We start from the raw sequence: 72089 nt of genomic DNA, 5'->3' as shown, positions 1-72089 counted from the left end.
TGAATCTTTTTACCATAGCCACAGTTGTCTTTCATAGCTTCCTTGTTTCTGGTAGTCAGGATATCCCTGACCTGAAATGAAGCATTTGGCACATTAATTTTTTAATGTATGGAAAGATCTGGTGATAGATGGTGAACTTACTTTTTAATGTATCTGAAGAGAATTTACTTTTAATTGTTGAAAGCTTAAGTAATTTTGTTACCAGGAAAAAAATATGTATAGAAACATGTTTCAAATACTCAGATTAGTTAGTATGGTGGTATTGTTTCCACTGAATTTAAGAAGAAAATCCAAGTCATTTTTGGAGGAAGCTGACTTCAGAGGGAGAAAATTCCATGTTAGCATACATTCCTCTTCAGTCTTGAAGTGGGGGCTACCCGTGTGACATCCTGCTGTCCATACCAAGGACTAGAATTCATCTTTGGCTTTGATAAAGCTTCATGACAATAACTACCTCCCATAGTTGTATTTATTTAATTCATTACTCAACTAAATTCAACAAGTACTGGGTGAGTTCTTGGCATTGAGTAAAAGCAGCCAGCTAAGCTATGTATGAAATGCAGAAGAAAAAGATGAGAAAAAATGAACTCCTTGCTTATGGGAAAACAAGTTAAATTTAGAAACAATTAGATTATGACCCAGGATAATATATAGTTACTGGTTTAAACAAGTGATGCTAATACTTAGTGCTGTAGGTTTTGAGAGAGAGACAAATTAGCTTAGCATGGTCAGATTTATTGAGGAGTTATTCCTTGATTCAAACCCCGATGACCGCATGTTGTTGTTTCCATGGGCAAGAACTAGGAACACATGAGCAGTGACAAAGATAGTGGTAACAATGACATGAGGATGGTGGGGACGCCAGCCACCTTGGAGAAGAGGCTTCTGGCTGGGACTACATGGGATGGAATCAGTTTCTTGGCACGTTTCACCATCATGCTGAGGAGATTAGATTTCAGTAAAGCATCTGTCCTCTTCATCTCACCTGCCAAGGTGTTTGCTGTTAACCTCCAGCTAGAATGTTTATTTCTGGAAACGGCAGCATGATTAATGTTGGAAATGAACTAACAGAGTTTGGAGTGGGAAAGGCAAGACATGGAGAACAGGAATTTAAATGGATGGCAATAAAATGGAGATAGTAAACTCAGAGAGGGAGTCTATTCATTTATTGAATGAAATTTTTATCAGTGTATATTAATTGTGTATGTGAAGTGTATACTAAGAGGTTACACTATAGCATTTCACACATGTATACATTGTGGATTCATCAGATTAGCCCTCTCTATTGCCGTTTCTTTTGCCCATCCCCCTTTCTCCTATTTTTTGACAGCTTTTAGTGGGTTGCCTTGTGCCATGTGCATACATAGACACAATATGTTTTGGTATTGCTTCCTATCATTTATTTAAAAAATATTTATTGAGTACCTCTATGTGCAATGCATGTGCTAGGTACTGAGATAGTGAACGCTGTATCTTAAGAACCTGTTAATAGTCTGAATAATTGAAGAAGAATCAATAGCTTGATGTAATGACTTAATAATTTACTCCTTAAGAGTGTAATTTCAGATGCGGTGATAGTCCAAGAGAAGATTTTTTTTATCACAGCTTTTCCTGTCATCTGAAATAATTTCAGACGCCTACTCAGCCACCAATGCATAATGCCTAAACTAAAAAGGAAATTGATTTCCTCCAAACTGTTCATCTCTCTCTGTGCCCTCTCATATTTCCAGCCTGCAAAAGCTCCTAGGAGAATAAAGGAGAAGTAATGACAAGAGTTCTGGTTGTAGAAACGGGTCCAGTGTACTAATGGTAGTCTAGGTTCTCTGGAGCAGGGCCTTCCTTAAGGAAAATTGTCAGAGAGCCTGGGCAATGCAGTCAGTTCGTCAATAAATGGCACGTAATTTCCTTCTCTGCTTTGCACACTGATCTAGACACTGGAAATGCAGACAGAAGAAGTTTCTGCATCCATGGAGTTGATGATATTCTTGTGGAAAAACACACATACACTATGCTTTCAGTTAGTGGTAAGTACTATGAAGAAAAGTATATCACAAGGAAGACTGGTAGAAATGTGTGTGTGTATGTGTCTCTAGGGATGGGGGCGGTTATTTTAATTGAGTGGATTAGGGAAGACCTCTGTAAAGAAATAATGTTGAAATGCTGCAGAAATAGTGTAGGAAAATAGAACAGCAAATGCAAAGGCTTAAGACAGGCAGGGCTAGGAACAGTGAAGGGGAAGCATGAAGCTGTTAATGACCGGAATCTTTCCAGCTTGGGTTAAGTGGTAAGAAAGGTGTTTCGGCCAAGACAAGTTCAATGGAAATATGGATTATTCGTTATGATATGGGTTGCGGGATGGTTTTGAGAATTGAATAGACATGCTCTGATTCCTATTTTGAGAACTTTCTAGATGCACTTTGGAAAATGAGCTATAGAGAACAAGAGTGGAATCAGATCCATCAGGAGGAAGGTTAACAGTCACGTGAGAGGTGATGGCAGTTTTGATTACAGTGTGGGAGTAGAAGTGAAAAGTAGCCAGACTCAAGAGGTATTTTAAAGTTGGAGTGGTAGAACTTGTTGGTGAACTTGAGTCTGAAGACTAGTCAAAGAAGGGTGATCTCCTCGATCTGATGGTGAATGGCAGGCCCATGTATTGAAATCATTAAAGAATGGTAAAAGAAGGGATTTGGCACTTGCTTAATAGTTGTTGAATGAAGGAATGAATCAAATAAATAACGGCATTAAAAACCTGAGGTGATGAGGGGGATAAATTGTCTACTTTGTCAATATTATGAGACAGTATGTATATAACAGTCTGAAGTCAGTTTAAGTCATGGAGTTTCTAGACTTTCAAAATTTGTGGAATAGACATCTTTGAATAAATACAGTGCTGAATAAACAGGAGTGATGTAGAAGAAAAAAATTAAACTCATTCAAAGAGAATTAGCACCAGTCCTGAAAGTCAAAATATTTTCAGGGCTTGAAGTAGGAGATAGAAAAAAGAAAACTAGGCATTTTCTTCTAAAACCCCTCTAGCAGCCCTGCTTTTACCTTGGTCACGTTCCTCCATTGACCGACTACTTTAGAAGTTCAAGGGAGAATGGGCAAGGGATGTTTCATTTGACAGTGTAGAAATAATCGATTGGACACCATGCCTTTAGCTGGAGCAGGGAGCTAAAAAATCAGAGTTTTACAGGCTGCCATCAAAATGTAACTTTGGCATTTGGCATATGGTGCCTGATAAGAAAATCACAGCTTTCAGTAATTGGCTTGCTTTCATCAATTGGCTTGCTTTCATCTTACACATGAACCTTGATGTAGCTTCACAAGTAAATCATGTTTATAAAAGATGGCAAGGGTGTAATTTCCATTCCTATACTTTCCCTCTAGACTCTAATTGTTAGCATTCTGCCTTACTTGCTTTATCTCTTTATAGTTCTCCTATATAAATATCCATACACATATCCCATTATTGCATTATGAGTTGTTGAACTGTTGAGGAGGAAGTTGAAGTTAGTATAGCTTTCTCCTTTCCTGATATAACTCCTATCAGCAAAGATTCTCTTATCTTGAACAAGTTCAGTAAATTTAACTTGGATACCATATTACCATCTAATGCACAGTCCTCATTAAAGATCTACCAATTGTTTCAAAAATATTCCTTTTTAAACATTTTATTTATTAATGTGAACTGATAAAAATTGTCATATATTTATAATAGTGTCATATGTTTATCATGTATGTTTTGAAATATGTGTATGTCATGTAATGGCTAAGTTGAACTAATTAACATATGCATTACTTTGCATACCATTTCCTTTTTTTTTTAATTTGTGTATGTAAAACAAGTTTTATTTATCTAAAGTTTACAGAAAGAGATCACAGCAGCATTGTCCAATGACAGATGGAGTTGTAAGTTTCTAGACCACCCTCAATGGACCTCATAAGCAGGCACACTGTTGTGGATGAGAAGTCTAAGTGAGTGGTTACATCAAAGCTTCTGGAAGCTCACAACTTCCCTACAACTACTCTATCTTACACCAAGCTGGAGCAGTTCTACAGGCCTATGCTGTCTGGATATGAATTGGGGGCACTTTCTGAGACAAGTACATTGCATTTAACTTCATAAAATATGTACAAAAATCCCCTTGTGTGATTCACTAAAACACCCTGCTCATTTATCACCCTGTCTCCCTAGGCTCTCACAACCTGGTCCTCCTGCTTCCTGAACTGAGAGCTACAGAACAAGATAGTAGTCAGCTACCAGGATCAAGGTAGCAGGCCTTGAGACCAGATTTATTCTGCATATGTTCATTGTAAGAAAGGAAACAAATATAGGGAAAAAGCAAAAGGGGAAAATATAAACTACCTTCAACAACCCCACTAGAACTATGTAGCATTCACATTTTGTGGGATATTTTTCTAGGCAATTCTAAAGCAAAATCATACTAGGATACTATGATATATAGTAAATCTTTTCTGTGTGGTGAGAACATATAAAATCTACTCTTAGCAATTTTCAAGAATAAAATACATTGTTCTTAACAACAGTTATCATGTTGTACCACAGATCTCTTGAGCTTAGTCCTCCTGTCTAAATGAAATTTTGTACCTTTAACCAATATTCCACCAATAATTCCCCATTCCCTGGTAACCATCATTCTACCTTTTAAAACATTTTTATTAGCATTTGATAGTTATACAGGGAGTTTTGGTGTGACATTTCTCTCTCTCTCTGTCTCTGTCTCTCATTTGGTTCATCCCCTCCATTATTCTCCCTTCTACCACATTCTGTTCTTAACATAACGTCAACAGGTTTCAGTGTTCCATATTCATACATGTATAGAGAGTACATCAACCATATCCATCCTCCTTTACCCTTACCTTCCCACTAGTGCCCTCCTCTGCTGTCCCCTGTTTTGTTCAGTGGGAATTTTGCCTTAGTATTTTACCTGTAAATATATTGTGATTAAATCAGTCTAACCCCCTCCCTCCACTGCTGTTTCTCCTCCCTTCCTCCTAGTATTAACAGTTTTCAGTGTGTTTTATAGTGTCTTGTTCCTACACAGATGTGATACATTTCATTATTATTCACTCTCTATCATTCTTTTCCTCCTCCCTTAGTGTCCTCTAGCAGTCCCACTCTTGGAAACATGTTCTGTTTATAGTTCTATGTACATGTGATCATGTTTGTATTTGTTTTGGATCTATCATTTACATATGAGCAAAACATACGCACTTTGTCTTTCTGAACTTGGCTAACTTCATGATACTCTGCAGTTCCATCCATTTACTTGCAAACAACAAAATTTCATCCTTCTTTATGGCAAAATAAAATTCCATTGTCTATAAATACCATATTGTCTTAATCCGTTTATCAGTTTTAGGGTATTTGGGCTGTTTCCATAGGTTGGCTATTGTGAATAGTGTTGCAATAAACATAGGTGTGCAGGTGCCTTTATTGGACACTGGCTTACATTCCTTTGGGAGTGGTATTCCTGGATCATATTGGCAGTACTATTTTTAATTTATCAAGGAGACTCCATGCTGTTTTCCATAGTAGTTGTACCAATTTACATTCCCAACAACAGCGTATGAGGGTTACTCTCCCCCCATCCTTGTCAACTTTTGTTGTTGTTTGTGTTTTGATGATAGCCATTCTAACAGGAATGAGGTGGAATCTTAATGTGGATTTGATTTGCATTTCCTTTAAGGCCAGGGATGTTGAGCATTTCTTCATGTGTTTTTGGCCATTTGGACTTCCTCCTTTGAAAAAGCTCTGTTCCGTTCATTCGCCCATTTCTTCATTGGGTCATTGATTCCTTGAGAGTTTAGGTTTTTGAGCTCCCTGTAAATTCTGGATATTAGTCCCTTGTCAGACATAGTTTCTCCCATTCTGTGGGCTGTCTTTTCAGTCTGGTGACTGTTTCCTTTGCTGTGCAGAACTTTTTAGTTTCATGTAGCGCCATTTGTCAATCCCTTCTCTTAGTGTTGAGGCACTGCATTTCTATTTGGGAAGTTATTGCCTATGCCTATAATGTTCCTGTGTATTCCCTATTTCCTGCACTAGTTTCAAGAAAGTTTCAGTCCTTATGTTAGGGTTTTTAGTCCATTTTGAATTGGTGTTTGTACAGGGTGAAAGATGTAGGTCTAGTTTCAGTCTTTTACATTCAGCTATCCAATTTTCCCAGCAAAATTTGTTGAAGGGGCTGTCTTTTCTCCATCGGATGTTTTGGGCACCTTTGTCAAAAATCAGGTGGCTGTAGCTGTGTGGATTTTTGTCTGCATCTTTTATTCTGTTCCATTGGTCTTCTGTTTTTGTGCCAGAATCAGGCTGTTTTTTATTGCTGTGGTGCCATTCCACTTTCTCCTTCTGAGTTCATCTTTTTTTAGATGGGTTTAAAGCTTTTCATCTATGCTTTCTTCTATGAGATTTATAGTTCTGGGCCTTAATTTTAAGTTGCTAATCAATTTTAGTTGACTTTTGTGTATGGTATGGGAATGTCTGATTTATTCTTCTGCATGCACATACCCAGTTATCTCAACATCATTTATTGACGAGATTGTCCTTTCCCTAGTATGAGTTTTTGGCATCTTTGTTGAAAATCAGTCGCTGTGAGTGGATTTACTCCTGGGTCTTGCATTATGTTCCATTGGTCTATAGATCTGTTTTCATGCCAGTTCTATGCTGTTTTTTTTGTTGTTGTTTTTTTAAAATGATACTGGGGTTTAAATTCCTGCTTGCAAGGCAAGCACTCTACCTCTTGAGCCATGCCTCCAGCCCTCGATGCTGTTTCAATTACGTATCACTGAAGTATAAGTTTAAATTAAGTGGTGTGGTGCTTTGTTTGTTTTGCTTAAGATACTTTTGGTACTCAGACATTTGTGCTTCCATATGAGTTTCAGGATTGCTTTTTCTATTCTGTGAAAAGTGACATTGGAATTTTGATACAGATTGCATTGAGTCTATATATCACTTTGGATATTACGGACATTTTAATAACATTAATTTTCCAATCCATAAACGTGGACTGTCTTTTCAATGATTTGCATCTTCTTCAGTTTCATCAGTGTTTTCTAGTGTTTAGCATACAGGTCATTTTTTCTTTTTTGGAGGTACTGGGGTCTGAACTCAGAGCCTTGTGCTTGCTAGGCAAGCACTCTACCACTTAAGCCATGTCCTGAACCCTTTATTTCCTTAGTTATTTTTCAGATAGAGTGTTACATTTTTTGCCAAGGCTGGCTTCAGACTGTGATCCACCTACTTAAGCCTCCTGCATAGCTGGGAATACAGATGCACACCACCACACCCAGCTTTTTGGTTGAGAAGGGGTGTCACTTTTTTCCTGGATGAACTGCAATCATCCCAATCTCTGTCTCCCAAGTAGCTCATAGTAAGGCATGAGCCACTGTGCTCAGCCTTCAATATACAGGTCTTTTACCCCCATGGTTAAATTTATTTGTATTTTTTGTAGCTATTAAAAATAAAATTATTTTCTTGATATCTTTTTTTGAAGTTTATTGTTAGTGTATGGAAACACTATAGATTCTCATATGTCTGTTTTGCAGTTTGCATTTTTACCAAATCTGTTCATTATTTCTAGCAGATTCTTTGGTGGAGCCTACAACATTCTTGATCACATTTTCTTCTGATCCTTTCCATTGCGTTTAGTTGTCACTTATGACACATTTCATGCTTGCTCTTTCTTCCTAAATCTGTGCCTTTATGAGCTTTAGGTTAAGATGCAGTTCTCTCACACCCGTATTTAGGTCAGTAAGCACCACTTATTTTAGCATGTGCTTCATGGTGAGCATTACATTAAGCCAGAAGAAGACAAAAAGAAGTAGAGTTGAAATTTCCTATCGTGCCATCTCTTGGAGAGCAGTATTGCCATTCATGAAACGATGAGGTTCTAGCTCCAAGGTAAACACAGTCAACTGTAAAAGAAGCTGTGAGTGGTCAAGGAATTAGAGAGAGGGACAGGATGGAATGAGGGAGAAAGGAAGGAAGGAAGAGAGGGAGGGAGGGAGGAGGGAAGGAAGACAAGGGAGGGAAGCTGAGCATGATGGCTCATGCCTGTAATCCTAGCTCAGGAGATGGAGATTAGGAGGATCTCAGGTTTGAGACCAGTTCAAGAAAAAAAAAAAAAGTTAGCTAGACCACATCTCAACCAATAAGCTGGGTATTGTGTTTCACACCTGTCATCCCAGCTATGTGGGAAGACACAGGTAGGAGGATCATTGTCTAAGGCCTATTTTGGAAAAGTGAGTCTCTGAAAAATAACCTAATAGCAAGAAGAGCTGGAGGTGTGGCTTATGTGGTAGGGCACCTGCATAGCAAGTGCCAGGCCCTGATCACAAACCTCAACACTGCCAAAAGAAAGGAAAGGGGAATGGTAAAAAAACAGAGGAGGGGGGAGGGAGAATGGAAAGAAAAGGGAAGGGAAGGGAAGGAGAAGGGGAGGGAAGTGGAAGGGAAAGAAAAAATACTGCAGGGCCAGTTTTAGCCCGTAACTCTGTGTTGAGTATTGCTTTTCTAGATTAGATACTGAAGAGGGGTACAACCTGTTCACCGAAACTTTTAAAAATTCCCACGAGTCTATGGTGGCCTGCGGGTGAGAATCGTTGTAATCGAATCTGAAGTCGTTATAGTAAGCAAAAACAGCTGCTCATCCTTATGCATTTTTTCTGATATGGTTGGCACGTTTCTGATTACGACTTTGAGATACTAATATTGACCTCACTTTATATATTTATTTTTGCTTTTTTGTATGTGTTTTTGTTTTGTTTTGAAATAGGCCTCACTATGTAGCCCATGTTGGCCTCAGTCTTCCTGCCTCAGCCTCCCAAGTGCTGGAATTAAATTGTGACCCACAACCCAACTCAACTTCATTTCATTTATTATTTTTTAATTGTTTTTTTTTTGGAGGTACTGGGGTCTGAACTCAGCCCCTCATGCTTGCTAGGCAGGCACTCTACCACTTGAGCCATTCTGCCAGCCTTCAACTTCATTTTAAATGAGGATTCTCAGCTGATGGAATCCTCCAGAAAGACTTCAGTTTACTGAGCAGTAAATGTGTGAATAAAATATCTTTTCATGCATTGAGCAAGGTATCTCAGCCTCAGCATTACTGACATTTTGGGCTGGATAATCCATCATTGTGGCGACTTTCCTGTGTATTATAGCATGTTTACCTGCATGTCTTACCTCCACTGGCTAGATACAAGTCACACCTTACCCATGGTGTCAACCAAAATGACTCCAGATATTGCTAACTGTCCTTTAAGGGGTAAAATCAACCCACTGAGAACCAGCACACTAGACTGAGCTCCTCAGGGATAAAGGTGATTTCTAATTTATTTATTATTTTGTGTCAAGTACCATGCTGGGCACAGACTAGGTACATGATAGAGACTAATGAATTTAAAGCATGGGATTTCTCATTTGCCCAGTATTCCTACTATGTTCACCCTGATTTTTATGCATTAGAAATTGTCTCGGGGATTGAATGAGGAAAGGTGCGGTGGGCCTATGCAATCTTTATAATGAAACTGCATTTCCGTTGAAGTTCAAAGTCCAGGTGGACCAAGTGATTATAAAGCATAGGTAAATCACTGTGATCTGCAATTAGCTTCAGAAGGTATATTCTTTTTTATTTATTTAAGGAAAAAGATCACTGACAATTTAAGTCTAGCAGGGAAGGTGGTAGAATGAAGGCAGCTGACATATCCCAGCCAGGGAAAGTCTGGGTGGAATATGCCAGGGGGCTGGGTTTAATGCACATGATGGCGTGATTCCTCTGTCTCTATGAGGAAGAATGAAGGCTCCATCATGCTGCTTGATTAGAGACCTCATTTGAGCTAAAACAATTAGGAAAAATGCCTGACCTTATTTTTTTGTCACACAAGGGAGTTGTAGGAAAAAAAATTTTTTGTAAAACCACCACACTTAAAATTCTGTCATAATCTGATGTGAGATATTGACATGGGCAGGCTGGGTAAGGGGTGGACCATGGCTGTATTGGAACTCTGGGCTCAGTTTTGCTGTATACCTAAAATTTTCTTTAAAAAGTATTTAAGAAAATCTTAATATCTACTGAAATATTAATCATTAGTCTAGTGGACTCTTAAATGACATTCAAGATTTTTCCCTATTTCATAGGTCTTTCTCTTATACTAATGACTTCAGAAATCATATTGACTCAGTGATGTGTTGTTCTCACTTGAAGCTGTCGCCTTGAAAGTGACATTAATGAGGTAAACTCCTGGCAGGGAGAGAAGCTGAAATTAAGTTTCTCTAAGATGAGAACTTCCTGAGAGATTTTGCTGCCTAATCTTCTAACTGTGTACAAATTCCTGGTGTTTAAAGCTCCTATTATGTATCTTAATTGAATTACAGTTCAAATACCTTGAAAGCACAATAAAGATGACTTTAGATGGAGCAGCAGCATTCTAGGTATTTTAGATTTTGCAAGGTTGAACTCTTAAAGTGTAGCCTAACAATATCTTAATATCCACATACACAATAGCTCACTGTTTTAAAAATAATAAGACCCACGTAGGTGCCCATTGTTCATACCTGTAATCCTAGCTGCTTGGTAAACAGATCGGGATGACTGTGGTTCAAGGTCAGCCTAGGGTGGGGTGGGGGATCAGGACCCTATCTCAACAGAAAAAAGCTGGGTGTAATGGTGCACATCTATCATCCCAGACATGGTAGGAAGCATAAAACAGGAAGATCAAGGTCCAGACTGATCTGGGCAAAAAGTGAGACCCTATATCCAAAATAACCAGAGCAAAAGGGTTAGAGATGTGTCTCAAGCAGTTGAGTGCCTGCCTAGGAGAGGTAAAGCCCTGAGTTCAAACTCCAGTACTGCAAAATGAATAAACAAACAAATAAATAATAAAATAACAAGACCCGGAGATAGGAAAGGATCCTTTCAGGGGCAAATTAAGGATATTCTGAATAGGATTTATTCTCTCCTACTTTTTGCAAAGCAGTTTTTTTTTATTTTCCCTTTTTTTCATCTGTTTATTTAGGGACAGGGTCTCATTATATAGCCCAGTTGGCCTTAAACACTTGATCCTACTGCCTTATCCTCCCAAATGCCTGGAGTAGAGGCATATGCCACCGTTATTAAATCACCCCACTTCTGAGCTTGAAGTAGCCACCTATTGCTCTTATTCAGTTATTCTCCTGCCCTCAACCTAGACTAGTTGACTTATGTCAGTCTGTTTATTTCTCCACATTTCCCTGACCCCCTAACAAGTCCAAGGTGCCACCATCTCTCTGGACTTCTCCAACAAACTTCCCCTTAAGTTTCTTTTTATAAAACCACTTAAGTAGAATATTATCACTCCTTTGCCCAAGATCTGTTAGTGGCACCCATTGCACAAACAATGACATGGAGACTTTTTACCAAGATCCTCAGGGCTGTACATGTTGGCTGCTGCCTACCTCTCCAGTCCCATTTCCTATCTCCTTTGCCCATAAGGCTTTAGACATAATAGTCTTTTTTCTTAAGCCCAACTATTGTTTCCTCCACTTGGATTATTCTTCCCACTGCTCTTTGCATGACTGGCTCAATGTCAGTATTCACAATAGTCATCACCATAGTGTCACCATGAAAGAAGAGATCCATGAAAACTGTATTCTCCTAGCTACTTTCTCATCCCCAGGTTTATCTTTCTCAGAGCATTTGTCTCAATCTATCTTTAGTTAGTTATGTACTGTTTGTTTATTTAGTGTCTATTTTCCACCTCTAGAAAGTAACTTCTTGAATATTTGTTTTGTTTATTGCTGTATCTCAAGTGATTTGACGTTAAAGTCATCCTAGAGAGGCCAGTGCTTTGAATAGAGCATAGTCCATAGTAGACTCTCAATGAATGTTTGTAGAGCCAGTGATTATGTCACCCACATTGTTTTGTACAATGTTTACCGATAATAGAAGGGAGCACCAATAGTTTTTTTATCTACTGCTGTATGAAGTCTATGATAGGAACCAGTACCTTTTTAAACATATATTTTGAGTTGTACTTCTTAAAAATAAGTACAGTGCTATAAACTACAGTATGACTTATTTAATGGAGTAAATAATACAGCCACATCCATTTGTACAAACATGTATTGCAACAATTTCTAAAGAACGCTCTGTACATAAAGAGACACTTTTGAATACTTTAAATGATGACATCATGAATGAAGTTGGCTATTACCGTTTTTTTGTGAGCTTCAGGGGCAAATCAAGTTCTTTGATGGCTTACCTAAACAAAAAGTCCTGAAGTCATCTTAGGATGATAGACAGAGGACCACAGAAGCAAGGCTCCTTCAAAATTACTCTCATTAGTTGGGGTGAGATGGAGAGGTAAAATGGTGGTTTCCTGTACTCACAAACACTCTGGAGAATAAACCAAGGCAAATCAGTGGTCAGAAGGCTACATGGAGAATTGCTACTTATGAAGGAAAGGACTCAGTTATTTGTGAGGTTACCAAGTATAAAACTCTCCTTTTTTTCTTAAGAGTTCCTAGTATTAGTAGGTTGAATCTTTTTACGAACAAATTAATTTTACCAAAAGGAAGAGGGTCTCCAAATCCTAAACCTATCTCTGCCTCACAAACATCACTCTGAACAAATAGGATCTCTGACATGAGCTAGGAAGCGAGGCAGTAGACATATTCAAAGACCCTCTGTTTGTAACCTGGATTTGCTCAGGCTGCAAGTGGGTGCAAGTTCATAAGAGCAGCTACACTTATAGTCTCACTGCTTGTAGACCCACACATGACTGGGTATTATTCCCTGAAAGATCTCCTATTCCTCTCGAATTATTTCTGCAGTCCCTAGATATTCACTTGTGTTCACACACAGCTTTCTCTCTTTTTCAAAAATAATTTATTAAATAATTTAAATTCACAAAACATAAAATCAACCATGTCATAGTTGACTCTTCAATGACATTAAGTACATTCACAGTGGTGTGCAACCACCACCTTCCCTTAGTCCCAAAACTTTTTCATCACCTCAAAAGGAAACCCACTACACTAAGTAGTTGCCATCCTATGCCCTGACCATGCTTCCCCACCCATATTACCTGGCAATCGCTAATTTATGTTCTGTCTACATGGATTTATTCTGGATATTTCATGTAAATAGAATCATATAACATTATCTTTTATGTCAAGCTTCTTCAACTTAGTGTAATGTTTTAAAGGTACATCCGTGTTGTAGCATATACCAGTACTTCGTTTGCATAATATTCCTGTATAATATCACATTGTATATATAACCTCCCACACCCACCCTTTCCTCCCCTATCCCCTCACTACCAGGCAGAAACTATTTTGCCCTTATCTCTAATTTTATTGAAGAGAGAGTATAAGAAATAATAGGAAGGACCAAGGGTTTTTGCTTGTTGAGATAAGGATAGCTATCCAGGGAATTGACTCGCATTGCTTTCCTGTACATGTGTGTTACGTTCTAAATTAATTCTCCTCAAAATAACCTTTTCTCTAGTTCCAGGCCCCTTCTCCCATTGGCCAGTGTCGCTTTAAAGTAGCTGCATTAGTTTCTCTGCATTGAGGGCAACAAACGCTATCTAGTTTTTTGGGTGTCTTATCTATCCTCATACCTTCCTTGTGTGGTCTCGCTTTATCATGTAATCAAAGTCCAATCCCCTTGTTGTGTTTGCCCTTGATCTAATGTCTGCATATGAGGGAGAACATACTATTTTTGGTCTTTTGGGCCTGGCTAATCTCACTCTGAATGATGTTCTCCAGTTCCATCCATTTACGTGCGAATGATAAGACTTCATTTTTCTTCATGGCTGCATAAAATTCCATTGTGTATAAATACCACATTTTCTTAATCCATTCGTCAGTAGAGGGCATCTTGGCTGTTTCTATAACTTGGCTACTGTGAATAGTACTGCAATAAACATGGGTGTGCAAGTTCCTCTGGAGTAACCTGTGTCACATTCTTTTGTGTTTATCCCCAGGAGTGGTGTTGCTGGATCATATGGTAGATCTATGTTTAGATTTTTAAGAAGCCTCCAAATTTTTTTCCAAAGTGGTTGTACTAGTTCGCATTCCCACCAGCAGTGTCAAAGGGTTCCTTTTTCCCCCGCATCCTCGCCAACACCTGTTGTTAGTGTTGTTGCTAATGATGGCTATTCTAACAGGGGTGAGGTCGAATCTTAGTGTCGTTTTGATTTGCATTCCCTTTCTGGCTAGGGATGGTGAGCATTTTTTCATGGTTTTTTTTTTTTTTTTTGGCCATTTGAATTTCTTCTTTTGGGAAAGTTATGTTAAGTTCACTTGCCCATTTCTTTATTGGTTCATTAATTTTGGGAGAATTTAGTTTTTTAAGTTCCCTATATACTCTGGTTCCAATCAGTCCTTTGTCTGATGTGTAGCTGGCAAATATTTTCTCCTACTCTGAGGGTGGTCTCTTCAGTTTAGAGACCATTTCTTCTGTTGAGCAGAAGCTTTTTAGTTTTATGAAGTCCCATTTATCTATGCTATCTCTTAGTTGCTGTGCTGCTGGGATTCCATTGAGAAAGTTATTGCCTATACCTATTAATTCCAGAGTGTTTCCTACTCCCTCCTTCCTGTACTAACTTTAGGGTTTGTGGTCTCATATTAAGATCCTTGATCCATTTTGAGTTAATCTTGGTATTGGGTGATATACATGGATGTAGTTTCACTTTTTTGCAGACTGCTAACCAGTACCAGTTTTCCCAGCAGTTTTTGTTGAAGAGGCTGTCTTTTCTCCATGATATATTTTTAGCGCCTTTGTCAAAGACAAGTTGGTTATAGTTGTGTGGCTTCATATCTGGGTCCTCTATTCTGTTCCACTGGTCTTCATGTCTGTTTTTGTGCCAGTACCATGCTGTTTTTATTGTTATTGCTTTGTAATACAGTTGGAAGTCGGGTATCATGATATCTCCAGCATTGTTCTTTTGACTGACTTTTGCCTTGGCTATTTGTGGCCTCTTGTGTTTCCATATAAATTTAACAGTAGATTTTTCAATGTCTTCAATGAATGTCATTGGAATTTTGATGGGAATTGCATTAAACATGTAGATTACTTTTGGGAGTGTAGACATTTTTACTATGTTGATTCTACCAATCCATGAGCATGGGAGATCTCTCCTCTTTCTGTAGTCTTCCTCCGTCTATTTCTTCAGAAATTTATAGTTTTCCTTGTAGATGTCATTCACATCCTTTTTTAGGTCTACACCTAGATATTTGATTTTTTTTGAGGCTGTTGTAAATGGAATTCTTTTCATAAATTCTTTCTCAGTTCATTATTAGTGTATAGAAATGCTAATGATTTTTCTATGTTGATTTTATATCCTGTTACCTTGCTACTGCTATTGATGGTTGTCTACGAGTTTTTGAGTAGAGTTTTTTGGGTCTTTAAGGTACGGGATCATATCGGCTGCAAATAGGGATATTTTGACAGTTTCTTTACCTATTTGTATTCCTTTTATTCCTTCTTGCCTGCTTGCTCTGGGTAGGAATTCCACTACTATCTTGAATAGGAGTGGAGATAGTGGGCATCCTTGTTTAGTTCCTGATTTTAGAGGGAATGGTTTCAGTTTTTCACTTAAGTATAATGCTGGCTGTAGGTTTGTTATATATAGCTTTTATAATGTTGAGGTACTTTCCTTCTATTCTTAGTTTTCTTAGAGCTTTTATCATGAAGTGGTGTTGGATCTTATCAAAGGCTTTTTCTGCATCTTTTGAGATGATCAAGTGCTTTTGTCTTTGCTTCTGTTAATATGGTTTATTACTTTTGTTTATTTTCCTATTTTGAACCACCCCTGCATTCTTGGGATGAAGCCTACTTGGTCGTGGTGAATGATCTTTTTGATGTGTTGTTGAATTGGGTTTGCCATTGTTTTATTGAGGATTTTTGCATCAATGTTCAATAAGGAGATTGGCCTGTAGTTCTCCTTTTTGGAAGTGTCTTTGTCTGGTTTTGGGATAAGTGTAATAATGGCTTCATAAAATGTGTTAGGCAGTTTTCCTTCCCTTTCTACTTCATGGAACAGTTTAAGGAGGGTTGGTATCAGTTCTTCTTTAAAGGTCTGATAGAATTCAGCAGAGAATCCATCAGGTCCTGGACTTGCTTCTTCAATTTCATTCTGTGTTATGTATCTATTCAGGTGATTTATATCCTCTTGGTTCAGTTTTGGATGATCATATATATCTAGAAATCTGTCCATTTCTTTTAAGATTTTCAAATTTATTTGAATATAGGTTCTCGAAGTAGTCTCTGATGATTTCCTGGACTTCTGTGGTGTTTGTTGTTATCTCCCCTTTTGCATTCCTGTTTCTACTAATTTGGGTTTTTTCTCTCCTCGTATTAGTCAGGTTTGCCAGGGGTCTGTCAATCTTGTTTATTTTTTTAAAGAACCATCGTTTTGTTTCATTACTTCTTTGTATGTTTTTTTTTTTTCGGTTTCTGTTTCATTGATTTCAGCTCTTATTGTTATTATTTCTCGCCCTCTATTTGTTTTGGGATTTGCTTGTTCTTGTTTTTCTAAGAGTTTGAGATGTATCATTAGGTCATTGATTTGGGATCTTTCAGTCTTTTTAATATATGCACTCATGGCTATAAACTTTCCTCTCAGGACTGCGTTTACTGTGTACCATAGGTTCTGCTAGGTTGTTTTTTCATTTTCATTGTCTTCCAGGAACTTTCTAATTTCCTCTTTTATTTCATCATTGACCCATTGTTCATTAAGCAATTAGTTATTCAGTTTCCAGCTATTTGCATGTTTTTTGTCTTTACTTTTGTTGTTGAGTTCTAGTTTTATTGCATTGTAATCAGATAGAATGCATGGTGTAAGTTCTATCTTCTTATATTTACTGAGGCTTGTTTTGTGCTCTAGGATATGATCTATTTTGGAGAAGGTTCCATGGGCTGCTGAGAAGAATGTATATTGTGTAGAAGTTGGATGAAATGTTCTTTAGACATCAAGTAGGTACATTTGATCTATTGTATATTTTAGATCTAGGATTTCTTTATTGTTTTTTTGTTTCGATGATCTATCAATTGATAAAGATAGGGTGTTAAAGTCTCCCACAACCACTGTGTTTGAGTTAATATATGCTTTTAGGTCCTTTAGGGTATGTTTGGTGAAATTGGGTGCATTGACATTGGGTGCATATAGGTTGATAATTGTTATTTCCTTTTGGTCTATTTCCCCTTTTATTAGTATGGAGTTTTCTTCTTTGTCTCGTTTGATCAAAGTAGGTTTGAAGTCTATTTTGTCCAAAATAAGTATTGCTACTCCTGCCTGTTTTCGGCCATTGGCTTGGTAAATCTTCCAACCTTTCATCCTAAGCCTATGCTTATTTATGTCTGTGAAATGGGTCTCCTGTAAGCAACAAATTGTTGGGTCTTCCTTTTTAATCCATTTCATCAAATGGTGCCTTTAGATGGGGGAATTAAGTCCATTAACATTGTGTTATTACTGATAGGTATGTGGTGATACCTGTCATTTAGTTGTCTTAGTTGTTTGAAGGTTTGATTGTATGAATCTAAGTTAAGATTACTTTCTACTTTGTTGCTTTTTCTTTTACTGTAGTTTGGTGCTGCCTGTGCTTTCATGGTTACGTTGGGTTTGACTTTCTGTGTCCAGAATCCCTTGAACAATCTTTTGTAGTGGGGGCTTTGTGATCACATTTTGTTTTAGTTTCTGCTTATCATGAAAGACTTTTATTGCTCCATCTATTTTGAATGATAGTTTTGCTGGGTAGAGTATTCTGGGGTTGAAGTTATTTTTATTCATTGCCCAGAATATCTCACCCCAAGCTCTTCTTGCTTTTAATGTTTCGGTTGAGAAGTCAACTGTGATTTTGATGGGTTTACCTTTGTATGTTATTTGTTTTTTCTCTCTTACAGCCTTCAGTTTTCTTTCTCTGGTCTCTGTATTTGTTTTAATGAGAATATGCCATGGGGTAGATCTATTTTGGTCTGGTCTGTTTGGTGTTCTGGAGGCCTCTTGCATCTATATGTGAATAGATTTCTCTAGATTTGTGAAATTTTCTGTTATTTGTTGAATATATTACACATTCCTTTTGCTTGCACCTCTTCTCCTTCAATGCCCATGATTCTCAGGTTTGGTCTTTTGATGGAGTCAGTGAGTTCTTCCATTTTCTTTTCATAGGTCTTGAGTTATTTAACTAATAGTTCTTCGGTTTTTCCTTAAATACCATTTCATCTTTGAGTTCTGAGAGATTCTGTCTTCTGTTTGTTCTGTTGCTGGATTGGCCTTCCTTTTTTTTTTTTTTTCTTTTTTTGTAATTCTGTTTCATTCTTTTTTCTGAGGTTTTCCATATCCTTAGTTGTTTCCTCTTTAATATTGTCTATTTTTGTCCTGAGTTCATTTATCTCTTTATTAATTCTGTTCTTTGTTTCACTTCAGTGTTTATACAGTGCTTCTATGGTCTCCTTTATTTCTTCTGCTTTTTCAACTTCTCTATTTTTGTTGTCTTGGAATTTGAGTGTCTCCTGTAAATTTTGGTTGACCATATCCAGGATCATCTCTATAAAATTCTCATTGAGTACCTGTAGTGTGTCTTCTTTTAAATTATTCTTGTCGGCTTCATTGGTTGCTTTGGCATAGTGTATCTTCATTTTGTTGGAGTCTGGATCTGAGTATCTATTTTCTTCATTTCCCTCTGGTTCCTGAACTAATTTTTTGCTGTGGGGAAACTGGTTTCCGTGTTTTATCTGTCTTCCTGTCATTGCCCTTAGTGTTGTTAGTGTCCCTGTGTGCAATTAAGTATTTTCTAGCTTGCAATAATAATAGTGGTGATATTTAAAATGGAAGGGTGAGAGGAGATGGAAAGCAAAGAAGTTAAAGGAAAAGGGAAAGACAAATAAGTAGGAAAAAACAAAACAAAGAACAAACAAAAAAAGTTTCAACGATATAAACAAGTAAGATAGTGTACTAATCGACAGTAAGCTGAACAGGCATTAGAGAGGACTGAAAAAAATAAAAAATAAATAAATGAAAAAAAATCCAAGTTCAAATGCAATAATGTTTCAGTCTTAATAATTTTGGTGTTAGTCCTCGGCCTCCAATCCTGGAGATGGTGTCTCAGAAGTATTTCTGTCATTGTCTCTTCAAAGGGGAGAAAAAAAAAAAACCCAAAACAAAACAAAACAACACAAAACAAAAAAAACCACCACAAAGTTTTCCAAGTTGAAATGCAATACAGTTTCAGTAAGTTTTTCAGCATGCAGGTGTAGTTCAGTTGTTGTCTCATGAAAGGAAGAAAGGAAAAATAAAGAGTCTGGAGACAGTTCTGTGAATGGCTATCTGAGGCTGTGGCTCACCTGCCTGCTGCTGTCAGCCTGCTGTTGCTGGAGGCTTTATTTATGCAGATCTCAGGAGTGAGCTTAACACTCACTTAGCCCCTCAGGGTTTGTTTACTTTGAGTTCTCCTGGGCACCAGTGCTACTGCTTTACAAGCTTTCCCCTTTCCAAGCACACTGGGGGAGGTGACAGTGCAACCAGCTTTCTCAGGCCTGTGTATTTAGAGCTCACGTGGGAAGTGGGTCTTCTCCCCCTCTCCTGTGGCATTTTCTTCCCATCACCGCTTTTACAAGGTTTCCCGCTCCTGATTGCTGGGCATGTGCCATCACTCCTCCTTTGTGGCTGGCTTGTTTATTTACAGCTCAAATGGGAAGTGGGTCCTCCCCCCTCTCTTGCGGAGTTTTCCTTGCACCACCACTGTTAACAAGCTTTCCCACTCCTGGTTGTGGGGTGTGTGCCACCGCTCCTGCCATCCTCGGCTGGCTTATTGTGATGTAGTGGGGAGTTGGGACTAAGAGTTTGTTGACAAATACTAAATCTTTAACAATAGCCCTAACAAGTCTAGGTCTGGCCACATTTTAACTTGGCACAAGAGGTTTAAAAAGGCCTCTTGATTATGCAGTCAGCCTTAGAAATTCACCAAAGGTTTATTTTTCAATAGATACTCCTGAGGAAATACATGGGCATAGGTAATGATCTCCATCAAATCACTCAACTTTTTGAGGTCTCAACTCTGCCAATTCAAAAATGTAGATAATTACAGCAGCATAGCTATCTTATAATATTATTGTGAGGAAGCACAAAGTCCTAAGCATGTAGCATGCTATATGACTTATTAGACTCTAGTATGAGGAGCTACATAACCTTGTTGAAAGCACATAGGATATCCCCTTCCTTGTAGCACTGCTTGAAAATAGCATGTATTTTGCAAGTAACTAAAGTCTGCCTTTGTATTTAAACTTTAAATTTTTGGTTTTTGTTGAAAATCTTTCTAAAATGTGTGGCATTTATTTGTGTTCTTTGTAATCACATAAACTGAGATCAGGTCTATTCTAGGAACAGAACACAAAGAACTTTCTAGAAAAAACACTGTACATTCAATTTAATCTCTTAATTTTCAGTTGCTGTATGTTTTCAGACATTAGACCTCAAATTTGCAATGACCCTTGTCTAAGAGTCTCAAGACTGATACTACCAAAGTTGTTCCAGTCTTGATCTTTATTTCCTTACCCATCCAGCCCTGGAGGGAAGGAATTAATTTATTCATTTAATAAATATTCATTGGGTGTCTACTATGTGCTAGAAATTATTCTAGATGATGAATGAGTGGCAAGATCCAAAACGGACAAAAAATAACTGTTTTTATGGGGCTTACATTTCAGTAGGAACTTACACTCAGATAATAAACAAAAAATGCATTATATGAATTATTAAAAGTTGTTAAGTATTGAGGACAAGTGGACTGCAGACTGTACTTTCAAATAAGTCAAGAAAGCCTTGACAGGCAATATGATATTCTATCACTGTCATTGATTTGTTTAATATAGTCACTGCTTCATCATCCATTTTTAGACAAAACAAAGCTATTTGAAACTTAGTCACATCCATTTTTTTGACATAGTTAAATCTTCCCATCAATCTGTGGTTGTTTTTGGAATATCTCACTCATCTAAAATCCAACACACCCCACAGCTGGTAGCCAAGATAAATCTGAGTGTCCAAAAAGAGTCAAGTCAATAAGTTTCCCCTTCACACATGATTTCTTTAGGCTAGCCTATCCACAACCCCTGAGGGAAAGTCTGGGGGACAATACCATTGGATTTGAATAAAAGCATCAGTCACAAGACTGATGCTTTCTCTCTCCCACCCACGGGTTGAGCTCCCTGCTGCCTGCCTTTGGACTTCCATTCACCTCCTGTCAGCACCCCTAACCTCTCAGGAGCTATTATTAATATATTTATTCTGTTTTGTGTATTTTGATTTTCACCTGTTGATGCCCCTCACCTGTCTCTTCTGGAGAATGATCATTTTAGCTAACGGTTTCTCTCAGGAGAGAGACCTCAAGACCAAATTAGAAAAAGTCACAAGGCTGGTGTGGTGGTTCCTTCTTATAATTCCAGCTGTTGGGAAGACAGACACAGGAGGAACATGGATGAAGGCCAACCAGGCAGTTAGTGAGAGACCTTATCTAAAAGCAAAAAGGAGTGGGGATGTGGCTTAAAATATAGAGCCCTTGCCAAGTGAACTCAAGGCCCTAAGGGTTCTGGGTTTAACCCCCAGTACTTGGTGACCAGGAGAGAGAGAGTGAGAGAAACGTGAAGGAAATGAGGGAGGGACAGATGTAGAATTATGGGGAAGTGCATTATTCAAGGCAGAGACAAAAGCAGCTGTAAAGACTCTGAGAAGGGGCCTCACCAGCCATGGAAGAATAGCAAGGGGGAGGGCCCAGTTGATGAGTGAGAAGGGAGGCGAATTGGAGTTGATGAGGCCAGAAAGGGCTTGTAGGATAAGAAAATCATTTTTAGGAACTTGACTTTACCTCTGAGTAGAAGGAAAGTCTCAGCCGTGAGTTGAGCAGAGAAATGATTTATCTTAAGTTGTCAAAATTCTAAAACTCTGGTTGTTGAAAATAGACTTTAGGGGCAAAGGTGGGGAATTAGAATAGTTATCCTGTCACAGATGATGGGGACAGGAAATGTGGTCTGATTGTGGATGTATTTTGAAGGTAGAGTTGCACATAGAATTGGAGCAGAGTGTAAGAAAGAGCATCTGGAATGACTCCAGGACTTTGGGCTTGAGTGACTGGAAGAATGGAATTATGAGAAACTGAGATGGGAAGACTGCATGTGGAAGAGGTCTGAAGGAAAGAAGGAGTTCATTGTGGGGCTATGTTAAGTTTGGGAAGACTACTAGACAGCTCACAGTCAATTGGGACCTCTGGATATCTGAGACTGCAGGTCTGGAGAAAGATGGAGAAATATCTCTGCACACTAACAATCATTTTTTACAAAGGCACTAAGATAATTCAATATGGAAATAAAAATCTTTTCCATATGTGGGGAGCAGAGTATGAGAAGCCTGTGAGAACTTTACATAAGCACAGCTATGTCAAATAATCTGCAGGCTGAGTTGGCCAGGCCCCAGCGACAGAAGAGAGCAAGCACAGCTATGTCCAATAATCTGCAGGGTGACATTGGAACCCCCATATACTGCTAGGAAGAAATAATTCAGGAACTTTGAAAGCAGGCAGATAGTTCCTCAGAAGCTTAGGCATAGAATTGGCAGATGACTTTGCAAATCTGCTTGTAGGTATCTAGCTAAGAGAATGAAAGCATATGTCCACACAAAAATCCATACATGAATGTTCATTGCAGCAATATTACCAACAGCCAAAAAAAAATGGAAAAAGCTCATGTGTCTATCAACTTATGAAGTGATAACGTGTGGTGTATCTATGCACGGGAATATTATTTAGCAATGAAAAATGGCAAAATGTGGCACAGCTGCTTTCCCTAAGTTGTTTATGTTCAGAGAAGTAGCAATGCAGGTTTCTCTTGTTACAATGTCATGCCCTCCCCAAGAACTGTTGCTCCACCTCCTTGTTTACCTTGTTTACCACTGGATATAAAAGACATGCTGAAGAAGGACAAAAAGGTTTTCTGATGGGGAATTTTGATTGGCTGGCTGTGACCTGCTTGTGAAGCTGCTGTGAGAATGCTGCTGCCGCTGCTGTGGCTGAGTTATGCTACAAATTAGAGGAAACATGGGACAGTGGAAGTCTGAGCACCAAGATTTTAAGAAAGCTAAAGAGAGAACATGGGACAGTGTAACTCTAAGGACTGAGACTTTAGAGAATAGAAAAAAAGAATTTAGAAGTGAGGCTTTAAAGAGTAGAAAGAAGACTTTTGAAGCAAGGCTTTAAAGAATAAGAGAAAGGAAGCAAAGTAAGTGAAGAGTTATTAGGGAAAAGAAGCAACCAAGACTGTTGTGCGTCTCCATGCTAGTGCCCAGAACACACGACCCCAACATTCTGCATGTCTGTCTTCTATTGTTTGTCCTTTCTGCATCTCCGGTTGCCCCCAGTTAGGTCGGAGGAACAAGAGCTTGAGAAAGCTCAATACACACATCATGCTAAGTTAAAGAATCAGTGTCAAGCTTTATGCGTGCTTCACCTACAGTGTGGGGGCGGGGGGGGGGAGAAACTCCCTTGGGGCCTATGCTTCAAGGACTCTTGTGTTCCTCTTAGCCTAGTAAATTTGCTGAAAGCTTAGCTCAGTATTTCAGTCCCTTGCCACTCCTCCCTGCCATGAATCAGCAGATGTCCATATGGTATTTTCCTCTTCTTCAATCTGTCCCTCTTTTATTTATTAGAGATCAGATTTTTCTACTTTTATTTAGCTTTTCTGAACCATGGGAGGATTTGCCTAAGGTGCTCTGACAGTTATTAATGTAGGCTTTCCCTCTCTCGTAATCTTTCCCAAAATATTTTTTAAAGAAATAATTGCATCATTTTTATCATGTCATTCTCCAGCTTCAATGACTTTTCTTGACCTTAGGTTACTTTAAGAGTCTCCAACCATTTGGTTCCTTACTGCTAAACCAGGCATCACAAGACACTCCTCCTCTCATGCTGCCCTCAGATGACCTTTCTCAGGTTCTCCAATGTGACACTGCTTCTCTCACCTCATGACCTTCACCTAAAACATCTCCTCAACTTTCTCTCTAACCATTTGCCATAACCCAGGCCCCCAGGCCTCTCATTAATACATGCCCAAGTGGAAATTAGGACATAAACCAGATATTGAATTTTCTGAATTTACAAAGCTCAGACTGGTCTTAGAAGACAGCAGATGTTCCATGACTCCTATGACCTAGAACACCTGTTCATCACTTCGCAGAATGGAAAGCATCTCCGCAGTGTGGGAGTTGGGCTGTTGGTATCCAATCAGAGCATCAAGAATATGGAATGAACACATATCAGCTTTTGAGCATGGAACATTCATCCCCTTCTTGGAGTGCTACAGATCTGATTTCCTTTCAAAGAACCATCGCTCTCTCATTTAAATGTTATTAACAAACTGTTGCTCAAGTGCCATCACTAATCAAGGTATGGGGAATCATTCAGTCTCCACCTAAGAGATGCAAAGAGCACATGAAAGAGGTAGTGAATGGAGTAGTGACTCAAACAACAGCCTTTGTAAATGACCTTATGGTGATCTGTTACTGCCACCTTCTTTGTCTCCTCCTAAAATTGGTTTTTGTTGCTGCAACTAAGTTAATTTGCACAATAGGAATATTATTCAATTTTTGCTGACTACATCAAAGAGAATCACTTTTATGATGGTTTAACTTTAAAACTCCATCTACAATTATTAAATTGCCTTTCTGGGAACAATAAAATAATAAGCCTTCAAGTTTAGAACTTTGCGCAAACCAAATACCAGGCAGCGTGCAGTGGGCTGGCTCCCATGCACTCACAGGGTTCCAGGAAACTGAGGCAGAAGAACCAACATGAGGAAGGTGCTAAAGAGAGACATGCACTTTTCCTAAGATGACCCTTGTCCCTGCTTTCCCCAGAGCAGGATGCACTGCACTGGCAACAATACAGGAAGGAACAGAGCATGACAAGGTAACAATGGCACTGGGCCAAAAATTGAGAAGGCTGAATTTGGGACCAGGCTTTGCCTTTGAATAGTTGTGTGCTTTTGGTGAGGCATACAACCACCCTGAACCTCAAATTTCCTTTTCTAAATATAGGAATAATAATTACTGCCATGGAAAACTCAGAACAATTATGAATTCCAAATATAAAAATTTCTGCTTATCAGAATTGCCTCATGGTATATAAAACTCTATATAAACATAAAATGATCAAGTGAATCATCATGTTTAAAGGTATTAATAAAAGTAAACACCTGCCCCTGAGTCAGACAGATAGCTATTAGCATTCAATACTTTTCAACATTGGCTATTGTCACTGTTGTTTAATTTTTTATTTTGTTACAGTAAGACCACTTAGCATGAGACCTGCCCTCTTAACATAATTTAAAGTGTACTCTGCAGTAATGGGTTCCCTGGGCTCTGTGCCATCGGGTGGCTCTTTGGAGCTTACTAATGGTGCCTCATGGACACTTCATGCCCACTGACTAGCAACTTTCCATTCCCCTCCTCCAAGGCCATGGGCCACACAATTCCACTCTCTGATCCTGTGAGCTTGACTATTTAGTGCCTCAGAGAGCTGAATACAGTATTTGTCCTTCTGTGTGTGACTGGTTTATGGTGCTAAGCATAATGTCTTCAAGGTCCATGAATGTGGTCACTTTGCAGGATTTTGTTATGGTTTTAGACTGAACTATATTCCATTGTACGGATATATAATATTAGTCCTGGTCGATTCATCCTTCCATGGATATTTAGGTTGTTCCAATCTTGGCTTGAGTGCTTCTGCAGTGAATATTGATAGGTGTTCTAATACCCCTTTGAGATTCTGATTTCAGTTCTTTTTGCTAGACACCTAGAAGTAGGGTTTCTAGGTCATATGTAACAATATTTATAATTTTTTAGGTACTTGCTTACTGTATTTCATAGTAACTGAACTCTCCCACCAAAGCTACACAACTCCCCACATTCTCTGAATATATTTTTTATTTAGGTGATGAGTGCTATCCTAACAGGTGTAAAGTGATACCTCATTTTGATTTTGTGTGTGTGTGTGTGTGTGTGTGTGAGTGTGTGTGTGTGTGTGTGTGTGTACTGTGCCTTCATGCTTGCTAAGCAGGCACTCTCCACTTGAACCATACCTCCAGTCCATTTCGTTCTGGTTATTTTGCAGATAGGGTCTCCCTTTTTGCCCAGGTGTGCCTGAACCATAATCTTCCTATTTTAAATGTCCTGCTGTGGCTATGATGACAGGCGGTTGCTACCACATCTAGCTCTTTTCCATTGACATGATGTTTTACTAACTGTTTGTCTAGGCTTGTCTGGAATTATAATCCTCTCATATAGCTTGGGATGACAGGCTTGTGCCACCACACCCAGCTATTGGTTGAAATGGGGATCTCACGAGGTCCCTGCCCAGGTCAGCCTCAAACCACAATTTGATCCACCTCAGCCTACCAAGTAGGTGTATCACGTATATCATGTATAGCTTGATTTGCAGTTCTGATGATTAATGATGTTGATAGTGTTTTCATATACCTGATGGCCATGTGTATGTCTTTTTGGAGATACGTCTATTCAAGTTTTTACCCATTTTAAAAAATTGACTTATTAGGATATTTTGAATACTGGTTTTTATTTTAGCAGTTGTAATAGCTATATTGTGAATGCCACCTTGGTCTTAATTGTGATTTCCCTAATGACTAATTGTGCTGACCACCTATTGATAATGCTCATTGACATTCATATATTCTTTCTGGTAAAATGTCGCTATCTTCTGCCCATTTTCTAATTGGATTTTTTCTTGTTTTACTGTTGAGTTTTAGCTATTCTATACATTAGATATGAGTTCTGTATTAAGATGTGCATTTCAAATATTTTCTGTCTGTAGCTTGCTTTTCCGTCCTCTTTAATGGTCCTTAATGGTGCCACATGTAGTGGGGAATACCTGCAAACCCAGCTACAGGCAGAGATAAGGAGGGTCACAGTTTGAGGCCAGACGCAGGCAAAAAGCATGAGACCCTATCTGAAAAATAACTTAAGCAAAAAGGACTGGGGTATGGCTCAAGTGACAGAGTACTTGCCTTGCAAGCACAAGGTCCTGAGTGCAAACTCCAGTACCACCTACATATATAGAGAGATTAGACATAGATAGATACAGATGTAAACATTTTTCTTTTATGTATCTTGCTTTGTGTCCCAATAAGAGCTCTATGAAAACTGAGGGTTTTGTCTTATGTTATCTTCTGTCAGTTTTATAATTTTGCATTTAAATCCATTTAAATTTAATTTTGTATGATGTTTGGATTATTTTTCCCCTGTGGCAGGTGAGGGGCAGCTATGGATTTCCAGTTGGTGAAATACCATTTGTTGACAAGATTGTCCTTTGCACCTTTCTCAAAAATCAATTGTCTGCATTTATATGGAGCTGTTTGTGGATTCTCTGTTCTACTCCTTGCAAATATAATAGTCTTGATCTCTACAGCCATTTATTAAGTCCTGAAATAAGATAGAATGGTCTTCATCCCTCCTTGTTTTCTAAATTCACTTGATTACTCAATATCATCTTTCCATGTAAAACTTTAATGAAGTGTATCACTCATTTCTTATCATTTTGCCTACAGGGAGTTTTCTTCTTTCCCTCTTTCTTTCTTTTGTATTATTTACATTTCTTTATTGCCTCCTCCCATTATCTTGGAAGTTACGTGATATTTTACTCTTCTTGTGGCACACTTGTCCTAGAGGTTATAAATGTCTTAACTTCATTTTGCCTCTACCCTCTTCCTAGACAATCTTAAAATAAATTATTTTATTCTCCCAATTTATATGATGGTCTATTTTTATTTTATACACACAATATTAAGTGAATATACATATGTATATCTTTTCATGCCTTTTTTGAATTGTTGCATTGGGGGTGCATTGTGACATTTACAAAACTTATTGCAATATACCCATAGTTGAATTCTCCCCATCCATCATTTTCCTTTATTCTCCCCTCCCCCATACCTGGAATAGTTTTAACAGGCCTCAATTTTCCATTTACATGAACTTCTTAGCTTCCACATGGTCTCATTTATTTTTTACCTAAATAACGCTCTTTGCTGGGTGTGGTGGCACTTTGCTGGGTGTGTGGTAGTCCCAGCACTCAGGAAGCTGAGACAGGAGGATATGAGGACAGCTTGAACTACATAGTGAGACCTTGTCTCAAAAAAAAAAGAACCCCAAAAGAATGCTTTTTAAGTATTTCTTTCATTATTGGCCTGCTGGGTAAAGGAAAATTTTGTTTTGAATATTTTCACCTGACCTGTATTCTATTTTATCAATTATTTCTTTAGCTATATCTGAACTGCTACTAAACCTCTCCATTGAGTTATTAATTTGGGTTAGTGTATTTTTTAAATTTAGAACTTCCACTTTAGAACTTTGTAATTGCAGTATAAAGTTTTTATTTTTTGCTTTCAAGATTCTTCATAGTGTCTCTTTTCTCCTTGGACAACACAAAGTACAGTTATTCCAAATGTCTAGGCCTGACAACACCAATATCTGCAACCTTCCCAATGTTTCTACTCTAGTGTTTCCGTTCATTTCATCCATGCGACCTTGTCTAATTGTGTGTAAGGATTTTTCCCTTATGTGCCAGATGGGGTTTGTAATATTTTTTGTAGAAATGCAGTGAGGACCAGGATGGTATTATCACTCATTAGGAAGTAATTGTGTTCATTTCTACTAAACACCTATGGGTATCTGCAATCTGGGATGTCCTCAATTTAACCATGGAGATTAAGAAGATTCTAAAATGAGCTTCCATTTCTTTGAGAATATTTTTACTTTTCATTTACACTTTCCCCTTGCTCTTCAGGAATCCGAAACCCTAGGAAACCAAGGCCCACCAGTAGTTTCCCTTTCTCAAAACTTGAAGTGTAGTTTTTGTATTCTTAGCCCTCTAAACCTGTCAGATGGGCTGTTCAGTCTCTTACCTGTCCAGCTGAGCTAGAAAAATTGGCCTTAATCACTGGTCTCTATCCTTCATCTTGCTGTCCGCTATTTTCAGTCCCCTTACTTCCTGGGCTCATTGTCTACTTCACTCCTTGAACTCTTCAGGTACTGACTGTTCTCTCGCTTCATCAACTACAAACCCTTTGCCATACAGTGCCCCTGAAGCAAAAGAAGCAAAACTCCCATGGGAATCAGATACTCACAGTGCTTCCTTCTCTCTCCCCTGCCCTTCCTTCATGTGACCAAAGATGTCCGAGTCACAGTCACTACTGCACATTTTTGCAAGTATGGCACACAGTGAAGCTAGTTCAGACTCTCTGTCTTTGTGCTGCTAATATGTTAAGAAAGTTTCGTCTTCTCTCACATTTCTATGGAAGACTTTCTGCTACCATCTGGCCTCTCTCATTCCTTTCCCATACTTCCTTATGGAAGGATGAGTTCAATGTGATGTGAACTTGTGGGAAGGTCCTGTGGGCTGTGATATCTTGCAGAGATAGTTTTCTGTACAGAAGAGCATTGCATTCTTCTCTCAATTATGTGAGATGTCCCCTGCAAGTGGAATTTCTATAATTTTTGAGTGGGAGATTTGATTCACTATGGATAGTAGAGAAGATATTAGATGCCCATTTGAGCACAAATTAAATTGTATTCCTTGATGCAGTTTTTATCAGTAATGGTAGTAATATTTTGCTCTCCCTTTGTTTCACTTGTATCTCATATTTCAATAGGTTCCAAACTGAGGATGGGGGAAAGAGGATGTGATTTGATTATCTCAAAGCCCCCAAGCAGTGACTGACCAAAAACTTCCTCCTGACTGTAAGTTGGTCTATGGAGGAAGGTTTCATCCTCATCTTTATGTGTGTCATCACCCCAAGTCACACCTGCAGCTTCAAGCAATAGTAGTGATTCATTCATCCATGTGGTTTTTCCTCCCTATTGCTACATGTTATTCATGGACTGAGATTAGTGATGAAGTCATAGTGAACTGAAAACAAAGGATGAGGAGGAATTGTCTCATGGACGCAGAGACCGACCATCAAGGAATGGAGCAAAAGCAGCTGAGCAACCTGTGCCTTCTGCCCACAGCTATCATATCCAAATTTACTTTCTCTAACCATATTACCAATTGTAGGTTACATTTTTGAGGAAATGTTACGTAGGCTTGGATGGCCTTGAACGCACCATTTAGCTCATGTTGGCTTGGAACCTGGTGATTCTCCTGCCTCAGTCTCCTGAGTTCTGAGATTATAGTATATGTCACTGAATCCAGCAGAAGTTTACATTTTTAAACTTGTGACTTTTTAGAATAATTTATACAGTGCTGGAGATGCAGCTCAGTAGCAGAGTGCTTACCTAGCATGAGCCACGGCCTTCAGTTCAACCCAGCACAAAAAAAAAAAAAAAAAAAAAATTCATGTAAAAAACAATATACTTCATATTCACCAGTGGAGACCTGATATCATCTAAGCCAAGAGAAAAATTTCCTAAAGCCACCTAGAACAAAAGAGCCTTGACAGTATTAATAATAGTGTGAACTTGGTCCCCAAATCCCAAACTGTGTTTATGTAGACATGGTCATAGATAAGTCTCCTTTTATCTTAAATGTTTCCGTGAGCTTTTATTTTCCTTTTTCAGAGAATGTCTGCTCATTGCCACAGCAGTGCTCCAACAGAATGTCTTGGCAACACTCCCTACTGGGTTCAGCAACTCCTTCTGCAGCTGGGATTTCTTAAAAGAAGTGAGTAGCATTTGCCTGGCAGTGGTCCAGCAACAAAACAAGCAAAGCTTCCATGGGAATCAGATATTTGCAGAGCATTCCCCCTCTCGCCCCTGCTCTTCCTTCATGTAACCAAGGAGGTCAGAGCCACTCATGCACATTTTGGCAATCACAGTGCTCACAGTGGAGCTTATATACAGATACAATCCTAAACACTAGGCCCTGCCACACATCACAGGGAACTTCTTGATTACACTGATTGTGGGACAAATAACCTGAATGTATCAAGTTCAAGGAGTTGTGACAGATCAAGACTGTATCCCCTGTAGCAGACACTTGTCACCCAGTGGGTGTGTGTGTGTGTATGTGTGTGTTTGTGTGTGTGTTTGGTGAGGAGTACAAGGCTCAGCTAAAGAAATTCCCCAAAACCAACAAGAGTGTGGAGTGAATAAACATAAGCATGTAGCTTTTTCTTAACTGTAGCCGACAAAGTAAAGCAAAATCCAGCAACAATAGCAGTATACACATACACACAAATCCCCAAATATTCAATTTTTCATGGTTCTGCAGTGATTCATGGGAATTATCCAGGTAAAAATCACAAGCAGCAACTTAAAATGCAGCAGTCTTGTCTGGCTAATCCAACTTGAACAAAGCCACTGTAAGAGGTCAGCCTCCATGTCTGGAAAGTACTTGGATACTTACAAAAATGGGAGCATGCAAATATACCCTTGACTAAAATTCAGCCTTACACTCCAAGTTGTTTCCACAATCTAATAACCTTCAAGCAAAAGAACTGCACAAGTTTTATTGGGCCACTACAACTTTAAGTAAATACCATATGAGAACCTAGAGGTGGAAACAGCTGCGAGAAATATTCAAGTGCTACAGAAGACCCTTACTGAAGCCTTAAAGATAGGATGTGGGCTTTCTATTTAAAAAAATAACAATCTTGAATTAATAAAATTTCATGTGATCTTAAAAACTTTCTTGGTGTTGACTCATTTCTGCAAACATCTGTCTTCATTTGGAGGAACTGGTAATATTCCTCCTACCAGTGCAGGCCAATGAGTGACACACACTTCCACCTTTTGATGAGGAAGTTTTAAAACCCACATTAGGCAGAAGGGTGTTTCTCAGAAGAAAAACAGGCAGTTAGCTTTGACAAAGGGCTATTTGAATCACCCCAGAGCAGTACAGATGCTGGACAGAGAGATGGAGAATGGTTCTAAACCAGATCCACTTGGTTACTTCCACTCCTTGCAACATTGCTGCAAAAAGAGGAAATGGGGAATCCCTGGCTGAATAACTGTCTTCAGCCAAAGCTGTTAGGAAACTCTCTCAATAACCTGTGATATCACCTATGATGACACAGATGTGTCATCTTCCTTGTAGAACTTTGTTCCAAAAGCAAGATTTATAGAGTTTTTTCATGCAGACTATTGATACTAAAATACAAGCCAATGAGTTAGGCAAAAAAAAAAAAAAAAGCAACATCTCAGGCAAAGTCCTCCCAGGAATTAAAATTTTGGCATTAACTCCACCAACTAACCAAATAAACAGTAAGACACGGTAAGCTTTAGCTCAGATGGACTCAAAGTTTGGACCACAACGTAGGAGCTTCATGTTTCAATTTATCTCTGTCAGAGATCTCCCTGAGTTTGTTTCATTCTTCTCAGCCTTAGAACCCTGACCTATTTAAAAAAGGGCACTGGGGATGATAATACTTTCAAAGTTTCCAGATATCTGTGTCTGATGCCCCATGAACACATGAAATTAATGTATTTACTCTGCTTATTTTAAAATACAGAAATGTATCTTTATTTTTAAACAAATGGAAATATATACTAATAATGTGTACATAATAATGATGCACAACTGAGGCAGTGCCTCTCAAACAAAGGAAAGTTTAGAAAACTTTGCCACCAAAGACCTCATGGATTTGCCCAGTTTCTGTTGACTCTGCTGCTTGTGTTGCCTGGAGTGGCACAGAATCAGCCAGTGAAAGAGCAGCGAATGCTTGAATAAGGGCTGACATCTTGACCCTCTTCTTCGGCTTCTTTGAGCCTCCATTGGTGGGCTGGGATTTGGGTCCTATGTAGGGTGGGGGAACGGGATGGGTGTTGGAGGAAGGGTTGGTGGTGGTCTCCGATTCTCAGTGTCCCCAGACTGGTAGCAGTAGTGAGTGGGTGGTTAAGGCCACTGATGCCAGGGGTGCTGGGATTAGTACTGGGTAGGGGTTGACCAAAAGAGGTGGGTGGTGCAGATGTGGACAGGGTAGAGGGCTGGGGTATCTGGAAGGAGCTCGGGGCCACTGGGTTGTGGGCAGCAGAGGGAGCAGAAGCCCCAAGGTGGAATCCCTGAGAGGTCAGGGTGGTGGTGGAAGTGGTGTGGAAGTGGTGGTGGTGGTGGTGGTGGTGGTGGTGGTGGTGGTGGTGGTGGAGGTGGTGCTGGCCACGCTCTTTACCCCAAAACCACTCATAGGCTTTGAGGAAGATCGACTGGCTGGACCAGTGGTGGTGAGTGTGGCTGGACTAGTGATCTTGGGGGGACCGGTAACTAAAGCAGTTGTCTGCATTAAACAGTGGGCTGGCATGTGTAGGAAATTACGGGGTATAATGAGGCCACTTTGGGGCTTGACGGGCGGGATGGTAGTTTTGGTCCTGGAGGGGATGGTGTGGTGAGAAGAGGCTGGGAATGTGCCCACATGTGTGGAAAGAAAGGGTTTTTTTCCCTGGCTTTTCATGGAAATGGCAGAGGTCAGGCCAGGGCCAGTAGGGGAGGAATGGTTGGTAGGCATGCTGCCAAGGGCCTTTGGGTTTTGAGTAGGGGCACGCCAGAGGACACCTTGTAGTTTGGATGATACTGCAGGTTGAAGGGGTGGAGCGGGTGATGTATCCGTAGGTGCCTGCCCCAAGGAAGTTGCTGAAAGTATGGGGGGGCCTTGTAGTTTGCCTAAAACTGCAGCTTGAAGGGGTGGAGGGGATGATGTATCCATAGGTACAACTGGGGAGGAAGTAGGTGCCCTCCCCACAGAAGCTGTTGGAAATATGGGGGGGCCTTGTAGTTTGCCTGAAACTGCAGCTTGAAGGGGTGGAGCGGGTGATGTATCCATAGGTACAACTGGGGAGCAAGTAGGTGCCCTCCCCACAGAAGCTGCTGAAGATGTTCCTGCAAAGGTCACTGAATGTGAAGAACTAAGGACAGCTGGAAGGCCAGTTGTCTTCGGAGGTGCGGGAGCTACAGTAGTAACCACACCAACCACCACTGGAAAGGATGGTGGGGCCTGTAGATTCTGCACCTTTTTCAAGTGCCCAACCGGTGGGATAGTGCTTAGGCCTGAGGTGGGGATGGAGGCTGGCCAGGAAGCTGGCCTTTCTGCAGTCAGGGTCAATGTGTGGCCAGGTGGCTTGGCAGGTGCAGGAGTTCCAGTGCTAACTACATCAGCAGGTCCTGGTAAGGACAGTGCACAGTCAGGGTTCAGCATGGTCTTTGGGCTGGCCAGCACTGGGGTAGCACCTGAGCCTGCTGCAGGGGTTGTAGTGCTAACTACATCGGCAGGTTCTGGTAAGGAAGGTGTGCCGTCAGGGATCTCCACGGTCTTCAGACTGGCCAGCAGCGGGGTAGCACCTGGGCCTTGTGCAGGCGTGGGGAGTGAGGATATCAAGGAAGCTGGCCCTGCTGCAGGCAGGGTGAAAGTGAGGCAACGCTCCTTAGTGACACAGTTAGAGGCCACAACAGTCTTGTCCCCCAGAGCCTTACTAAACCACTCAAATCTGGCCTTCTTCTCTCTATGGACTTCAGGAGTGACAGGATAGGCAAGCAAGGGAGGTAAAGGGCAGGTCAGTGGGTCCCCGCACCGCTTGCGTTTCCTGCTCCCAGAGCTGCCAGGTGTGGGTAGTGACGTGGAGGAGTTTTTCTCCTTCCTTGTGGTGTCATCTGTAGCCCTTTGTCCATGGGACTCCTTGTCCATCACCTGAGGAGTGGGAGCAGTAGTACTAGAGCCACGCCCCAGCCCCTCTTCTCTTTTGTTCTTTGCTGTCCTCTCTGGCTGCTGGCAGTGGGAGGAAGCTGGTCCAGAGAAGAGGGGTGAGGTGTGCCCCCTCCTCTTCCACAGCTGGGAGATGCCTCCAGTGGAGCTGTAGGAACTCGTGATTGCGTTGCGCTTGGGCACTGGGATGCCACACGTGAACTTGCTTGGCGGGGAGCACCTAGAACACGTGCGTGCCCGCTTATTTAAGGGGTCATCAGAGGTCTCAGAAGCGAGACTTCTCTTCAGGGGTACAGGTTTCTGCACAAGACTAGCAGAAGACCCGTCGGCCAGGAGGGGTTCAGATGTTGACGGGCTGCTCCCACTACTCTCATGGCAGTTTCTCTTGCTTTTCTCGCCATCTCTAAGTATTTGGGACTCTTCCTCCACCCTACCTTGCATTGTCTCTTTGAGAGTGGCGTCCTTTGCACCTGGCTGCTGGGCATTTCTTGCTGGGGAGGCCAGCGTGGAGTTGGTCATCTGCCCTGCTCCTTCTTTCTGCACTATCCCTTTATTCGAGCCTTTCAGGGCACTCACTGTGGTCTCTTTTACACTTGGCTCCTGGGTGTTTGTTTGCCTGGAGGCCAGTGTCCAGCAGACCATCTGACGTGGCACTGGAGGTGGCCTCTGGCTGTTACTGCTGGGGCAAATCTGCTTGGTCGCTGGGTTGCAGACCATCCTGCAGTTTCCCGCAGTGAGCCTGGCCCCTTTGGGGTGACTGATCCCGCAAGGGTTGAACATACCCTGCTTGAGCCGGTACCGTCTTCCAGGTGCTTCCAGGAACCCCGGCATGAAATCCCCAAAAGGGCAGAAGCAAGGTCTCCTATGGGCTAGAAGAGGGGCGGGGAGTGTTGGGCTGGAGGAGGTCACCAGGGAGGGGTGCGGGGGGCCGGCGGGCGGTGGCCGGTCTGTCCTGGGTGGGGAGCATCAGGGCCCCGGCTTACCCTTGTATCTGGACGTATCAGCAGTTCAGCAAGGTAGTTCTCCTGGAGCAGTGTCGCGGACAGTCGCTCTACCAGTTTTGGTTTCCAGGGAACTTGTCCTAGGAGACCAGTAACATTCCATGACATGACAGTTAGGGGTTCCAAATCCGCGCGCGCGCCCGCGAGAGCCTCACGCTCGCGCGTTCCGGAGGAGCAAGGAGCTGGCGCGCCAACCTTGGTCTCGAGCCTCAGACTCCACAGGTCCATGGTGGCCCCAGTGGTGATCAAAGCCCCGGGGACACCTGCAAGGGCCTGAGGTAGGGCAGGGACAGCACATGCTCCATTGCCCTGTCATCCCACCAAATGGAATTGATTTAGAAAAATGTAATTGTAATGTCTTCATAGAAATAAATTTTGAAAGTCTTTCAAGAAAGTTAGTTGAAAGGAAATATTGCTTTAAAAAAAATGAAAGTAAGAGGGAAATCTCAAGGATTTTTGGAAGACAGCCTAAATTAATGAGTTGATATCAAAATTCAAGAGAATGTATCAACAAGGTTGATAAAATTTTCTTGGGCTATGACCTGGTGGCTTACGTCTATAATCCCGGCTACCTGGCTGAGACTGGGAGGATCATGGTTTGAGGACAGCCCGGGGTGTGGGGGGGAGGTGAAACTACATCTCCATGGAAAAAAGCATGGTACTGTGCTCTTGTCATTCCAACAATGACAGTAAGCCTCAAATACTAAGATTGCAGTCGAGGCTGGCCTGATCATCAAGCCAGACCCCGTGTTCAAAAATAGCAGAACAAAACGTCTGGAGTCACGGCTTAGGTGAGTGCCTGGCTAGCAAGCATGAAGTCTTGAGAGGGAGAGACAATATATATCTTCTTGGCAGATTTGGGTTGGAGCCTCGCTCAAGCCATAATGAGAATCCAGAGAAAATTAGTAATTTGTATTCAAGCTGTGAGAAACTAAAACAAGAAAGATACTTTAAAAAATCATAATGACAATTCTGCAATGATTGTTAGATACAAATGTAACAGAAACAGTCTTTAAGTAAGTAAAGTAAGTCTTCTTTCATTCCCAAACCCATCAAGGTCAAGCTGTAAAAATTCATTGGTTAATATAGTTTGATATTTCTGACTGAGGTTATAACAAACAGCCAAAGACAGATCACCCTGCACAATTAGCAAAAGGTAGATGAAACTTTACTGGTGGAACATTTGCCTTTTCATGGAACTATCCCTAATCACTCTAAAGCTAGCAGTGTAGTCCAATACAGAATGTCAAGGAAAGGTCCACTGCTGCTCTCCTAGATGGCACCATATTAAACTCAACCAAATTCGTTAAGATGAAAGAATATAGTTGAAAGTGTTCTATTGCAAACATGCCTATATTTGTAAAAGAGAAGAGCTTTTCCTTCTGTGGTATCTTCAATTCATGATTGAAAACTGTGCTAGAGACAGAGCAAACAAAAAACTTCAAAGAACTTATTGTGATAAATGATACACCTCAGTGTGGATCATTTGAGTTTCCTGTTTAAGTCTTTCAATTATGTTTTGGAAAAGTTATGCTGCATAAACATGCTGTTTAACAGCTGTGTTTTGAGGTTATCTGTGTCTACATACCATTCCTTTAAGTATTAGCTAATATATCATTGATTCGTGCTGTTGTATTTGTTTCTGTTGTCTTTCAGAGTGAAACTTTTTATGTTCCTATGAAATTTCATGATATTCCAGGTGAAAAACCTGAGGACACAAACATCAATACTGAAAAAAGTAAGTAAATCTTAGACAACTGTGAGAAAGTGAGTGGTCACAGTCTCGCACCTTTCTTGACATCTCCAATCTTTTTTACTAACAGGAGAGTCACAAGATTGTTAACAGAGAATGCAGTCATGCTGTTTTATGTGTCATCACTCCTTTCATTTACCCACAGTCTAAGAAAATATTAGATATAGAAAGAATGCATACCTTCTACTTTCTTTATCATTTACATCTGTATTGAAATCTAGCTGAAGAAGTTTTTGTTTGCATAGGAAGAAATGCATGGCCATATTTATGGGCTATAAATTTGACAATTAGTAAACTTTGTTTTTAAATATGGCACAATAATTTCATGCAAATTTCTATTGTGATTTTTCACTTTTGTAGAATAGCTACCAAACTCGTAAATAAATCCTCAGTTTAGAATATTCAGGAAATTATATGCTCTAAAACTGAGTCTCTTTCCTTATCTTAAAATTGGAAAAATCTTATGAGAAATGAAATTAAATGAGTCACATTTAAATTCATAGATATTGCAAGTGATTAAATAGATGAGGCAAAATACACATGTAAGTAACATTTATTCCTTTATTTATGAGGAAAAAGGTAGAAGCATGTAGCTATTGAAATCTTGAGGGGAAAACAGCTTAAAACCTGAGAAGTAGACAGAATAGCTGTTTTTTTTTTATAAGAAAATATTTTTCAGAGAATCTTATCAATTGTAACCAACAGAGATTGAAAAAATATGGAGTGATGATAGTTAGATAAAGCCCCTTGGGCCCACCTCCCCCTGGCATCCATGTTTTCCCTGGCTGGAATGACTGACTTTCTGCATATTCCTTTTAGTCAAGCTGCCTAGAGTCCTTGTAGTCCTGAGAAGGGAAAATCTGTGGCATTGATTTCATTTGTAAATATGTTTAAGCGTTTCCATTTCCAGTAGCACTCACATAGTGCACATACTGTCTGTGCCTTCCATGAAATATAATCCTGACCACATTACTAGATAAATTATATCTTCATACTCCTTGGATTTTAGAACGATACATAATTCAGTTACAAAGACTACATCTGGTAATATAGGTAAGAAGTTTGATATATCATAATTCAGTACTTATACTACTTAACCTGACTTTATTACAACAGTGTAGAAAATTGTGATCTTAAATATAAGTTGTATATTTACTTCTTTTGGCAGCCCTGTTAGAAACAGTGAGATAGATTAAATGACCTTTCTTTGCTTCCTTTTTTAGATAATGAGTTTTCATATATCTCTCTTCCTTCTCTTTATTCTAAGGCAATGATCTTACTTCATTTCCCTGAGAAAATACAAGCAATTAAAACAGAACATTCTCACTCCAACTCCATTAATTCACCAGTCTATGAATCCAGAACTAACTGTTTTACCTTCCTTTTACTAGAATTGAAAAGCAAACTAAGTTTTCTCTTACCAAAGATCAATCCTGCCATTTCATACAAATTGCAACCTCTCTCACTGTTTAAAGATTAGTCTCATGCCATTATCTTTATTCTTTGAAATCATTAATGCCTTCTTTTCTCTAGATCATTGCCCTCAGCATTCAGATGTAGTGAAAATGATGTAAAACAACTTTAACTCCATTTTTCTCCAACCACCACATCATTTTTCCCTTTCCAGAATAAAAATACTCATGAAGTATGTATTCTTCTCCCATTTTTCCCCTTCTATCTTGAACCCACTTCCATGGGTTGTACATTATTCTACTCACCTACACCCACTGGCAATTTCACCAGTGACCTCTATTTGCCTAATTAGTAAGTTACTGACCTCAGCACACAACTGATAGTTGTCTACTCTTTGAGTACTTTTTTTAATCAAGCACCACTTTCTTGGACTTTTGCCCATACCATACTTTGCATTTTCCTCCAGTTATTTTGTTGCCACTCTCCTCATTTTGCCAGTAACTTTGCATGATTCAGAACTCAATCTTCTATCTTCTTTTTCCTTGTTGATTCTGTAGGTCCAATTGTTGTGTATCATGTCTTTAAAACACACCCTGTTCCATGGCTTTGAAATATATTAAGAGACTGAGACTTCTAAATTTTTATCAGCCATTCTGATCTCTCTGCTGAACCCTAGACTCAGATTCAACTGTATGTTCAATATCTCCCTTTGAGTATTTAACAGAAATGCCAAATTCTGTAGGTTCCCAAATGGTCTCTTTATTATCTCCCATAACAATGTTCTTTCTTCAGTATTCCCTGTGTTGGTAAATATCACCTTCTTTCATGTAATTTTTCATGCCAAACCACTTGGAGTCTTCCTTGACACCACTGTTTCCCTCAAACTCTTGTTTCTACTCTTAAATTCATTCTGAGTTGGACTAGATTCTCTAAAGAGCAGCCTCATCCACATACTTATGCTTTTCCTTATCTTCATAGAATTTGCCCCTGCTAAACAGTATGAAGTAATGCTTGCTTACTTTGCTTATTGTTTGCATTGCCAACTAAAAACGTAAGCTGTATGGAAGCAGAAATTTTGTTAGTTTTGTTCGCTGCTTTTATCTGTAACTTCTAGAGGCAAGCCTGACAGCCACTACTCAAGCTCTATAAATAATTGTTGAACAAATAAGTGAATATGTAAATGAGGTGGCAGTATTTTCTTTTTTGAAGCCAAATTAAATGTGCCTTCTCTAAGGACCAATATTTTGAACGTGAACTATTTTGAGTAGGGTTACTTAGAAACAATTTTCAACTAAGTCAAAATATCTATTTCATTTTACACTCAGATATTACCAATTATAATAGCTCATAGAGGAATATGTATGAGTTTGGGGAAATGTGTTCCTATAAGTAAAGTAGCTCCTGCTGACAACAAAAAGGTGCCTGGGAGATTCTATAGTAGCAATTGGCCATCACTCTGTAACTAAAATGAATCAGCCATCCCTGGAATTTCTGCTAATTTAAATACTCATTCAATAACCTAAAATTTGAGTGAGTTATTCTCTGAAATTTACTTACTGTTATGAATAAAATTTATTTAATCATTTTCCTAATTATAATCCAAGTGTATTATTTCATTATACTCATTGAAAGATAGTATACTTTTTAAAATTAGAATATCGGAGAAGTACCCCTAAAATCATTGGCAAGTTCATATTGAAATATTCAGCCAAGCTTCATTCATTTATTGAATGCTCAACCATATGTCAAGGGAGGCCTTCAGATAATAAATGACATAGCTTCTTGGTCTGGTGAGCCATCTGTCTAAGAAATAGGGAAATTGTGCTGCTAATTAGTAAAATAAGATGTCTTTATTTTCATTTTCATGGCATGATATTATTGATTTTTGTTCTTATAAAAATGTGTTTTCAGTCTTCTTCCTGAGAATGCATTTCATTGTTTTTCAATTACAACATTTAAAATTGGAATATCCCTTAAAACAATGAACCAGTATTTCACTAGGAAGGTGTAAATAGAAAACTGGTTAAATTGGTTATGGTTATGGCTAATTCAGGTTTTTCCATAGTTTACTAGAGTGAGTTTTTTAATATCAAAGTAAGATTGTGAAATACTTTTAAGCACTGGGCAGTTTTGCCAGTCTTGAACTCATCAACTTTCCTTAAAACTGACTTGGCTTTCTTTCCTTCCTGTTTATTTTAATGACATCATCATTCTCCCCAAAACCTAAATCTGAAATTCCCACATAATTCATGAGTCCTTTTCTCTTAGTGTCTAAATTACAGCAATCACTACAATCTAACAATACTTCATTGCAGCAACCCATCTCTACTTAAGATCTCAACACTTCCCACTTTAAGTTCTTATTACATGAATCTGAGAAACTAAACTGGTATTTCTGTTTTGGTAATCCAGGTATCTGATTCCTTTATCAACAAGATTTTCATTATTTGACTTTAGTTTTTGTAATTAAAAATGAGATTGGCATCATTTTCTATACAACATGTAGAACTTACTATACAGAAACATTTTAGTTAATTTTTTTATGTTGGAAAATTCTCTGGGCCTTACATTTCTCTAATGACCTCTGCTTCCAGTAGGAAAGTTGCTACATAGCCACTCTTCCTTTCTGCACTGCATCAATCCACACAGGATCAGAGTTAGCTTTTCCTTTCACCTGACTGTTTTCCAACTCGCTCCCATAATACCACCACGATGGCAGTGTGCAAAATAGACTTTTACATTTTACATGAGTTATAGGGTCCCACCTAAAAAATTAACCCAAAAAGAATTTAGAAAGTCAAATGAGGAATTTATCTTTTTCACTGTATTTTACTTTTGTCACTATATTCTACTCACACATTAGTATTTCTGACTTGTCCTTCTTACAGCAGATTTGATCACATTATATTCTGCTCTTTAAATCAACACTGACCTTCTATTGAACCCCAAATTAAAAATGTCACCTTACATTCAATAGCTTGTACAAACATGCCTTAAAGTTAACTGTTTTAGCTTCTACAATAGTCTATGATTTTGAATATAGTCCTGTACATGTGGTAGCTGTATGATCTTGTTACTTTTATGTATTATAGTTTCCTAACCTGAATAATAAGCTAACAAGGATCTACATCCATTATAGTATGATTCCTAAAATACACTCAGACAGAGTTAGTAATTTTTAGCATCATTATGAAGTACTTACGTGGGCCATGCATGCTCTACTCTCAAGAAATTTATACAACTGTGGTCATTTTCTCCCTAACATGTTATAGCATTTTCCACATCTGCATTTTTGTCAAAGCTATTTCTTGCACCTGAATTGAATTCCTTCTTTCCATCTTTGCATGTTAACTTCCTGTTCTTCCATTAAGGCAACAATGGGATCAAGTGCTATCACCATTATGTATTTTTTTATTCATATGTGCATACAATGTTTGGGTCATTTCTCCCCCCTCCCTTACCACCCACCCCACCCCTTCCTCTCCCCCCTCCCGCCCCCTCAATACCTGGCAGAAACTATTTTGCCCTATCTCTAATTTTGTTGAAGAGAGAGTAAAAGCAATAATAGGAAGGAACAAGTGTTTTTGCTAATTGAGATAAGGATAGCTATACAGGGAGTTGACTCACATTAATTTCCTGTGTGTGTGTGTTACCTTCTAGGTTAATTCTTTTTGATCTAACCTTTTCTCTAGTTCCTGGTCCGCTTCTCCTATTGACCTCAGTTGCTTTTAAGGTATCTGCTTTAATTTTTCTGCGTTGAGGGCAATAAATGCTAGCTAATTTTTTAGGTGTCTTACCTATCCTTATCCCTCCCTCGTGTGCTCTCCCTTTTATCATGTGCTCAAAGTCTAATCCCCTTGTTGTGTTTGCCCTTGATCTAATGTCAGCATATGAGGGAGAACATACGACTTTTGGTCTTTTGGGCCAGGCTAACGTCACTCAGAATGATGTTCCCCAATTCCATCCATTTACCAGCGAATGATAACATTTCGTTCTTCTTCATGCCGCATAAAATTCCATTGTGTACAGATACCACATTTTCTTGATCCATTTGTCAGTAGTGGGGCATCTTGGCTGTTTCCATAACTTGGCTCTTGTGAATAGTGCTGCAATAAACATGGGTGTGCAGGTGCCTCTGGAGTAACCTGTGTCACAGTCTTTATGTATTTTTTTTTTGACTGTGCTAAACATTGACTCTAACCAGTTTTTCAAACTCACACCATACATCCTTTATATAGATCTTTGCAGATCCTCAAATCTTTCTACTAGTTTATACCTTTCCTGAAGACAAATTGTTTTACCAATCCCTTTCAGATCCTAGTAGAATAGCTATGATCTATACTAAAATTAACTACATTAAATATGTTTACATGAAGAACAGTTCAGCATAAATATATTGTGACAATAAAAGATAGAGCAAGGTAAATTAAATCAGAATTAGCAATATTAGCTCAATATCATTTTTATCTTCTGTGTTTGACCCATGTATTTATTTTGTAAAATGTAATAATTTCTTTATATGACAATATATCCTTATTTTTAATATCATTTATTTCAGTAAAGAGACTTCCATAAAAATAAAGGCCATTATGTTTTAGAAAGAGATAAAAATCTTACATCTTTTTTTACCACACTGGAATTGAACTTAGAGACTGACAAATGCTAAGGAATCATTCAACCACTGAGCCACACCCCCAAATCTGCCCTTCATCCCTTCCACTTATATCATATTAACTTGATCCACATTTTCAATATGATTTGGCTGACTTTGGTCTATAATTCATTATATTACTTGAGTAATATCTTCTTTCTTATAAACTACAAAATTTCCTTCCAGTAATACATATTCAACTTTTTCTGTTCTTCCATAATTTTAGAAGGTGTAAAAAATATTTTAGTCTATTTACATATATATGTACATATATAGCTCCGCATTTTGTTTCAAATAGTAGCAATTCATTTCCAATGTGATTTAAGTTTCTTTTCCCACTATTTTAGTTTTACTTTGTCACTTCATTTTGTACAATTTATGTGCAAGTATTTAACCTTTTATTCAAAACTCTTCAAATATTGAGGTGTACTGCTGGTTGATCAAGTTAGGGTTAATGAAGTGATGTCGGGAAATGATATAACTAAATGCTATACATTTTTTTATAAATGCATTATATAGATACAACTTTATATTTGTGAGAATATAAATACATAACTGTAATCATTTAAAAGGAAACTACCTATGTTAATATTTTATGACTGAAGGAAACAACAAGATTAATAAAGCCTTAAAATGACAGGTTTTTGCACAGGAAACATCTATTTGCCATCAAATATATGTCAAAATCCTATTTGTCTAAATTTTATTGTGTTCTTGACTGTGAGAAGATAAAAATATGTTCCAAGGATCTGCTTATATTGGCTTGGAATTTAAATAAGCATGGTTGACAAATCTAGTCGTGTTCTTCATCGTATTTCCAAATTTCTGTTTTTGATTCATAATTTTAAAATTGGTCTTAAGGATTGTGGTGCTGATGAATATAATTTATTATTGGAAACCATAAAATTGGTTTTTTATAATACAGAGTGCAGATACACATCTCTTTGGCTCTTTGGACTGAGAAAATATGATTTTTAATACTGGTCATAAGAATGAAGGTAATATTACTACTCCACCCTGATTTTTTGAAAGGCTGTTGTAGAGGCCTAGTCAATCTGAGCCTTGGTTCTCTGATGTAGAGTGTTGCCTGAGTGCTTTCTTGTGTTTCAGTCACTTCTATGTGGATGTTATATTCCCTCACTAAGTGTTAATTTTGATATCCCTTTGAAGTCATGTAGTGTTTCCTCTAACTGTTCCTTTGGGAGAACTGTCGATTGCTTCTAAGAATTACACCCAAAAAGAGCATCACATTTATCCTGGTCAACCTTTTATGTTGATTAACCAAGCTAATGGTGCTGTTCAGTTGGCATGTAGAAATCCTGAAGTAATGAGATGCAGTGCTGAGCTGATGCAGTGCAGGTAGAAACAGATCATAATCTTTGCCAGGGCTGTATTGCCATGCATTGTGAGGTAGACAAACAATTTACATGCTTAAATCCCAAGGATGGTTGTGTTTCATGTATTTCAGTGCCCTGCTTGACTTCATCTTTGTTTGTCTAAAGAGGGAAGACACAGTTAGTAATAAGCAGGATAATTAAGCTTTACTTCAATAAAGCACTTCTCATGTGACATTATAAGTATCTTTCATCCAGTATGTAATGTGAATTTTTAGTCACTATTATTAAATCAAATTATGACAGATTATGAATCATTTGACTTTCTCTTTCCTGGTAGTCTGCTTCTTTGAGTCTTTACAAGTTAATAGAATGTATGTTTTTCATTGCAATAATTATCCAATTCATTGTAAAACCCAGCTACAAAAATCAAATAAATTAATTTTGTCAAATAAGCATTTTCCACTTTGAACAGTCTCAGGGGAATCTTAGCACTTCTTCACAGTCCAGCATCTCTCCAAAGAATGTTATGGTTTTCTTAAGCTTACTGATTCCTAGCTAGCTAAGAAAGATTGTCTAAATGTGCACTTCATAGAAAGCTTTTGCAGCAAAGGAATTTTCAAAAGTGGTTCATTCTGAGTGAGAGGCAGTGACACTGAAGTTCCTTTCATTCAGATGAAGACATTAAGCACTGTCATTAGTGTCAGTGTATATTTGTTAACCTGATAACATAACCTTCCGAGACTGTTCTCTAACTGAGAAATCTATGATCTCACAGGTTCAAAAGTGCCAAGGTCACCTGGAAAATGACAAAGCTAGCAGCATAGAAGAGAGGCATAGTGAACCTCTGGATGACTGATTGGCAAGGGGAAGTTTTAATATAGTCTCATGATAGATTGAAAAACACAAGGTGGAAGCCAACTGCCTAACTAGGCCCAGATGCAGTCAGATGACAAGGTTGCATTAAGCATAAAGGCTGTACAATTTTACTGATGCTTCTAAGAGAGTTTGTTTTTGTGGAAATGATCTTATAATGCTTTTTGTTTTTTGGTTTTTTCTGTAGTGGGCTTTGAACACATTGCCTCCTGTTTGCCATGCAGGTGATCTAGCCATGCTTCCAGACCTATCTCAACAGTTTTGAGGTTTCTTTGTTGGTTTATACTCACTCAGACAGTCCAAGATAGTCTCTTGCATCCATTGGTAAGAAAATGTTGGGCTAGACCTATGATCTCATTGAGGCCATTTGTTTGTTTCTTTGTTGTTGTTTGCATTGCTGTTTTTGTTGATTTCATTAAGCCAAAATGCTTTGTGTCTTCTTGAAGGTAGAAGTTTCTTACAGAATCCAATAGCTTGGTTGAGGTACTTTTTGGAGGGATAAGAGTTTCAGTGCTCACAGAGTTCATTGGGATGCATTCTAGACATGGTGTTTTAAGTTTGTGAGGGATGATTCAAAACCATCTCCACTGGAGAGCTCTTCTACCTGATGGAAACATGAGGAACATGATATCCCTACTCCCACCGAAATGATAAGGACCACTAAATAACAGTGCTTTGAAACTTTAGGTTTATTAAATTACAATAGTCAGTGTGTTTGCATTTGTTTTGACTTAGCTTGCAATATTCAACATTAGTTGAATTTTGACCACATTTACAAAAATTTCTGAATACTAAGTCATTTGTTAGATTCCCTTCATAATTTAAATTTTTATTTTGTTAGAATTCAGAGAATGTTTCTGAAGAACCATTCTGTGTGAGAGTTTCATGAACCATTTTTACTTATTCAGAGATTTTGTATTGATGCCTGGGCTTTTAGCTTTTTCCTAGATGTTAACAATGTAGCGAGATGTAGATAAATAATGAGAAATATATACATATATGTATATAATATATAATATTTTGAGGTGATAAAAGGCAAAAAATTGGTGAAGATGTGTAAACAGTGTAGAGACTTGAAAATTTTTGAAGACCCAGTGGTAAGAGAAGTCCTTACCAGAAAAATGACGTCTGATTAGTGACCTGAATGATGTGTGCACTCAACCAGTCTGATACCTCCTTCTTCTGGGTGAAACCAGAAGGAGGGACCTCGAAGGTGGCACCTTGTTTTACTTGTTCAAAAAACCATAAGGAGAGCAGTGTTTCTGGAGTGAGATGAACAAGGGTAAGAGTAATGAGAAGATGAAGCAAGTTAAGCTAAAGTTATAATGAGAATACTCCTTAGACAGAGAGCTACAGATCTTTACACAGGCTTTGGCTTTTATCCCAATTGGAGTGAGAGCCCATAGAGGGACTGAGGGGAGGACTGGCCTGATCTGCCCTATGATGTAATGGCATAATTATGGCTGTTGTGGTGGGAGACACTAACAAGGAGCAGAGCACAAATGGAAGTAAGGATGTCAGAAGATCATTAGACTAATCTACGTGAGAGATGATGGCAGTGTGAAACATGATATGATAGCAGTAGTTAGTAAGAAGTTGTAGTATTCCTGTTATGTTTGACCTCAGAGTCAAAGGGATTTATTGGTATGTTGAATGGGGCTCATGAAAAAAAACAGGATTGAGGATTTCCAATATTCCTCTTCTCTAATTAGCAGAAAAACTTCTCTGAACATATTTGTACAGCCAAAGTCAACACCAGGTTTTATATGGGATGTGTTAGTATAATTAAACATAATAATTAAAATCTGGGCAACTTATTCATGTTTATATATAAAGTCATCAGCAAAGCTGCATTATTCAAAAACATGGACTTGAACAAGTTTCTTTTACATCTACATTCTTCCCTTCCTGATTCTAAGGAAGGAATGTGGTAGGAAGTGGTTCGTAATGTAGAGACTAAGAGAATATGTGATGGCTTGGCTCTTTGAGTTGCTCAAGGAGCCAATAAAGACAAGGTCACAGGTTGCACACCTTCTATGAGTTTGAGTTCTGTATGTTCTACCCTAGAGAATCTATTTCTAACCTTATACATTCACTTCAAAAAAGCATGCCCTTGCTCACAGGGGAAACCTGGAAATCCACATGGAGATGGTGAGCTGAGATCCATCATCATTGCAAGAAAAACAACTCACTGCACCTCCTTTACTTACCACCAATGAAAGTAAATAGCATTGTATCACCTTTAGACAACACATTATGACTAAGGGAAAAAGGAAGACAAGTGTTCAGTGAAACGTTTTCCCCAAGAATAAGCTAAATTACCTAGTGAAACAAATGTATGATTTATTACAAAGGATTTGGGACAAGAAATTTTTTTAGACGATTTAAAAGTGAAAGAATAGCATTTAATGAATCATAGACTATGACAAAAACAAAGACAAAAGTGATTCTCCCATTTAACTCATGTTTCTGTCTCTGTCTTCTATTCCAGAACCTACCAATAGGCCCCCTATGCTGTTAGTTGGAAGTTCTGAAACAATTGAAATTTTCTATCTTAATGGAAGTCAAATGGCAACTCCAGACTCAGTCAACAGAAATGAAATTCAGACTCTGGATTTTATTCAAAATGAAGAAGTGATTTGTTGAACTGAATCAAGAGATTCTTCAAATCAATTCAAATGTATCCAGATAACAAAAACAGGAAGATGAACAGATGAATGGACAATCAATATTCTTCAGTCGATTCAATATTTCAATGCAATACTATGTGTCACCATTTAGGAATTTTGTTTACAGACCAGTAGGCAGGATTCTAAGATTTCTAGCATTGTTTATTAATGTTCAAAAGCTACATGTGAAAATATGAATGCACTTAAAAAACTGTATTGACTACATTTTGTATATGCACACAAATACATATTCAATAAATTTATTTATGTAAGCAGAATATTGCAGCGTTAATTAGAATTCTTTCTTTAATGCTTATTGCAGTGTCACCTATCTTGGAATTGTGACTTTTTTTTTCTTAATAGTTGCTCACAACATGATAGTGCTGGTGGGATTCAGAAAATAAAAAGAAAACAAGAAACATAGTTGATAATTATAAGTTCATTGCTTATAGTATTGGCTTGAAATACCTTGAAAGTGGTTAAGTTTATGCTAATTGGTAGTAATTGTGTGTTTTGACTTTTTAAAAACAATTCAGAGTTTTTATATGTCATTTTCCAATTGAGTGATTTATGAGTTGTGAATATGATTTATGATTAATTTTGATTGTCAGAAATTTGACAGACTAACAAGTCCTTCTCTTCCTGCATATTACCAAGAACAGCAATCTCATTGCTATGCACACACACACACACATACCTCGTGCCCATTGTCTTTTTCTCTCCCCACTTCCACATGAATGTATAAAACCTTATTTGAGCATGACTGGAGATATATGCTTGAGAATTTTAATCTCTGTTGACCTATTCACTGATTAACAGAAAAAACTTGTTCTTACAAATACTGTAAACAAAAATGCTTAGAGAAATTATGAAAATAGGTATAATCAAAAGGAAAAACAGAATGCTGTTCTGGAATAAATGTAACTTGCAGACATAGAATGGTAATTTGAATTTAATCATAGTATTTTATTAAAATTTTAGCTATCTGGTTAAAGGGATGTTCCTGAACCTTAACCATAAGAAAATAATGCCGTATAATATTTGATCATTGTGATTAAGTAAATCAGCAAAAACTAAAAAAGTAGAAGATAAAAGTATGAGCTTTATGTATTTGACTTAGCAGGAAAGAAAAGTTTAAAAACAACACCCAACATTTTGAAGATTTAATAATGAAAAAATTGAGCTTGGAGCCAGTGGCTCACGCCTATGATCCTAGCAACTCAGGAGGAGGCAGAGATCAGGAGGACTGCAGTTTGAAGCCAGCCCAGGAGACTAGTTCTCAAGACCCTATCTCAACAAAAATGGGCTGGTGGAGTGGCTCAAGACGTAGGGCCTGAGTTCAAGCCCCAGTACCAAAAAATTTTTTTTGATAAGTTGATCTATTGTGAAAATGAACCAAACATTCCAATGACATGTGCGGATACTGGCTATGTCTAGCATGCTGTGGAGAAATGCTCATTCACAATAGGAGGTAAATTACAAGTAGCAGCAGCAAAAGTAATGCTGCCTTGTGATGTATTTTAGATACTGGCTTAGCCAGCAGTTGGATATTGTTTAAACACAAGACACTAGTCCTTCACCACATTGGTGATTACCTTCATTAATTCAAATGCATTCGTTCCCAGCATATGGAATACTGAGTGGTCAAATAGCTAGACTATATCCTAGACAGGTATGATTATTTCCAAGCTTAATTAAGGATTGTCTCCTCTCTACTTAATGATGATAGTAATGTCTTCTTTGATATGCACTTTTAACAAATACACAAAAAACATGATTTGGTAAATCCAGGGAAAAGCAAGCAATTGCCCATTTGGATATTTGCTGAAAACAGTCTGTAGTTCAGATCTCAATTCTTACAAAATCTAGAAAAATAGATTGGTTTTAGTTAGGCAAATCACTGAAATGCTGAATAGAATACTCATTTTGAACCAAATACTGAAAATATTTTAATTAGAATAAATATTTTTTCATGAAGTCAAGTTTAATCCATGCGATTTTGCAGTCATTTTACAAAAAGTGCTTAAATATGTGGAAGTAATTTAAATCATGGGTGTGAGACAGGAGTGTGGGCAGGACTGAACTCTGCTGTCGTGCTGATAAGCCATGCACTTTCTCAACATGTCACACACAGCTGCCATTAGGTTTGATGGACTCCACATTTACATGACAATTTGCCAGTTAATGAAGTGTGAATGTTCTTTCCATGTATTTACATAAAATCTCTGTCACAACATATAAGAAAACATATAATGAACTGATGGAAGTCTGCTTGAAGACCACTTTCCACTGTTCCAGGGATTGTAGCTGCAGTTTTAACCCCACTATTTCTTAGGTGCTTTTCTCTGAACTTACCTGAAAAGGACTATTTCAAAGCATTACTTCAAGAAAATCATCCATGACAGATAAAACTGGCTTGCATTTATTTGCATAAAAAGCCAGTAAAGCTTTCTTTATAATACCAACAGGTTATTGCAGATCTCATCTTTGTGTATTCTCACTACTTCTTAGTGGAGGTAGCAAAGAGCTTGGCCCTTTCTGTTCTGTTTTATAGTAGATAAATTTTTAACTTAAAATTTAGATGTAGTAGGTGAAGCTCCTTGAATGGATAAAGTGAAGACACAGAAGGAAATCTAAACCCTGTGTTGCTGCTGCTGTTCTTTTATACTAAAAAGACAACTGTACCCCAAAACTGATGCTGAGATTTTGTTGAATGTGCTAAATGACTACTTGCAATAGAGAAATATTATTCCCCCTTTACTGACAGAAAATTGAGGTGCTTGGAAGTTAGGTCATAACAAACAGGTATTGGCTATCAGTTTGGGTTTGGATCAGACTTCATTGATTTTTTTCTAAATACCACTTTGAGTCTCATATTTTTCATGTTAGCAAACCAAAATGATTAAATCCATTAACATTCATAACAGAGGCTCAGACAGGCTCTCTTGATAGGGATCTTGGAAAGGTGATGGAAGAGGTGAGTTATGGAAGACTATGTTATTTGAAAAGGTCCACCAAATGATTCCTCCATGGCCCTCTTAAGAGTCTTCACCCTTGGGAATCATTCCTCAGCAATATTGTGGAAGAATGAAGTCAAGTGAATAATGATATGTTAAAAATTATATTGACCAGGGGACAGTGAAGAAAATGATGGAGACTATATTTCTTTTTTTTTATTCATGTATTCACATGTGCATACATTCTTTGGGTCATTTCTCCTTCCTGCCCCCCTTCCCCCCGAGACTATCTTTGTTTTGAAGATGCCTTGTGTTTATTGTTTAGCATTTTATATATTCAGAAAGTTACATACTTTGAAGGTAGTTTTGGAATTAAGTGTTTTATAAGCAAAATTGATTTTTTCAATAAAATTTTCACACAAAACATATTGTAATAGCTAATAGTTTCCTTACAGAGTATGTGGTAGAGACATAGATACCACAAATCAACAGAAATGATAAGATTTGCAAGAGTGGCGATTTCCCTCTGATTCCTCAGGACAAAGTGCACAGTGATAAATGAGATAAGAATGTTATTTGGGGTTAATTTTTATTAAAGACAGTGATTAAGAATCATATATTCCTCTCCCAGCTAGACCATAGGTACTTTCTATTGCTCTGAGTCTTCAATATTCTGAAAATTCTAAAGATCACTTTGAAAAGTCTAGTATCAAGCTGGTGTTGATCCATTCATGGCCCAGCTCAGCTCCAGTCCAGTAGAATACCCCTAGCTAAAAATAGGATTGCTTATTCTTCAAGCCATTAATGGCTTCATTAATTCCTGAATGAACCCAATACACTAACTTATCTGTTCTTCTTATTCTGTTTCATGCCAAACTTATCTCATTTTCCATTTGAACCTCTGTCTTAATCTACTGAATTAAATCCATTATGAATAGTTTTTTAAATTCTTTAAAGTTTACTTCTGCCTTCTATTAATCGTTCATCTCTTTCTTGAGGACATAACTCTAATAATCACATATTAGGAGTGATATTTACTACGTATATTGTATGTGTGCAGTTCTGTATAGTAACTCATTATAATCATAAAAACATACAATATGGATACTATTTATAATTGCCAGTTTACAAATAAAACGAGTTTAAAGAGGTGTAATCTATTTTCTAAATAAGAAAGTTTTTTCCCTTGATTTCAACAGATGCTTGTTAACATTTCTTGCTTCTTCTCAACTATCTTACTTGCCTAATCCTAAGTTTCATAGGCTTCAATGCTTCATAAACTTTCTCCTGAGATATGACTGGACAAATATAACAAGGCTTGTGTCCTTATTGTAAATGTAAGCACAGTTGTAGGAAAAATGTTCCTGGAGCTGCTAATCCCAAATAGTAGCCGCTATTGTATCAAGTGTGTTGATTCTGCACTTTAGAATTTCATAACAATTGAGATAACCCAGTGACATATAATAGATCACCCCACAAACTTGGCATACTGTATTCATAAGGCATTTGCTTACAGATTGACATTTTACGTGATTTCCTCTACAATGATCTTTCTCCACATTACTGGCAAAAGTCATTTCACATTGTTTTAATTTGCTTGTACATGATTACCAGTGAAATTGTTTACTCTGATGTGGACTGTCCACTTCAATCTTTAAAATTCTGCTGAAATGATCATAATATTCCATTACAAAAAATCAAAAAAATTTATTAGCTTCCAGTTTCTCTTAAGATACAATGCACCATCATCATCTGAATTCGCTACAGGCAGCTGACCTCTCTTGCCTTTTATTCTGCAAGCAAGTCTCATGTTCCACCAGGAAGTAGTACTCACACTTCCTCTAATGCACTTTGTTCTCTCATTTCAGTTTTTGAGATACCGTGTTCTTCCCAAAACTTTTCCCTTTGAGTTCAGCAGCCTTGAACCTAGGAATATATACTTTTAATTCCACACCAGAGAAAGCATGTTCAACAATTCATTATTGTTGTTCCCAGCATTGTGTTAGAAAATATTCAGAAGTTAGCTTCTAGCTAAGGAGAGCTGGAGATATACTGATACTCAGATCCTTCTTTATTAAATTAGGGAAAATTTTCAAAAGAAATTTTTTCTTTTTAATTGATCATTCTGACCTTTGCCTGCCCCCACCCAAAAAAGGGTGGGTTATTTTTGTTTGATATTTTAGCTGTTTAGAATGCAGAATTTTTTATTAGTAAATCTTGTGGAGAAGTCAATTTTGCACAAGAATCTTGGCTGCAGTAACTGTTTTTATGTTATTCCTTGCCAAAGTGCTTCCTGTATGAGGATATTACAACTCTATTTCCAAACGTACCTTTCTTAACTGCTGTTTTATAAGCAAACGCATGTTCTATTAAGCTGTAGAGTTCTTAAAATCTCCCCCACTTCTATTTAGCTCATTTATGTGGAAACATTAAAAAGTGGGTTTTTTTCTGAGACAAAACTTGGTGTTTGGGGGAAAGAGGTCTGAGAAAAAAACGAATAAAATACATTTTTTGGCTGGTATCTGGAATTTTAAGTGAGAGGACACAATCCACACAATGCATTGAAAGTCTAAAATAGATAATATTACCAAAGTTGATGGTCTGAAAAACACATTTCCTGAGAATTTTCAGAATCCTTTTCTTAATAATTTACTCACTCGCAATGGTGTAGGTAGACATTAGCATTAAATTATTTCTTAATTTTTACAATAATATTTAATGAATTTATACAGTGAAGTAAATAACTCCTTTGGATTTGCAATCAGTATATCACCATAAAAGACATTCCCAAATGCCTAGATAAACGAAAACAAAAACGGAATGAAACAGGAGAATCTCTTACCACTCTGTTCTATAAATTTGTATTTATTGTTAGCTCAGCTGTATTTTTGTCAAGTTGTACAGACTTGACAAAAATGGGAACTTGTATTCATTTTTTCTATGCGTTTGTTAAAATGTCTTGTTTATGTACTAGACACAAATATACTCCCATCCAAATTGCGCTTGATCCTGTAAAAAACTTTTACATCACTGTTTTTAAAGTTAGATTTATTTAATTTTTTGTCTAGATTCACCTATCTGCTTCTTTTGTTAGCAGATTTTACAAACCTGAGTAGGAAATTCTTGACATTCCCACACTGTGCCATATATCACATCATAATTTTGTGCAGGTTTGTTTCACCTACAAATTAGAAACTTTGATAGTATGATGCTCTTGTCATCATGAGTAAATTATAAAATATACTTGTAATCAATGTTTCCTTTGTGGAACTGGTGTTTTTTACTTGATATACATTATTTTGATGAAACAAATAAGGAATTTGGGAAAGAGGAAGAAAAAGTTAATTATTTGGTGACAAGTACCCTAGTAAGAATAATTTCTGGTTTAAATTTTATTTGCTAATCTTTTCAGTTTAAATATAATTCTTAAATAAAAAAATAACTTTTCAGGTTATTCTTTCTACCAGGCAAAATGCTTAAATTAATCATAGATACATTCTTCTGGAGGTATGTAGCCACAAGATACTTGTGTTATTTGAATTTAAATTTAAGTCAACTAAAATGGGATGGAATTAAAGTTGCAGTTTCCCTGTCATATTAGCCACTTGTTAAGTGCTCACTAGATGCATTTGGTTTGGCTTCTTTATTGCATAGCAGAGATACGAATATTTCCATCATTATAGAAAGCATTATTTATTGAAAAACAATCTCCCAGAGAATGAGTCAATCATTGACTAGGCCCTTTTTTGTTTTTAATAATGCCGAATTATGCTGCTGAAAGAGCGTGTTACCTTCCCTTTGCTTTTTTGCTTTATTTCCAAGTTTTGGACTCTCTGTGAGCAAAGGGATACTACAGCTCTCTTTTTCTACCTTGTTCCCTCATCCCACACCCCTTTTTTGGTTTTGTTTGGCTTTCAATAGAAAAGGATCTGAGAACAAAGGTTTACCTTCAGTTCCTGAAAGGTATTACTTACAAGTTTTAGTTGCACAATTGGTTTGAATGAATTATGTTGGACAAACGCCAAATGTAAGAGAAGGATTATGTTGTCAAAGTCTTTCTATAGGATTTAGAAATTCTTTGTCCATTTGTTTAGGTCATCCTGAGTTTTCAGATAACAAGGAGGAAAATGTGAAGAGGTAGTCATTGTTTTGCATCTTAAAGTTATGTTATTTTGTCATGGCAAGAGATTTTCCTGTGAGCTTTGTAAAAATGCCTATAATTCAGAAGTGTCCTGTGTAATGGTTTGGACAAACATATGTACTCCTTGGTTTCTGATGCTAGATTTTTATCTACATAATTTTACATATGCATTTTCCAGATATGGACCACATGGCGATTGATTGGCTCACTAGAAATCTCTATTTTATGGACCACATCAGTGACTGGATCTTTATAATTACAGTGGGTCTCTATGTATCACCCTGATTGATCTGGAGCTTCATAATCCTAAAGCAATAGCAGTAGATCCAGTAGCACGGTAATAAATTTTTGTCATGCCTTGGTCTGCAAAATTTTCCATTAAAAAAAAAAAGATGAAAGTGTGGTAAGACTTATTGTGGAAAACAAGACTGCACATTCAACATTTTAAAAGAAAATGGCTGGGTTTAGCACCTGCCTTGTGGAAGGGAAAAGCTACAATTCTCTATTTGGAAGCTGGGAAACATCAGCTCCTCAATTGCAGGACTATCCTAAGACACAAACAAACCTTCCACTCTCCCAAGAAGTGCTTTTGTGCTCACCAGATTGTGAGGATAGATACAGGTTTAAGACAAGAGACTTTTTAACACTAAGAGGGGGATCTTGTGCTTAGCAAACTTCACAAACACATTAGAAAATAAACTGTTAACATACATAATATTTAGGATTTATCAAAGGGGTACAAGAGTACTACTGTAACGTGTAAGTATACCTTTGCTAGCTACATTCTAACTGCTCTCAGTCACTGTTGATATGAAAACCTAATACTATTATGGAGTTAATGAATTCCTCAGCAGAATCCATTTTCACATTTTTAACATTTCCAAGCTATTTTATCAGTTAAAACAGATCTTTTCTTACGAGACTTTCTTTTAGATAATCTCATTCCATCTATTTTTTGAGGAAAACTTTATTTTATTTTTTAATTTTTTATTCATTTATTCACATTGTCTGGGTCATTTCTCCCCCCTGCCGCCTCCCCCATCCTCTCCTCCCTTCCCCCCTCACTTCCAGGCAGAACCTGTTCTGCCCTTATCTCTAATTTGTTGACGAGAAGACATAAGCATAATAAGGAAGACAAAGCATTTTTGCTAGATAAGGATAGCTATACAGAAAGATTCCTAATTTAGTATTTCATTATTTTTCAAACTACAGTCATAAAATGTTTAAATTCCCATTAATTGTGTTCAAGTGTTTACAAAATCAATACGGAATGAATTTCTTTACTTAACACACATAGTTGTATTACTAGAACATGAGGCACAAAAAAGGTATAGACCCATAAATTCATTTTTTTCACCAGTCAGAATTGGGCAAAGATACTCTGAAATGAATGCCATAGTATACCACTTTAATTGGAGAAGTTGTGATTTTTGAAGATGTACTTGTAGCAAAAAACCAAAAAGATTTGAAAACTGAAATTTTCTCCTTGTTATTGTGGAGTCCTCAGGCAGTTCAGGATGAAATGTCTGATGGAACATACCCTAAACCACAAAAAGCCCCCATTCATGTGGACGTTTGTCATGCTTTACTTAAAGTCTGACTGAATATTAAGATGCATCATCACAATGGTTCTGATTTTGATGAGAACAGCTTGCACGTAAGAACTTTGTTAGGAAGGCTGTGTAATATAATTCTTGAATGTTGCTCTATTTGTATTTGTAGTAGACAGTCCCCTGACTGTAGTGATGTTTCGAAAAGACATTAGTTAAAGAAGTTGTATTTAAACTGATTTGTTTGAGTGGCTATATGAGGGTAGTAAGAAAGAACTGGAAGTTTACAAATATGCTAACATTTTTTGGCATCCTGTTTAGAACTTACTTTCCTTTCATGTTTTTCCCTGGATGTACTAACCAAATTTCAAATTAGCCTTTAGGAGTCTTGACTGTTGCAAATGTAGGAGGTGAGGTTATTGTGCTTCCCCCCCCTTCTTCTGCTCTTATCCTTCCCGGTTCTTAAAAACAAAGATCCATGGACCCTTTTTAAATGAAACTGACAATCTGCAATGTAATGCATGTGAGCATCTTCTTTCTTTAAGAACATAGGTCATGTTTTCAGGCTTCCTATTTCTCCGTTATTATATGAAAGAACCATATTTTGTCATTTTGTCGAAGGAATTATGAGTAGAAACCATCACGTTGTTTGCATGTATTCTCTCTGGATTCCTTTGGGCCTAGTAACTGTTTAAATGTAATTTTGAGGTGTATCATTTATCACAATAAGTTCTTTGAAGTTTTTTGTTTGCTCTGTCTCTAGCACAGTTTTCAATCATGAATTGAAGATACCACAGAAGGAAAAGCTCTTCTCTTTTACAAATATAGGCATGTTTGCAATAGAACACTTTCAACTATATTCTTTCATCTTAACGAATTTGGTTGAGTTTAATATGGTGCCATCTAGGAGAGCAGCAGTGGACCTTTCCTTGACATTCTGTATTGGACTACACTGCTAGCTTTAGAGTGATTAGGGATAGTTCCATGAAAAGGCAAATGTTCCACCAGTAAAGTTTCATCTACCTTTTGCTAATTGTGCAGGGTGATCTGTCTTTGGCTGTTTGTTATAACCTCAGTCAGAAATATCAAACTATATTAACCAATGAATTTTTACAGCTTGACCTTGATGGGTTTGGGAATGAAAGAAGACTTACTTTACTTACTTAAAGACTGTTTCTGTTACATTTGTATCTAACAATCATTGCAGAATTGTCATTATGATTTTTTAAAGTATCTTTCTTGTTTTAGTTTCTCACAGCTTGAATACAAATTACTAATTTTCTCTGGATTCTCATTATGGCTTGAGCGAGGCTCCAACCCAAATCTGCCAAGAAGATATATATTGTCTCTCCCTCTCAAGACTTCATGCTTGCTAGCCAGGCACTCACCTAAGCCGTGACTCCAGACGTTTTGTTCTGCTATTTTTGAACACGGGGTCTGGCTTGATGATCAGGCCAGCCTCGACTGCAATCTTAGTATTTGAGGCTTACTGTCATTGTTGGAATGACAAGAGCACAGTACCATGCTTTTTTCCATGGAGATGTAGTTTCACCTCCCCCCCACACCCCGGGCTGTCCTCAAACCATGATCCTCCCAGTCTCAGCCAGGTAGCCGGGATTATAGACGTAAGCCACCAGGTCATAGCCCAAGAAAATTTTATCAACCTTGTTGATACATTCTCTTGAATTTTGATATCAACTCATTAATTTAGGCTGTCTTCCAAAAATCCTTGAGATTTCCCTCTTACTTTCATTTTTTTTAAAGCAATATTTCCTTTCAACTAACTTTCTTGAAAGACTTTCAAAATTTATTTCTATGAAGACATTACAATTACATTTTTCTAAATCAATTCCATTTGGTGGGATGACAGGGCAATGGAGCATGTGCTGTCCCTGCCCTACCTCAGGCCCTTGCAGGTGTCCCCGGGGCTTTGATCACCACTGGGGCCACCATGGACCTGTGGAGTCTGAGGCTCGAGACCAAGGTTGGCGCGCCAGCTCCTTGCTCCTCCGGAACGCGCGAGCGTGAGGCTCTCGCGGGCGCGCGCGCGGATTTGGAACCCCTAACTGTCATGTCATGGAATGTTACTGGTCTCCTAGGACAAGTTCCCTGGAAACCAAAACTGGTAGAGCGACTGTCCGCGACACTGCTCCAGGAGAACTACCTTGCTGAACTGCTGATACGTCCAGATACAAGGGTAAGCCGGGGCCCTGATGCTCCCCACCCAGGACAGACCGGCCACCGCCCGCCGGCCCCCCGCACCCCTCCCTGGTGACCTCCTCCAGCCCAACACTCCCCGCCCCTCTTCTAGCCCATAGGAGACCTTGCTTCTGCCCTTTTGGGGATTTCATGCCGGGGTTCCTGGAAGCACCTGGAAGACGGTACCGGCTCAAGCAGGGTATGTTCAACCCTTGCGGGATCAGTCACCCCAAAGGGGCCAGGCTCACTGCGGGAAACTGCAGGATGGTCTGCAACCCAGCGACCAAGCAGATTTGCCCCAGCAGTAACAGCCAGAGGCCACCTCCAGTGCCACGTCAGATGGTCTGCTGGACACTGGCCTCCAGGCAAACAAACACCCAGGAGCCAAGTGTAAAAGAGACCACAGTGAGTGCCCTGAAAGGCTCGAATAAAGGGATAGTGCAGAAAGAAGGAGCAGGGCAGATGACCAACTCCACGCTGGCCTCCCCAGCAAGAAATGCCCAGCAGCCAGGTGCAAAGGACGCCACTCTCAAAGAGACAATGCAAGGTAGGGTGGAGGAAGAGTCCCAAATACTTAGAGATGGCGAGAAAAGCAAGAGAAACTGCCATGAGAGTAGTGGGAGCAGCCCGTCAACATCTGAACCCCTCCTGGCCGACGGGTCTTCTGCTAGTCTTGTGCAGAAACCTGTACCCCTGAAGAGAAGTCTCGCTTCTGAGACCTCTGATGACCCCTTAAATAAGCGGGCACGCACGTGTTCTAGGTGCTCCCCGCCAAGCAAGTTCACGTGTGGCATCCCAGTGCCCAAGCGCAACGCAATCACGAGTTCCTACAGCTCCACTGGAGGCATCTCCCAGCTGTGGAAGAGGAGGGGGCACACCTCACCCCTCTTCTCTGGACCAGCTTCCTCCCACTGCCAGCAGCCAGAGAGGACAGCAAAGAACAAAAGAGAAGAGGGGCTGGGGCGTGGCTCTAGTACTACTGCTCCCACTCCTCAGGTGATGGACAAGGAGTCCCATGGACAAAGGGCTACAGATGACACCACAAGGAAGGAGAAAAACTCCTCCACGTCACTACCCACACCTGGCAGCTCTGGGAGCAGGAAACGCAAGCGGTGCGGGGACCCACTGACCTGCCCTTTACCTCCCTTGCTTGCCTATCCTGTCACTCCTGAAGTCCATAGAGAGAAGAAGGCCAGATTTGAGTGGTTTAGTAAGGCTCTGGGGGACAAGACTGTTGTGGCCTCTAACTGTGTCACTAAGGAGCGTTGCCTCACTTTCACCCTGCCTGCAGCAGGGCCAGCTTCCTTGATATCCTCACTCCCCACGCCTGCACAAGGCCCAGGTGCTACCCCGCTGCTGGCCAGTCTGAAGACCGTGGAGATCCCTGACGGCACACCTTCCTTACCAGAACCTGCCGATGTAGTTAGCACTACAACCCCTGCAGCAGGCTCAGGTGCTACCCCAGTGCTGGCCAGCCCAAAGACCATGCTGAACCCTGACTGTGCACTGTCCTTACCAGGACCTGCTGATGTAGTTAGCACTGGAACTCCTGCACCTGCCAAGCCACCTGGCCACACATTGACCCTGACTGCAGAAAGGCCAGCTTCCTGGCCAGCCTCCATCCCCACCTCAGGCCTAAGCACTATCCCACCGGTTGGGCACTTGAAAAAGGTGCAGAATCTACAGGCCCCACCATCCTTTCCAGTGGTGGTTGGTGTGGTTACTACTGTAGCTCCCGCACCTCCGAAGACAACTGGCCTTCCAGCTGTCCTTAGTTCTTCACATTCAGTGACCTTTGCAGGAACATCTTCAGCAGCTTCTGTGGGGAGGGCACCTACTTGCTCCCCAGTTGTACCTATGGATACATCACCCGCTCCACCCCTTCAAGCTGCAGTTTCAGGCAAACTACAAGGCCCCCCCATATTTCCAACAGCTTCTGTGGGGAGGGCACCTACTTCCTCCCCAGTTGTACCTATGGATACATCATCCCCTCCACCCCTTCAAGCTGCAGTTTTAGGCAAACTACAAGGCCCCCCCATACTTTCAGCAACTTCCTTGGGGCAGGCACCTACGGATACATCACCCGCTCCACCCCTTCAACCTGCAGTATCATCCAAACTACAAGGTGTCCTCTGGCGTGCCCCTACTCAAAACCCAAAGGCCCTTGGCAGCATGCCTACCAACCATTCCTCCCCTACTGGCCCTGGCCTGACCTCTGCCATTTCCATGAAAAGCCAGGGAAAAAAACCCTTTCTTTCCACACATGTGGGCACATTCCCAGCCTCTTCTCACCACACCATCCCCTCCAGGACCAAAACTACCATCCCGCCCGTCAAGCCCCAAAGTGGCCTCATTATACCCCGTAATTTCCTACACATGCCAGCCCACTGTTTAATGCAGACAACTGCTTTAGTTACCGGTCCCCCCAAGATCACTAGTCCAGCCACACTCACCACCACTGGTCCAGCCAGTCGATCTTCCTCAAAGCCTATGAGTGGTTTTGGGGTAAAGAGCGTGGCCAGCACCACCTCCACCACCACCACCACCACCACCACCACCACCACCACCACCACCACCACCACTTCCACACCACTTCCACCACCACCCTGACCTCTCAGGGATTCCACCTTGGGGCTTCTGCTCCCTCTGCTGCCCACAACCCAGTGGCCCCGAGCTCCTTCCAGATACCCCAGCCCTCTACCCTGTCCACATCTGCACCACCCACCTCTTTTGGTCAACCCCTACCCAGTACTAATCCCAGCACCCCTGGCATCAGTGGCCTTAACCACCCACTCACTACTGCTACCAGTCTGGGGACACTGAGAATCGGAGACCACCACCAACCCTTCCTCCAACACCCATCCCGTTCCCCCACCCTACATAGGACCCAAATCCCAGCCCACCAATGGAGGCTCAAAGAAGCCGAAGAAGAGGGTCAAGATGTCAGCCCTTATTCAAGCATTCGCTGCTCTTTCACTGGCTGATTCTGTGCCACTCCAGGCAACACAAGCAGCAGAGTCAACAGAAACTGGGCAAATCCATGAGGTCTTTGGTGGCAAAGTTTTCTAAACTTTCCTTTGTTTGAGAGGCACTGCCTCAGTTGTGCATCATTATTATGTACACATTATTAGTATATATTTCCATTTGTTTAAAAATAAAGATACATTTCTGTATTTTAAAATAAGCAGAGTAAATACATTAATTTCATGTGTTCATGGGGCATCAGACACAGATATCTGGAAACTTTGAAAGTATTATCATCCCCAGTGCCCTTTTTTAAATAGGTCAGGGTTCTAAGGCTGAGAAGAATGAAACAAACTCAGGGAGATCTCTGACAGAGATAAATTGAAACATGAAGCTCCTACGTTGTGGTCCAAACTTTGAGTCCATCTGAGCTAAAGCTTACCGTGTCTTACTGTTTATTTGGTTAGTTGGTGGAGTTAATGCCAAAATTTTAATTCCTGGGAGGACTTTGCCTGAGATGTTGCTTTTTTTTTTTTTTTTGCCTAACTCATTGGCTTGTATTTTAGTATCAATAGTCTGCATGAAAAAACTCTATAAATCTTGCTTTTGGAACAAAGTTCTACAAGGAAGATGACACATCTGTGTCATCATAGGTGATATCACAGGTTATTGAGAGAGTTTCCTAACAGCTTTGGCTGAAGACAGTTATTCAGCCAGGGATTCCCCATTTCCTCTTTTTGCAGCAATGTTGCAAGGAGTGGAAGTAACCAAGTGGATCTGGTTTAGAACCATTCTCCATCTCTCTGTCCAGCATCTGTACTGCTCTGGGGTGATTCAAATAGCCCTTTGTCAAAGCTAACTGCCTGTTTTTCTTCTGAGAAACACCCTTCTGCCTAATGTGGGTTTTAAAACTTCCTCATCAAAAGGTGGAAGTGTGTGTCACTCATTGGCCTGCACTGGTAGGAGGAATATTACCAGTTCCTCCAAATGAAGACAGATGTTTGCAGAAATGAGTCAACACCAAGAAAGTTTTTAAGATCACATGAAATTTTATTAATTCAAGATTGTTATTTTTTTAAATAGAAAGCCCACATCCTATCTTTAAGGCTTCAGTAAGGGTCTTCTGTAGCACTTGAATATTTCTCGCAGCTGTTTCCACCTCTAGGTTCTCATATGGTATTTACTTAAAGTTGTAGTGGCCCAATAAAACTTGTGCAGTTCTTTTGCTTGAAGGTTATTAGATTGTGGAAACAACTTGGAGTGTAAGGCTGAATTTTAGTCAAGGGTATATTTGCATGCTCCCATTTTTGTAAGTATCCAAGTACTTTCCAGACATGGAGGCTGACCTCTTACAGTGGCTTTGTTCAAGTTGGATTAGCCAGACAAGACTGCTGCATTTTAAGTTGCTGCTTGTGATTTTTACCTGGATAATTCCCATGAATCACTGCAGAACCATGAAAAATTGAATATTTGGGGATTTGTGTGTATGTGTATACTGCTATTGTTGCTGGATTTTGCTTTACTTTGTCGGCTACAGTTAAGAAAAAGCTACATGCTTATGTTTATTCACTCCACACTCTTGTTGGTTTTGGGGAATTTCTTTAGCTGAGCCTTGTACTCCTCACCAAACACACACACAAACACACACATACACACACACACACCCACTGGGTGACAAGTGTCTGCTACAGGGGATACAGTCTTGATCTGTCACAACTCCTTGAACTTGATACATTCAGGTTATTTGTCCCACAATCAGTGTAATCAAGAAGTTCCCTGTGATGTGTGGCAGGGCCTAGTGTTTAGGATTGTATCTGTATATAAGCTCCACTGTGAGCACTGTGATTGCCAAAATGTGCATGAGTGGCTCTGACCTCCTTGGTTACATGAAGGAAGAGCAGGGGCGAGAGGGGGAATGCTCTGCAAATATCTGATTCCCATGGAAGCTTTGCTTGTTTTGTTGCTGGACCACTGCCAGGCAAATGCTACTCACTTCTTTTAAGAAATCCCAGCTGCAGAAGGAGTTGCTGAACCCAGTAGGGAGTGTTGCCAAGACATTCTGTTGGAGCACTGCTGTGGCAATGAGCAGACATTCTCTGAAAAAGGAAAATAAAAGCTCACGGAAACATTTAAGATAAAAGGAGACTTATCTATGACCATGTCTACATAAACACAGTTTGGGATTTGGGGACCAAGTTCACACTATTATTAATACTGTCAAGGCTCTTTTGTTCTAGGTGGCTTTAGGAAATTTTTCTCTTGGCTTAGATGATATCAGGTCTCCACTGGTGAATATGAAGTATATTGTTTTTTACATGAATTTTTTTTTTTTTTTTTTTTTTGTGCTGGGTTGAACTGAAGGCCGTGGCTCATGCTAGGTAAGCACTCTGCTACTGAGCTGCATCTCCAGCACTGTATAAATTATTCTAAAAAGTCACAAGTTTAAAAATGTAAACTTCTGCTGGATTCAGTGACATATACTATAATCTCAGAACTCAGGAGACTGAGGCAGGAGAATCACCAGGTTCCAAGCCAACATGAGCTAAATGGTGCGTTCAAGGCCATCCAAGCCTACGTAACATTTCCTCAAAAATGTAACCTACAATTGGTAATATGGTTAGAGAAAGTAAATTTGGATATGATAGCTGTGGGCAGAAGGCACAGGTTGCTCAGCTGCTTTTGCTCCATTCCTTGATGGTCGGTCTCTGCGTCCATGAGACAATTCCTCCTCATCCTTTGTTTTCAGTTCACTATGACTTCATCACTAATCTCAGTCCATGAATAACATGTAGCAATAGGGAGGAAAAACCACATGGATGAATGAATCACTACTATTGCTTGAAGCTGCAGGTGTGACTTGGGGTGATGACACACATAAAGATGAGGATGAAACCTTCCTCCATAGACCAACTTACAGTCAGGAGGAAGTTTTTGGTCAGTCACTGCTTGGGGGCTTTGAGATAATCAAATCACATCCTCTTTCCCCCATCCTCAGTTTGGAACCTATTGAAATATGAGATACAAGTGAAACAAAGGGAGAGCAAAATATTACTACCATTACTGATAAAAACTGCATCAAGGAATACAATTTAATTTGTGCTCAAATGGGCATCTAATATCTTCTCTACTATCCATAGTGAATCAAATCTCCCACTCAAAAATTATAGAAATTCCACTTGCAGGGGACATCTCACATAATTGAGAGAAGAATGCAATGCTCTTCTGTACAGAAAACTATCTCTGCAAGATATCACAGCCCACAGGACCTTCCCACAAGTTCACATCACATTGAACTCATCCTTCCATAAGGAAGTATGGGAAAGGAATGAGAGAGGCCAGATGGTAGCAGAAAGTCTTCCATAGAAATGTGAGAGAAGACGAAACTTTCTTAACATATTAGCAGCACAAAGACAGAGAGTCTGAACTAGCTTCACTGTGTGCCATACTTGCAAAAATGTGCAGTAGTGACTGTGACTCGGACATCTTTGGTCACATGAAGGAAGGGCAGGGGAGAGAGAAGGAAGCACTGTGAGTATCTGATTCCCATGGGAGTTTTGCTTCTTTTGCTTCAGGGGCACTGTATGGCAAAGGGTTTGTAGTTGATGAAGCGAGAGAACAGTCAGTACCTGAAGAGTTCAAGGAGTGAAGTAGACAATGAGCCCAGGAAGTAAGGGGACTGAAAATAGCGGACAGCAAGATGAAGGATAGAGACCAGTGATTAAGGCCAATTTTTCTAGCTCAGCTGGACAGGTAAGAGACTGAACAGCCCATCTGACAGGTTTAGAGGGCTAAGAATACAAAAACTACACTTCAAGTTTTGAGAAAGGGAAACTACTGGTGGGCCTTGGTTTCCTAGGGTTTCGGATTCCTGAAGAGCAAGGGGAAAGTGTAAATGAAAAGTAAAAATATTCTCAAAGAAATGGAAGCTCATTTTAGAATCTTCTTAATCTCCATGGTTAAATTGAGGACATCCCAGATTGCAGATACCCATAGGTGTTTAGTAGAAATGAACACAATTACTTCCTAATGAGTGATAATACCATCCTGGTCCTCACTGCATTTCTACAAAAAATATTACAAACCCCATCTGGCACATAAGGGAAAAATCCTTACACACAATTAGACAAGGTCGCATGGATGAAATGAACGGAAACACTAGAGTAGAAACATTGGGAAGGTTGCAGATATTGGTGTTGTCAGGCCTAGACATTTGGAATAACTGTACTTTGTGTTGTCCAAGGAGAAAAGAGACACTATGAAGAATCTTGAAAGCAAAAAATAAAAACTTTATACTGCAATTACAAAGTTCTAAAGTGGAAGTTCTAAATTTAAAAAATACACTAACCCAAATTAATAACTCAATGGAGAGGTTTAGTAGCAGTTCAGATATAGCTAAAGAAATAATTGATAAAATAGAATACAGGTCAGGTGAAAATATTCAAAACAAAATTTTCCTTTACCCAGCAGGCCAATAATGAAAGAAATACTTAAAAAGCATTCTTTTGGGGTTCTTTTTTTTTTGAGACAAGGTCTCACTATGTAGTTCAAGCTGTCCTCATATCCTCCTGTCTCAGCTTCCTGAGTGCTGGGACTACCACACACCCAGCAAAGTGCCACCACACCCAGCAAAGAGCGTTATTTAGGTAAAAAATAAATGAGACCATGTGGAAGCTAAGAAGTTCATGTAAATGGAAAATTGAGGCCTGTTAAAACTATTCCAGGTATGGGGGAGGGGAGAATAAAGGAAAATGATGGATGGGGAGAATTCAACTATGGGTATATTGCAATAAGTTTTGTAAATGTCACAATGCACCCCCAATGCAACAATTCAAAAAAGGCATGAAAAGATATACATATGTATATTCACTTAATATTGTGTGTATAAAATAAAAATAGACCATCATATAAATTGGGAGAATAAAATAATTTATTTTAAGATTGTCTAGGAAGAGGGTAGAGGCAAAATGAAGTTAAGACATTTATAACCTCTAGGACAAGTGTGCCACAAGAAGAGTAAAATATCACGTAACTTCCAAGATAATGGGAGGAGGCAATAAAGAAATGTAAATAATACAAAAGAAAGAAAGAGGGAAAGAAGAAAACTCCCTGTAGGCAAAATGATAAGAAATGAGTGATACACTTCATTAAAGTTTTACATGGAAAGATGATATTGAGTAATCAAGTGAATTTAGAAAACAAGGAGGGATGAAGACCATTCTATCTTATTTCAGGACTTAATAAATGGCTGTAGAGATCAAGACTATTATATTTGCAAGGAGTAGAACAGAGAATCCACAAACAGCTCCATATAAATGCAGACAATTGATTTTTGAGAAAGGTGCAAAGGACAATCTTGTCAACAAATGGTATTTCACCAACTGGAAATCCATAGCTGCCCCTCACCTGCCACAGGGGAAAAATAATCCAAACATCATACAAAATTAAATTTAAATGGATTTAAATGCAAAATTATAAAACTGACAGAAGATAACATAAGACAAAACCCTCAGTTTTCATAGAGCTCTTATTGGGACACAAAGCAAGATACATAAAAGAAAAATGTTTACATCTGTATCTATCTATGTCTAATCTCTCTATATATGTAGGTGGTACTGGAGTTTGCACTCAGGACCTTGTGCTTGCAAGGCAAGTACTCTGTCACTTGAGCCATACCCCAGTCCTTTTTGCTTAAGTTATTTTTCAGATAGGGTCTCATGCTTTTTGCCTGCGTCTGGCCTCAAACTGTGACCCTCCTTATCTCTGCCTGTAGCTGGGTTTGCAGGTATTCCCCACTACATGTGGCACCATTAAGGACCATTAAAGAGGACGGAAAAGCAAGCTACAGACAGAAAATATTTGAAATGCACATCTTAATACAGAACTCATATCTAATGTATAGAATAGCTAAAACTCAACAGTAAAACAAGAAAAAATCCAATTAGAAAATGGGCAGAAGATAGCGACATTTTACCAGAAAGAATATATGAATGTCAATGAGCATTATCAATAGGTGGTCAGCACAATTAGTCATTAGGGAAATCACAATTAAGACCAAGGTGGCATTCACAATATAGCTATTACAACTGCTAAAATAAAAACCAGTATTCAAAATATCCTAATAAGTCAATTTTTTAAAATGGGTAAAAACTTGAATAGACGTATCTCCAAAAAGACATACACATGGCCATCAGGTATATGAAAACACTATCAACATCATTAATCATCAGAACTGCAAATCAAGCTATACATGATATACGTGATACACCTACTTGGTAGGCTGAGGTGGATCAAATTGTGGTTTGAGGCTGACCTGGGCAGGGACCTCGTGAGATCCCCATTTCAACCAATAGCTGGGTGTGGTGGCACAAGCCTGTCATCCCAAGCTATATGAGAGGATTATAATTCCAGACAAGCCTAGACAAACAGTTAGTAAAACATCATGTCAATGGAAAAGAGCTAGATGTGGTAGCAACCGCCTGTCATCATAGCCACAGCAGGACATTTAAAATAGGAAGATTATGGTTCAGGCACACCTGGGCAAAAAGGGAGACCCTATCTGCAAAATAACCAGAACGAAATGGACTGGAGGTATGGTTCAAGTGGAGAGTGCCTGCTTAGCAAGCATGAAGGCACAGTACACACACACACACACACACACACTCACACACACACACACACACACACACACAAAATCAAAATGAGGTATCACTTTACACCTGTTAGGATAGCACTCATCACCTAAATAAAAAATATATTCAGAGAATGTGGGGAGTTGTGTAGCTTTGGTGGGAGAGTTCAGTTACTATGAAATACAGTAAGCAAGTACCTAAAAAATTATAAATATTGTTACATATGACCTAGAAACCCTACTTCTAGGTGTCTAGCAAAAAGAACTGAAATCAGAATCTCAAAGGGGTATTAGAACACCTATCAATATTCACTGCAGAAGCACTCAAGCCAAGATTGGAACAACCTAAATATCCATGGAAGGATGAATCGACCAGGACTAATATTATATATCCGTACAATGGAATATAGTTCAGTCTAAAACCATAACAAAATCCTGCAAAGTGACCACATTCATGGACCTTGAAGACATTATGCTTAGCACCATAAACCAGTCACACACAGAAGGACAAATACTGTATTCAGCTCTCTGAGGCACTAAATAGTCAAGCTCACAGGATCAGAGAGTGGAATTGTGTGGCCCATGGCCTTGGAGGAGGGGAATGGAAAGTTGCTAGTCAGTGGGCATGAAGTGTCCATGAGGCACCATGAGTAAGCTCCAAAGAGCCACCCGATGGCACAGAGCCCAGGGAACCCATTACTGCAGAGTACACTTTAAATTATGTTAAGAGGGCAGGTCTCATGCTAAGTGGTCTTACTGTAACAAAATAAAAAATTAAACAACAGTGACAATAGCCAATGTTGAAAAGTATTGAATGCTAATAGCTATCTGTCTGACTCAGGGGCAGGTGTTTACTTTTATTAATACCTTTAAACATGATGATTCACTTGATCATTTTATGTTTATATAGAGTTTTATATACCATGAGGCAATTCTGATAAGCAGAAATTTTTATATTTGGAATTCATAATTGTTCTGAGTTTTCCATGGCAGTAATTATTATTCCTATATTTAGAAAAGGAAATTTGAGGTTCAGGGTGGTTGTATGCCTCACCAAAAGCACACAACTATTCAAAGGCAAAGCCTGGTCCCAAATTCAGCCTTCTCAATTTTTGGCCCAGTGCCATTGTTACCTTGTCATGCTCTGTTCCTTCCTGTATTGTCGCCAGTGCAGTGCATCCTGCTCTGGGGAAAGCAGGGACAAGGGTCATCTTAGGAAAAGTGCATGTCTCTCTTTAGCACCTTCCTCATGTTGGTTCTTCTGCCTCAGTTTCCTGGAACCCTGTGAGTGCATGGGAGCCAGCCCACTGCACGCTGCCTGGTATTTGGTTTGCGCAAAGTTCTAAACTTGAAGGCTTATTATTTTATTGTTCCCAGAAAGGCAATTTAATAATTGTAGATGGAGTTTTAAAGTTAAACCATCATAAAAGTGATTCTCTTTGATGTAGTCAGCAAAAATTGAATAATATTCCTGTTGTGCAAATTAACTTAGTTGCAGCAACAAAAACCAATTTTAGGAGGAGACAAAGAAGGTGGCAGTAACAGATCACCATAAGGTCATTTACAAAGGCTGTTGTTTGAGTCACTACTCCATTCACTACCTCTTTCATGTGCTCTTTGCATCTCTTAGGTGGAGACTGAATGATTCCCCATACCTTGATTAGTGATGGCACTTGAGCAACAGTTTGTTAATAACATTTAAATGAGAGAGCGATGGTTCTTTGAAAGGAAATCAGATCTGTAGCACTCCAAGAAGGGGATGAATGTTCCATGCTCAAAAGCTGATATGTGTTCATTCCATATTCTTGATGCTCTGATTGGATACCAACAGCCCAACTCCCACACTGCGGAGATGCTTTCCATTCTGCGAAGTGATGAACAGGTGTTCTAGGTCATAGGAGTCATGGAACATCTGCTGTCTTCTAAGACCAGTCTGAGCTTTGTAAATTCAGAAAATTCAATATCTGGTTTATGTCCTAATTTCCACTTGGGCATGTATTAATGAGAGGCCTGGGGGCCTGGGTTATGGCAAATGGTTAGAGAGAAAGTTGAGGAGATGTTTTAGGTGAAGGTCATGAGGTGAGAGAAGCAGTGTCACATTGGAGAACCTGAGAAAGGTCATCTGAGGGCAGCATGAGAGGAGGAGTGTCTTGTGATGCCTGGTTTAGCAGTAAGGAACCAAATGGTTGGAGACTCTTAAAGTAACCTAAGGTCAAGAAAAGTCATTGAAGCTGGAGAATGACATGATAAAAATGATGCAATTATTTCTTTAAAAAATATTTTGGGAAAGATTACGAGAGAGGGAAAGCCTACATTAATAACTGTCAGAGCACCTTAGGCAAATCCTCCCATGGTTCAGAAAAGCTAAATAAAAGTAGAAAAATCTGATCTCTAATAAATAAAAGAGGGACAGATTGAAGAAGAGGAAAATACCATATGGACATCTGCTGATTCATGGCAGGGAGGAGTGGCAAGGGACTGAAATACTGAGCTAAGCTTTCAGCAAATTTACTAGGCTAAGAGGAACACAAGAGTCCTTGAAGCATAGGCCCCAAGGGAGTTTCTCCCCCCCCCCCGCCCCCACACTGTAGGTGAAGCACGCATAAAGCTTGACACTGATTCTTTAACTTAGCATGATGTGTGTATTGAGCTTTCTCAAGCTCTTGTTCCTCCGACCTAACTGGGGGCAACCGGAGATGCAGAAAGGACAAACAATAGAAGACAGACATGCAGAATGTTGGGGTCGTGTGTTCTGGGCACTAGCATGGAGACGCACAACAGTCTTGGTTGCTTCTTTTCCCTAATAACTCTTCACTTACTTTGCTTCCTTTCTCTTATTCTTTAAAGCCTTGCTTCAAAAGTCTTCTTTCTACTCTTTAAAGCCTCACTTCTAAATTCTTTTTTTCTATTCTCTAAAGTCTCAGTCCTTAGAGTTACACTGTCCCATGTTCTCTCTTTAGCTTTCTTAAAATCTTGGTGCTCAGACTTCCACTGTCCCATGTTTCCTCTAATTTGTAGCATAACTCAGCCACAGCAGCGGCAGCAGCATTCTCACAGCAGCTTCACAAGCAGGTCACAGCCAGCCAATCAAAATTCCCCATCAGAAAACCTTTTTGTCCTTCTTCAGCATGTCTTTTATATCCAGTGGTAAACAAGGTAAACAAGGAGGTGGAGCAACAGTTCTTGGGGAGGGCATGACATTGTAACAAGAGAAACCTGCATTGCTACTTCTCTGAACATAAACAACTTAGGGAAA

Source organism: Castor canadensis, chromosome 1 (genome assembly GCF_047511655.1).
Source record: "Castor canadensis chromosome 1, mCasCan1.hap1v2, whole genome shotgun sequence".
NCBI lineage: Eukaryota > Metazoa > Chordata > Mammalia > Rodentia > Castoridae > Castor > Castor canadensis.
The sequence above is the reverse complement of the archived record's forward strand: the minus strand, read 5'-3'. Positions refer to the sequence as shown.